This window comes from Mus musculus, chromosome X, assembly GCF_000001635.26.
Source record: "Mus musculus strain C57BL/6J chromosome X, GRCm38.p6 C57BL/6J".
NCBI lineage: Eukaryota > Metazoa > Chordata > Mammalia > Rodentia > Muridae > Mus > Mus musculus.
In genome coordinates, this window is record NC_000086.7 from 89394242 (window position 1) to 89466330 (window position 72089).

Genomic DNA, 72089 nt, shown 5'->3' on the forward strand with positions numbered 1-72089 from the left:
GTAATCTTGCTTATCTAGTGAATCAGCCAAAATTCCTCTTTCCTTGAGAAACAAACACTTGTAAAGTAGTGTTGTAACATTATCAGTTTCACTTCTGTAAACATGCTTGCTATAGAGCTCTTATTTGTGATTCCCCAGTTATGTAGGCTAAAATTCTAACTCACAAATAACAGAATAGGTTAAATGAATGAATGAATGAATGAATAAATAAATACATAAATAAATATATAAATAAATAAGCAAGCAAACTCAACATCACATAAATGTATTTATACATAGATTGGGATAGAGCTTTTCATTTCACATATTAATTTGAAAATGAATTACTAACAGAAACAAAATACATTTCTCCACACAGTTCCTTGAGAAAGAAAATGCCATGATTTGGCATTCACTGTTGCAAAACCTTAAAATTTAATTGGAAAAGATAAAAAAGTTCACTCTGAATTTACCTAAAGTTGGTCGTTATACTGACTTCCTGTTATACCAAGTAATACAGTTTAAGCAAAATACAAGACACACTACAATGTCCCATGTATATGGAGTTCAAGTAAAAGCAAAATTAATCTAGTTATCCTAGAAGTTAAAAAGTAATCATTCCCCCCCCCCCCAATAATAGGGGTTAGGATGAGTTAAAAGGCATATGAGGAAATTTTTTGTGGAATAACACCATTTCTGAATTCTCATTTTTAGGCTTAAATATAAGTTTCAAATATCTATACAGTTTTAATTGTTAAAATTTAATATATGCAAGGTGAACCTCATAACATTCTTTAATTTGGACTTTTAAGGATGATGCTATTCGATTTCACTTTCTTCCTGGAAACATATTTGTGTGCACTTATTTGAGGGCACTATTTTGGTAAGTTTCAGTGTTTGGGTTTTTGTGCATGAGGTCCTATCGTCTATAGATCAAATGTAGGCATAGATCCTCTTACAATAGAATAGGGGGTGCAGATTAAGCTAGACCCGGTGGCAAGGAATCTTCCTTTCACTTCCTCCCAAGCACTAAGATTAGATAAACTTGTCACAGCATCCAGTTTTTATGTGGATTCTAGTGTCAATTTATGTTTCCACACTTTCAATGTAAAGACTTTACCAACGGATCTATCTCCTTTGCCCAGGCTAGGCTCATATTACTCAAACATTATGGTAAATTGCAAGAATTAAGATTGATACAAGCTAAATATTTTCTTTTGAAAACTTTGAAAATTAATGGCATTTATTATTTGAAAATAATTTCATTTTTTAAGATATAATTTTGTGAGTCTGAGTGTTTTGCCAGCCTGTAAGCCTGTGCAACACATGTATGTAGTACACTCAGAGGCCAGAAGTGGATTTCAGATTTCCTGGTGTCTGGAGTTATGGGTGGTTGTAAGCTATCATGTTGATACTGGGAATCCCGGTTCACTGAAGAGAATCCAATGCTCTTAAATGATGATACACTGCCCCAGCCCATTTAAATAGAATTTTAGAATTAAAGGTTAATTTACTGTTAAATTCTATTTGAGCCCTATCTTAGTTAAATACTTTTGAAGAGACTATTTAAATTCTTAGAACTTGTGTTTTCTTTCTATTTAAACAAGTTTCCTGTGAAGAAAAAGTGAGAAATTATGTTTGTTTTTATATATAGGGCAGTAGATTTCTGCAGATGAACATTCATAGAATAGTACTAGAGATAAACAAAGTGGTGAGAACCAAAAGGAATAATTTATAATGCAATGTAAAACCACAATTCAAATTTTATTTTGAATCAAACAGTATGTCATAGCTCTTCTAAACCATCTTCCAGTGAAAATCTCCAAGGAACCTTTAATTCTCCCTAAAACATATTTAGAATAGTATCTTGGTGGCTGGAGTGGTAAGTCAGCAGGTAAAAGGACTGGCTGCTCTTCCAGAGGACCTGAGTTTGATTCCCAGCACCAGCATAGCGGTTAATAACCATCTGGAACTCCAGTCCCAGGGTACCAGTGTAATTCATATCCTCTTCTGGAATCTGTGGTTATCAAGTACATACAGAGTGCACACATATACGTGCATGCAAAACACTCATCCACATACAATAAGAATAAAATAAATATTAATAAAATAGTATTATGGATGCTTGCCACTGAACCTAACAATTTGTGTTCAATGCCTGTGAACAGTATGGTAGAAAATGAGAACTGACTTCTACAAGCGATCACCTGAGTTCTCACTGTGGTTCCACTCTGATTTTGTTCCCATTCACTCCCCTCTTGCAATTCCCTTCAGCCTGCACTTACCCTGTACCAAGCAGGTTACCAAACAAAAACAAACACATATAAATGTCAGTTAAAAAAAAAAAGACTCAGATGCCAACACTGCACAGTAGCTCCCATGCAGCATGGCCTCTCACTGAACTCAAACAGAAAGGAGGAAGGAACATCAATATGAACTAACCAGTACCATCAGATTCCTTGGAACTATACCACCAATCAATGAAAACACATGGTGGAACTTGTGGCTCTAGCAATATTTGTAGCAGAGAACGGCCTAGTCGGTCATCAATGGGAGAAGAGGCCCTTGGTCCTGTGAAGGTTCTAAGCCCCAGTATAGGGGAATGCCAGGACCAGGAATGGGAGTGGGTGGGTTGGGGAGCAGGGAGAGGTGGGAGAGGATAGGGGATTTTTCAGATGGGAAACTAGGAAAGGGGATAACACTTGAAATGTAAATAAAGAAAATATGCAATAAAAATCAATAGAAAGAAAGAAAGAAAGAAAGAAAGAAAGAAAGAAAGGAAGGAAGGAAGGAAGGAAGGAAGGAAGGAAGGAAGGAAGGAAGGAAGGAAAGAAGGAAGAAAGGAGGTAACCCAGACTGCCTACAAATTCACCCATGGTAAAGCACTTAGAAAACAACTGGTTACAAAAACCTCTCTTGCAAGAGGGTCCCTTGTACTGGAAGGATGAAGAAACCTCATCCTTATAGGCCTGATACTAGGGCACTCCTTGAAATATAGGCACTTTAAGAAATTTGCTAAACTAATTTGCAAGGTTCCCTTCCAGCATCTGGTGACAGAAATTGTTCAGAATTTAAGACAGATCTGTGCTTCCAGGGTGCAGTTATTGGTGTTTTGCAGGAGGCAAGTGATGCCTATCTGATTGGTCTTTTTTTTTTTTTTTAAGATACCAACCTGTGTAATATCTATGGCAAACGTCTAACAATCATGTCAAAATACACATGGATAGCATGCCATACATGCAGAGAACATGCTTTAAGAACTTGGGATCCATCTCATGGGAAGGCACCAAAGCCAGACACTATTACTGATGCTGTGATGTGATTGCAGATGGAAGCTTAAGTATATAGCTGTCCCATGAGAGGCCCTACCAGCATCTGGCTGAGACAGAAGCAGATACTTATATGCAAACATTGAACTGAAGATTGGGATTCCTATGGTTGAATTAGGGGAATGATTGATGAAGCTGAAGGGAATAGCGGCCCCCCAGGAAGAAGAGCAGCCTCAATTTACCCAGACATAAAGGAGCTCTAAGAGACTGAGCCACCAACCAGGAGTATACACGGGCTAATCCTTGGCTCCTAGAATAAATACAGAAGAGCTTTGCCTGGTCACATCTTGTTGGAAGAAAATGTGCTTTATCTTTGAGAAACTTGAGGCCCCAGGGAAGGGGGAAACCTGCTTGCAGGGAGAGGAAAGGGAGAGGAGGAATGGGATAAGGAATTATGGGGAAAACAGAGAGGGGGAACAATGACAGGTATGTAAATAAATAAATAATAAAAAATGGAAAATGAGTGTAAAATAAAATGGTGTATTCAAATATGTAAAATAAATAAAAATACAGGAACCATTTAAAAATATATTTACTATGAGGGGAGACATTTAATTTTCAAAATGTGTTTTCCCTCTTTTTCCTGTTATCAATAGTTCAGAATGCTAAATATATTCCCATACGGTCAAGAGATACTTAAATATATGATTGAGAATTGAAAAATAGAGGATAAAAATCAAGTACTGATAATATTTCCAGTTTCATTTGTGTGTGATTTTTTTAATATAAATACAAGATGTAGAGAGGTAATGGAAACAAAGTGTTTCATTGAAAACATTTCAATAATTAAACCTTATAACTACTATGAATAAATTTTTTGAAATTTTCTGATTAATGCATTTTTATTGTACTGTAGACTCCATACATCCATTATACATCTAACTGAGTTGTCCTACAGGAAAGTGCATGTTTTTATTGTCGTCTGTGTTCAAGGCTATTCCTGCAAGTTTACTGTTAAGATACACTAATATATATATATGAATAATATTCTGGTCTTCTTGTGAACTTGCCCTGTCCATCTTTAAGTTTTCATGATTCAGAAAACATATATTCATATTTACTGAATGTTCTATCAATATATAAAAAATGAGTCTGAATTTACTCTCATTCACTTTTTTTTTATTACGTATTTTCCTCAATTACATTTCCAATGCTATCCCAAAAGTCCCCCACACCACCCCCACTCCCCTACCCACCCATTCCCATTTTTTGGCCCTGATGTTCCCCTGTACTGGGGCATATAAAGTTTGCCTGTCCAATGGCCTCTCTTTCCAGTGACGGCCGACTAGGCCATCTTTTGATACATATGCAGCTATAGTCAAGAGCTCCAGGGTACTGGTTAGTTCATAATGTTGCACTACAGGGTTGCAGATCTCTTTAGCTCCTTGGATACTTTCTCCAGGGATCCATCCCATATTAGTCTCATTCACTTTTGAAACAAATTTAGATAATTTAGGATAGTTGATGTGCAAGGAAGTTAACGCAGGACTATGATTTCTCTATATTATCCTTTTGGCTCATAGTATGGTAGAATAAACAATGTTGTCAATTTGGACTAGCAAAACTCTGGAAACATTGACCTGCTCATTGAAAATATTCTTCATTATATTTTTTTCAATCTCTAGTCTTTTCCACACCTGTTCTTTTCAGGAAATGCTGTCTAAAGATGTATTTTTTAAAAATGTACAGTTTGATATATCAAAAGATGGCCTAGTCGGCCATCACTGGAAAGAGAGGCCCATTGGACTTGCAAACTTTATATGCCCCAGTACAGGGGAACGCCAGGGCCAAAAAGGGGGAGTGGGTGGACAGGGGAGTGGGGTTGGGTGGGTATGGGGGACTTTTGGTATAGCATTGGAAATGTAAATGAGCTAAATACCTAATAAAAATGGAAAAAAAATGTACAGTTTGGCATTTGTTACAACTTTACGCAACTAAATTCTGTAAGTAATTAGGAGACTACTGCATGAAGGTCATGGGAATCTCTAAAGAAGTCTCCTTTAGATATTTCAAATTGGAATTAAAATAATGTTCCGAAAAATTATAGCAAGAATTTGATTTGATCATTAAATTGAAGTCATTTTCCCCACTGTCTCACAAGACACAACTTTAGTCTCTATGTCTTTGCTGTACACTAACAAGACCAATGTATGCAAAAATAAAACCCGTGAATGATTTCTAACTACTATACTACCTTTATAATTTATTAAATAATCTATTATCTTGTCATATGTATGCATGCATGCACATGTCAGGGAACACCAGGTGTCTTCCTCTACTGCTCTCCACTATATTTTCTTGATAGCAGTTCTCTCACTGAAACTGAAGCTTACTGCAGCTACCTAATAGGCTCCAAGGTCTCTGCCTCCCAAGGCTGTGTCCACCTCCTAATCATGTGGTTGCAGTCATGTGTACCCTTACCCAGCTCGGTGCTGCAGATATGAATTCCAGTTATACTCCTTGCAAATCCAAGAGCTCTTACCAACTGAGCCCTCTCCATCACCCCATTTTTCTCTATATAATACCTTTGTACTTTTGTTCTGTTTTGAAACAGGGTCCTGCAATATACCCAGCCATCCCATGATCTCAGTATGTAGTCCATACAAGAGAGCCCTCGACTGAGGAGTGAAATAACAGGCTTTTGCTTATATTTTTTCTCAGTTTAACTATTACTTTTCCTTCTATAGATGAGAAATATTTCAGTAGATAATACACATTATATCTGTCTGATATATATATAATTTGGGGGTATTAGTTGGTGATAAGGGAAGAAATTTAAATATATATACAGTTATTCCTTTATCACCAACTAATACCCCAAAATGGTAAATATTGCAAATCCCACCAACTTAGAAATTCATCTTACTTGCTTGTAGGTCAGGGAAGGGTACACAGCTCAAGTTCTATCATAATAACAGGAACATTTGTGGGTGAGATATGTTTAACAAAGTATTTAAAATAATATTTAAACATTACTTGGCTGTATGAATTAAATGTTTTAATTAATTAATTAATTAATTTTATAAGAATTGTTTTACCAGTGTGTATGTATATGATGCTTGTGTACATGTGTCTGGTGCCCACAGAGGCTAGAATAAAGCATCAGATTCCCTGGAACTAGAATTTTGGGTAGGTGTGAACTACCATGTGGGTAGTCGAATTGAACTCAGGTACTCTGTAAGGGCAAGGGCTCTTAAGCTCCAAGCAATCCCTCCAAGCCCTAGCTAAAATGTCCTAATACATTTGTCTCCTTCTTTGCTTGCTCCAGATATTAGAAAATGAAGTAAAAACAATTATGTAAAAGCAATGGGTATGAAAATTTGAGAGCAAATGTAGGTGGGATATCTCTGAACACTAGGGAAGGACTGGAACAGGTGCTGATTTCTCATCTCCTCCACAACCCAGATCCATATGGTATGGTCTGAGTGTCCTACAGAAGAAGGCACATCTTTTCACAAAGCTAAAGAATATAAGAGAAAATATGCAGAAGATCTGAAATATTTGTGGACTGAGATAATACCCAACTCAAACAAGGGTAAGCCCACATATAAACAACAGTGTGCATGAACATATTTACCCTGGCATATCTACCCTTACTTCCCCCTAAAAAACAATGTAATCTACTACTTTATCTTTCAAATCTTTTTGCTAAATACCTATCATGACAAAATAATCTGAGATCAATTCAGGAAACCCTGAAAGATTTTAGGTTAACTGACTTAATACAGTAAAATATTTATATGGAGGGTCAAATTAGTCAGTTTTTTATTGTTTTGGCAGTCACTAGAAATCACCAATATTGTGTTAATATTGCTAGCATACATATTACCCATTTTTAAAGGATGCTACAAACTCAGGATCTTAGTTAAAAACTCTCTTCTCTTTATGTCCTCTCATTTTTACATATAAATTGTACATGGCATAAATACATTTGCAGGCTTTTGTATGTGAAGAACCAGAGTTTGTATCAGGCAACTTCAATAGCTCTCTACTTTCTATGCAGACACAGGGTCTCTTGCTGAACCCAGGAATCAGTGTTTGCACTAGTTTGGCTAGCTAGCTTGCTCCAGAGATTTTGTACCATTTCTCTTCTCAGGATTACACAGGCAACCTGTCAAACCCACCCATCTTTTATATAGGTTCTAGGTATGTGAACTCCAGTACTTTTGCTTGCATAGCCAGTCCTTTACCCACTGAGCCACTTCCTGAGACTCTAAGCCTTATTTTAAACCACAGTGCAGACTTAAGTTCGAACTTACTGGTTTCTGCAAGCAAGTTTCTTTCAGATCCCTGCTGACCCTTTCTTAAAAACCAGCACGCAGGGGCGTCTTCAGGCTTTGAGGTTCCCAGGTTTTTATCCCTAACTCGGAATCTCAGTGAACAGTGAGAAAGATCATTCCCACTCCAAAGTCTATCTTATTATGAAAATGTCTCTACATGTTTCCATGGGAGGAAACATTATACCAATTTCAGGAAGAATTCTTGAAGGACAGCCACTGTTGGGATGTTCAATTACATCTTCATTTGAACAATAATCTGGAAAGAAGGCTATGTTATAATTCATGGAAGTTTAGGGGAAGCTGATTTTTTTTATTTCCTTACCATAAGCAAATATATATCAAATAGAATTTTGTCACTCACTACCCAAAATTTACATTAAGTAAGACAAAACATAAAGCAACTTAAACTCTTCTAAACTATATTATAGTTTTAAACACTGTTTAGATTGCAAAAATCATTTTTAATTCTTTTAAAATTATTATATTTTGCCTACAGATGTGTCTGTGCACTAAGTGCATGCCTAATATTCTTGGAGGCCAGAAGAGAGTTTTGGATGGACATGGAGTTACAGCCAATTGTAAACTGCCATGTTCATGGTGGGACTGAACCTGTGTTCTTTGCAAGAGCCACCCAGCTCATATCTGAAGAACCACTAACTCATATCTCCAGCCATCAAAAGCATTTTGGTAATAGATTCATATCAAATGGTTTTATAAAAATATGAACCATCTGTTATTGTAGTTGTTATCATTTCAACATAAAGAAATTATTCAAATTTAGTGAGAAACTCATAGAAAACCCTTAACCAAGTAAGATTTTTTGAAAGGTAAAAAATGGTATTTCTGAACCATGACATTTCAAAAAAATTGCATTGACAAGCTAAACAACAAAGTGATTGAATCTAATTTCTTTCTAGCTTTAATGTGCTTAAATAATTCCATATTATTAATGTAGATTTAGAAAATGTGAATAAACAAAAGGAATTATAATATTCCTTATCTGATGAGGAACAAAACTAGTTTATCCTTTTGTCTTTTTCTGTGACAAAAAGCCAAAAAAGAAAGTGTGTGGTATGTGTGTGTACGGAACCATGAAAAGTAGCATGGCCTCTGGTTGAGCTAAGGCTAAAAGCCCCAGAAACCCTGAAGGGAGGATAGTTGCTTTTCCTATTCCCAGGTATCAGGCCCCTGTCATTAGCGACAGTCCTACTCTCCATAGATTTGTTTCCTCAGTCACATAAGGGTAACATGCCAAGCCCCTCCACATGTAGAGGACATGACCTATAGTCACATAGGCTCAATACAGATCTCCATTTTAATGAGCCCTCCTCTTAAAGGCCTGGAAGACTTGGCCAATAAGCTTTCCTTCCCAGATATTCCTCCCTGGAAAAGGTATTTAATCTCACACCCAACTTGAGAATTGGAGTATGGTTTTACACACTCCCTTTCTGCCATTACAGTAAATGCCTTAAAACCATGGACTACCTCTTTTCAACTGGATCCGCCATGGGGAGCCAAGGAGAAGGCCTTCACCTAGAGAGCCACTTTCTAATCTCCCATAGAAGGCCTCTCTGAGCTCCCAGCCACAACCACTACCAAGATCAAGCCTGCTGCTATCAATCCCTGAACTAGCCAGAGCTCCCCCCCCCCCCACACACACACACCTCAACCCTGGGCCAGATCCAACCCACCAGCCCAGATTCCATTCTTAGCTCTTCTGAGACGTCCAGAGGTACCTGAGTGTCCAAAAGCCTGGGAACCCCATGATCCTGGCCTCTTCACAGGCCTAGGTTTCAGAAACCAGCTCCAAATGCTCTGTACCTTAGACTGCTTTCCCACCCCTGTAGGGGTGTTCTGGGCTTCACTATGGCCCAAAACCTGCCCAGTGACAGTGTGGGGTAAGCACAGTCAACTTCCTGTGTCCTGCCACCCCATGTGGCTGAGCCCTGTGGTGGAATAGATGCAGAACCCATAATCACATGTGTATAGCCAAGGGTCCACATTAAAAGAAAACACCATTGTTTGTTTTATTTTATTTTACTTTACTTTAGAACATAAACATTTCTTAAAAAATTTTAACAACCTTAATATTCAGAATCAAGTTATTGAATTTTTTTTAATCCAACAATTTTTGAAGAACAGAAATAAGATCTTATACTATTATTTTTTTTCACCAAATTCAGGCAATTCTATAGGCTATCTCTAAGAACACAAAGTAAGCCTATTATAGTTCTATAATCATGTAGTATACAAGGTAACAAGATATAACAAAAGCAAGTAATACAACAGGTAGGAGAGAAAAGATGGAGAGGAAATAGAAATACTTTAATTACAAATCACTACAAAAAGAAGGGGGAAAATCCTACTACTCAATCTGATTTTTAAAGTACTATGAAGTGGAATTCAGCTTCAGGTGGTATCTCAGGACATCTTTTAAGCAGTCTGGCACTATGATTCTTGGTTTGTTTCCTCAGAGCTGCTGGAAGAGTCACTGAAATCTCCACCTCCAGCATTAATTCTAATACCTCTCCAACTGCGTCCATAATTTGACTGTGTCACATGACTCATGAGGAAACAAAGCATGCTGTTGTTAAACAGGGAAGTGTGGCGCAAGGTAAAATTATCTCGTTTCAGCTTATTAATTTTAATCACATTCTTTAAGCCGGCAAGCTTCTTGGAAGGTTCAGCTATGGGTGACCAGATTTTGACTTCATGGTCTAGCCCACTGGATGCCAACACAGGTAGGTAAGGATGTGAATCAATACAGTTTATTGTTCCTCCTTCATCTGCCTCTAAGAACTGAACGATCTGGCAGGATGATTTTTCCCAGATGAAGATATGCCCACAATCGCTACCACTCATCACGAATTCACTTCTTGGGCCATAGAAATATACACCTTTCACTGTAGAATTATTTCTGTGTCCTTTATATCTCTTAGCATATTGAGCTCCATCACTATCAGAAGAGTTGAAGATATAAATATCTTCATCATTGTAGCTAGCCAGGATCTCTGTGCCATCATAGCTGTACATCAGAGATGTGATGTGTGCTGGGTAATCAGAGCTAAGAAGGTGATGAGGGCAGAATTTTTTGAGAACTCCATTGTTGACATTCTCATCAATTTTCCTTTGGTCATAAATCCTCATAAACTGATCTTGCCCACCTACAGCAAACTGGTAGACATTGGCAGGATTCACAAAGACTGTATACAGTCCCACTTTCTTATCACCATCTTTGATTACAAGCAACTTTGAAGCTGGGTGGGCTTGTCTGAGGTCAATATTGAAGACAACTGCATCTTCACCTGAAGTTAAGAACCTAAAGGGGGAATCTGGTTCCAAACCCAGTCTATGAGATGCTCCCCCATGCTTCACCAAACGCTTAGTCATGTGGGTGCCTGCCACAGCAGATAGCTGTGCAACTCGTACCTGCCCATCACGGCCACACATAGCCAAGATGGCATCATTACAGTTGGGAAGGAATTTAGCCTGCAAGATATTATTTTTGTGGCCACTGTCAAAGTTCAGTACTGATCGTTTTTTAAGCCAGTCCCATACAATCACTTTTAGATCATCACTGCCACTAGCCAGCAGGGTGCCATGTTGGTTAAAATGAACAGTGTTGACACATCCAGAATGGCCTTCAAAAACATGCTCTAGTGAGAAACGCTGCACAAATAATCTTGCACCACAGGCTTCATACACAAAGCGACCACTTGAACCCAGCTGCCTATCACGAAGAGCACTAAGGACATTCCATCGAGGTCTTGGGAGAGGAGATGTCTCTAAAGCTATCCATTCATCTATCAAGCTATCATCTTCAATGTCATATTGCTCACTGCTGTCCTCACTGGTCTCTTCATGCATCTCAGAGCTCTCTTCCTGATCATCTACATCCTCACCTTCCTCCAACTCATGGTGCTGAATCAGTCTGCGCACTGCTGTTGCTTCCACAACCTCACCTCCCTCCAATCCATAATGGCGGGAAAGACCTTGTCCTCCCTGTGCTCCTATAACCTCTCTAGCCTCCAATTCATAACGTTGGAAAAAACCTTGCACTTCCTCAGCTTCCACAACTTCTCCTGCCTCCAACTCATAGTAGGGAAACATGCTTTGTACTACCTGTGCTTCTACAACCTCACCTTCTTCCAACTCATAACGGTGGAACAGGTTTTGAACATTCTGTGCTTCCACAACTTCTCCAGCCTCCAGCTCATATGGATAGAACAGGCTTCCCCCTCCCTGCCCTTCCACAACCTCACCAGCCTCCAACTCGTATGGATGAAAACGCCTTCCCAGACTCTGCTCTTCCACAACCTCACGCTTCTCTACATTTTGAGGGATATATGAGTTTTCCAAACAGCTGATAAAATTGTCAGAGTCCTCCAAGCTGGGAAGATTGGAATCGCCATCTTTGTCATCTTCATCATCTTCTTCGTCGTCATCGTCACCCTCATAACCCTGGTAACTATCAACAGAATTTACATCAGTACTTTGAGGGCTTAAAACACTGCTGTCTTCAGTGCCAGTAACATCACTGCTTGGTGTCAGACTCACTTCTGGATCCATAGTTTTAATGTCAGAAATTGTCTTTGTGTCCACCAGGGCACCAGAAGTCTCACCCAAGCAGCTGAGTATGCTTATATTCTCAGGGGTCTCTGCAGCATTTGTGTAGCTCTCATGAGATGACATTTTGAAGGAACTTGCTCTAGTGGATATGAACTGTGGAAATCACTAACCACTCTGACTTAAAGCCAGCAGGTTCACCAAACTAGCAGACAACAGATTGAAGAAGTGAGAGTCCAGGAGCTACAAACACTCTGCATAGTTGTCCCACTTAAAAATGAGAGACCTGTAAATAGGAGACCATTAAATACAAAAGTAAAATGGCTGAAATAAAACAGCATTCTGATGTGATGAGGTTCAGAAAACCTCTTACCTTACCTCTCCAGGTAACCTTGGGTAACTTATTGTTTGTTTTTGTTTCTCTTTTTCTTCTCTTCTAGATGGCTGACTGGAGAATCACAAGGCAAGGGGCAGCAATCACTCTGCACAGTCGTCACATGCAAAATGAAAGACCTATAAAACGAGAGACCATTAAATACAAAAGCAAAATGATATCCCTGAAACCGTGTGCTGGGGTGACAAACATAACACTGTTTCTCACCTCTCCAGGTAATTTACGGCAATGTACTGCCTTTATGTTTGGCTTTTTATGTTCTTTTCCTTTCTCCTTTTCTTGATCTCCTCTCTTCTAAAAGACACACATGAAGAAGCAATAGGCAAGGAGCAGCAAGCACTCCACACGGCTGTCACATGCAAAATGACCAAAAAAAAACCCAAAAACCAACAAAACAAAAGAACAACAACAAAAAAAAAACAGGAACCATTAAATACAATGGCAAAATGGTGGCCTTGAAACTGTGTGCTGGTGTGACACACATAACACTACCCGTTTCTCACCTCTCTGGGTAACTTACAGCAATGTACTGCCTTTATGTTTTGCTTTTTATTTTCTTTTCCTTTCTCTTCTTTTCTCAATCTCGTCTCTTCTAGAAGATACAGGAGAAGAACCACGCGGCAAGGGGCAGCAAGCACTTGGCACGGCCGTCACAGGAAAAATGAGAGACCTGAAAAGGGGAGACCATTAAATACAAAAGCAAAATGGTATCCCTGAAACTGCGTGCTGGTGTGACACACATAACACTAGCCATTTCTCACCTCTCGGGTAACTTACGGCAATGTACTGCCTTTATGTTTGGCTTTTTATGTTCTTTTCCTTTCTCTTCTTTTCTCGATCTCCTCTCTTCTAGAAGACACACGTGAAGAAGCAATAGGCAAGGGGCAGCAAGCACTCTACACAGTTATCACAGGCAAAATGACCAAAAAAAAAAACCAAAACCAAAACCAAAAAACCAAAACCAAAACAACAACAACAACAAAAAACAACAAAACAAAACAACAACAAAACAGGAAACCGTTAAAAACAATGGCAAAATGGTGGCCTTGAAACTGTGTGCTGGTGTGACACACATAACACTAGATGTTTCTCACCTCTCTGGGTAACTTACAGCAATGTGCTGCCTTTATGTTTTGCTTTTTATCTTCTTTTCTTTTTCGTCTTTTTCAATCTCGTCTCTTCTAGAAGACACAGGAGAAGAACCACGTGGCAAGGGGCAGCAAGCACTTGGCACGTCCGTCACAGGAAAAATGAGAAACCTGTAAAATGGGAGACCTTTAAATACGAAAGCAAAATGATATCCCTGAAACTCTGTGCTGGGGCAACAAACATAACACTAGCTGTTTCTCACCTCTTCAGGTAACTTACGGCAATGTACTGCCTTTATGTTTTGCTTTTTATGTTCTTTTCCTTTCTCTTCTTTTCTCAATCTCGTCCTTTCTATAAGACACACATGAAGAAGCACGAGGCAAGGGGCAGCAAGAACTCGGCATGGCCATCACATGAAAAACAACCAAAAGAACACCAAAAAACCAACAACAAAACAAAACAAAACAACAACAACAACAGCAACAGCAACAACAAAACAGGATACCATTAAATAAAAAGGCAAAATTGTGGCCCTGAAACTGTGTGCTGGTGTGACACACATAACACTAGCCATTTCTCACCTCTCGGGTAACTTACAGCAATGTACTGCCTTTATGTTTTGCTTTTTATGTTCTTTTCCTTTCTCTTCTTTTCTCGATCTCCTCTCTTCTAGAAGACACACGTGAAGAAGCAATAGGCAAGGGGCAGCAAGCACTCCACACAGTTATCACAGGCAAAACGACCAAAAAAAAAAAAAAAAGCAAAAAAACCCAAAAAACAACAAAACAAAACAACAACAACAAAAAAAAAAACAGGAACCATTAAATACAATGGCAAAATGGTGGCCTTGAAACTGTGTGCTGGTGTGACACACATAACACTACCCGTTTCTCACCTCTCTGGGTAACTTACAGCAATGTGCTGCCTTTATGTTTTGCTTTTTATTTTATTTTCCTTTCTCTTCTTTTCTCAATCTCGTCTCTTCTAGAAGACACAGGAGAAGAACCACGCGGCAAGGGGCAGCAAGCACTTGGCACGGCCGTCACAGGAAAAATGAGAGACCTGTAAAAGGGGAGACCATTAAATACAAAAGCAAAATGGTATCCCTGAAACTGCGTGCTGGTGTGACAAACATAACACTAGCCGTTTCTCACCTCTCCGGATAACTTACGGCAATGTACTGCCTTTATGTTTGGCTTTTTATGTTCTTTTCCTTTCTCTTCTTTTCTCGATCTCCTCTCTTCTAGAAGACACACGTGAAGAAGCAATAGGCAAGGGGCAGCAAGCACTCCGCACGGCTATCACAGGAAAAATGTGAGACCTGTAAAACGGGAGACCGTTAAATATGAAAGCAAAATGGCGGGCCGGAAACAGCACACTGACATAAATGTACATCACGGTAGCTGATGAGGTTCAGAAAGCTTCCTTTCTCACCTCTCTGGGTAACTTAGCATAACTTACAGTTTTTGTTTCTCTTTTTCTCCTCTTCTAGATGGCTGACTGGAGAAGCACAAGGCAAGGGGCAGCAAGCACTCCACAACTCCACAAGGTCGTCACAGGAAAAATGAGAGCCCTGTAAAACGGGGAGACCGTTAAATACGAAAGCAAAATGGCGGACCAGAAACTGCGTGCTGGGGCAACACACATAACACTAGCCGTTTCTCACCTCTCCGGGTAATTGACAGCAACGTACTGCCTTTATGTTTTGCTGTTTCTTTTCTTTTCTTTTCTTTTCTTTTCTCGATCTCGTCTCTTCTAGAAGACACACGTGAAGAAGCACGCAGCAAGGGGCAGCAAGCACTCGGCACAGCTGTCACAGGAAAAATGAGAGACCTGTAAAATGGGAGACCCTTAAATACGAAAGCAAAATGGTAGACCGGAAACAGCACACTGACGTAATGTACATCACAGTAGCCGATGAGGTTCAGAAAGCTTCCTTTCTCACATCTCAGGGTAACTTAGTGTGACTTACTGTTTTTGTTTCTCTTTTTCTTTTCTTTCTTTTCTTTTCTTTTCTTTTCTTTTCTCTTCTCTTCTCTTCTCTTCTCTTCTCTTCTCTTCTTCTCCTTTCTCTTCTCTTCTCCTCTCTTCATTTATTCTTTTTTATTCTCTCTCCTTCTCCTTTCTTTAATTACTTTAATTTGTTTCTCTTCCCTTCCCTTCCCCAACCCCCTCTCTCAGCACTTTAAGAATTCTGCTTCAACAGAGATAAGGTTGCTATATATAGTACTTATTCTCATTTTCTTACATTCTTCTCCTGTTTTTTGTAAACAAAATATTTGTGGGGTGTATGAAGGAATCCAGTTCTTATGTGAGTTTTGGGGATTGGTCTGGTGTTGTCAGGATTGAATACAAGCACTTTTACAAGCTGTACTATCTATTCAACCACACAAAGTTTTTGGAATATTGTTAACTTGGTACACTTTTGGAAATAGACTTAGTAGAGACCTATTAGGAAATAAGTGGTCTCTATTTAAAATTATTTCATAACCCTCTTAGTGCTTTGTCTGAAGTAAATGGTTAATGAAGATAAAAGCAGGTACCATTGGAGGTCAATTAAGAACTCTGTATCTAGCGATTTTGTAACATATAATAAATTAAAACAATTCAAATATATTCATAAGGCTTTGAAAATGAAAACATTTATCTAGCAAAAAATATATACAGGTAAGCCACAAATGACAGTATAACTAATTAATTTTCTAACAAACAATTTTTTGTATGAACAGATGTCAGATTCTATATTAAACTCACTTTTCCACAGAAATATTCAGTTATCTAAAATTTGAGATTAAATTTTAAATTTTAAGTCTCCTGTACTTCCTACAGGATCCTGTACTGAGCAGAATTTAGTCCCCTCCATATAATCAAGGTTAATATCAACTCATGAATTCAAAAAGTACATGGACATGAATAACTGATCTACCAATTTAAGACAGAAGTATGTTCGCTGTCTCTTTCCATATACATGTTTTTAGAGTCCATTCAATTTAAGGTGCTTGTGGAGCACCAACCTAATTTTATGAATAAATAAATGATATTATAGAACTACAAAAATATTTTCTATAGCCTTCAGAGTGTAAAGCAGTCTTTGGTGGAGTATTTTAGCAAATTAGAAGAGCTGCACAAAGAATGATCATTGATGTCACTATGTTAGTTACCTCCAGATTTGAATAATTTATATTAGGATGATAAGACTATATTTTCTTTTGTGTGTGAAGGAGTGATTGATGTATATGCATGTGAATGTGTCTGGACATGCACACAAGCTTGCATGCATGTGCATAATGGTGTGCTTACATGTGAGTGCATGCTTTTGGAACTAGAGAGTGATATTAGGTATCTTACACTATTTTCTTGTTACCTTTATTTCAAGAAGGGAACTGTCAGTGAACCTGAACCTCGCCTTTATGACTAAATTGGATGTCCAGTGAGCCCCTGGATTCAACCTGGCTTTGCTCTTCAGCAGTGGGCTTACAAGTGCCACTACCATTTCCAACTTTTTATCAGTGTTCTAGAGATCTACACTTAGGTCTTCATGCTTCAAAGCAAACACTTTCCCCCATCAACCATCTCTCCAGGTGCTATTTCTAAGTATTATAGTAGCTGCTGGCAGAAATAATGCCATAATAAGAAAAATAAGGATCTCTGAAAGTAATTCTAACAATGAAATTTGATACAAGCTGCAATATAAAGTCTTCAAAGTAGAAAAGTTCTAAGGTTAATGATAGTGGAAGAAATACATAAAAGAATACTTATCGCAACTTTTTAATAATAGTACAGTTACCTGAACACCAACAGAAGTACTTCATGATTAATGTGATGAATAGATTAGCATATATTCTTACAATGTATAGTATATAAAAATGAGAACAAATGAACTAAAATTGACAGCATCAAGTTTAAATGGTGGCTCATATCTGTTATCTTTGCACTTAGGAATTAGAGGCAGGAATATCAGTATTCCAAGGGCAGTGTTGAATACATAGAAAATGCAAGGCCAGCCTGAAATACTTGAGAGATTTTCTCAATTTTTTTTTCAAAGGTATAAACATGGATGAAACTTAAATCACAGTATTGAGTGAAAATAACAGTGGGAGAATGGTAGCTAATAACTTGACTTTTATGCATGTCTATGTAGTTTTTATCCCTAATATAACTGATTTGAAAGACAAGGAAACAGGTATCTCACAAGTCAGAACAAAAATTATTTTATAGATTTTTGGAAGTTGGATGTCTTAGTCACTGTTCTATTGCTGTGAAATGACACCATGACCAAGGCAATTCTTAACAAAAAAGCATTTAATTAGGAGCTTGCTCACAGAAACAGAAGTTTAGTACATTATCATCATGGTAGAAAGCATGGTGGCATGCAGAGTAGTGCTGGAGCACTAGATATGAGCTACTTATTTATGTTTTCGTCTAAGCTGAATGAATCTGAGCTTGGCATGGACTTTTGAGACATCAAAGCTTACTTTCAGAGACACACTTCCTCCAACAATGCCACATCTCCTGAAATACTTTTAATGTTTTCAAATAATGCCACTCTCTCATAACAAAACATTCAGATATATGAACAAATGGAGGCATATTGGAGATGTCAGTACCATAGGATCATCACCAAGAGAAGCAGCAGCAGTGGAGTGAATCATCCTGAGCTTCAAGTGCTATAGAGGGTAGAGCTAGAGAAGTAACGCCAGCCCTTTGGAGGAGCCCAGACGATCATGTGTGAATTCCAGTCATTGAAACAAGAAGCTATAACACTGAAGTTGCCTTGGAGATCCCAAGATGTTCAAGATGCCAGAGCCATGAGATATCTGCTAAGGAATGCTTCTAACAGGGAGTTGAATCAGCCCAGGAAAAGATGTTTGTTGCAATCAACATGGATGGAAAATTAGTTGGAGATCTGAAGACCACTTGGATATCAGTTATGGAGAGGCAGAGTTTGGAGTTTGTCCAGCTGATTTCCTGTCTTGCTTTGGGGATTATAGTTAAGTGATTGGATGGCTGTCAGAAGAAACCTTGAACTTTAGACTTTTATCATTGTTGAGACTGCTATAGACTATGGGAACTTTGGAAGTTGAACTAAATGTACATTTTTTATTATGCTATGGCCATATTTGACCCTGATAGACTCAAGTTTTTGAACAGGCCTATGGGGTCCAGGGAGTGGAACGTGATGGTTTAAATGTGCTTGGCCCAGGGAGAGGCACTTTTTGGAGGTGTGTCCTTGTTGGAGTAGGTGTGCCTTTGTGGCCATGGGTTTAAGGCCCTCACCCTAGCTGCCTGGAATTTAGTCTTCCTCTAGCAACCTTCAGATGAAGATTTAAAACTCTCAGCTCTTCCTGCATCATGCCTGCTTGGATTCTGCCATATTCTGGCTTTGATCATACTAGACTGAACCTCTGAACCTGTAAGCCAGCCTCAATTAAATGTTGTCCTTTATAAGACTTGCCTTGGTCATGGTTTCTGTTCACAGCAGTAAATCCCTAACTAAGACAAGGACCAAGGCCAATCTTAACAAAGAAAGCATTTTACTGGGAACTGCTCACTGTTTCAGAGGTCTAGTCTATTATCATCACTTCAGGGAGCATGGCAACATGCAGCCAGGTCCTGGAGTAGTACCTGAGAGCTATATACTGATTCATAGACTAAGAATGATACTCTGAGTTTGGCATGGGCAATTGAAACCTCAAAGCCCACCGCTAGTGACACACTTCCTCTAACAAGGACCTACTTCCTAATCCTTTTAATCTCTTACAATAGCACCACTCCTAGGTGACTAGTCATTCAAATATATAGTTTATACATTTTCACAAAGAAAAATGAAGAATGTGTAACAGTGCAGTGGAAAGCTACCTAATCTGGATTTTCTTTTGGGCCGTTTTGTATAGTCCTATACTCCTGGGTCATCTTCATTTTGTTTCACTTCCTTTTCTGGATAAGATCCAAAAGGTGGAAAATAGTTAAAGATGAACAGGAGAGCATCAGACAGATTATAGAAAAAAGTGTTTTGGATTGAGTGGAGCAAACAGTAAGTAGACACAGCATAGGACAAATCAAATCCATAACTGAATATAATTTATGTTACAAGTTCTCAAACTTTTATACCTCAAGACTTGTATTCAATATAAGGTTTATCTGTTGACATTTGACATATTGGAAATAAAATCTAAACAGTGATTAGCTATATATTACTGTATTTACAGAAATGGTTAAACCACTGCATATTACCATAAGCTATATATTTTTTGAATGATGGTTAATGTTTCTTAAACAAAATACATTTAATGAGATTGGCATTATTTTTTAACATTTTGTGTATTATTATCTAGTTTATTAGAAAACATCTGGATTCTCATAACCACTTCTGCATGCAATCTGTTTCTATATAATAAGTTAAGTATTAGCTAGAAAATTTGACTAATATTGTTAGAGGGTAGAAATTTAAAATAAAATAATATTTTAGGATTATAAGAAAAATAATTTTGGCCCTGAGATCTACAAAACAGGTTTTACAGACTTCTGCCACAGTGTTCTCAAGCATAATTTAACAATTAAAATAAATATAGAAGCAGTGGATGATGCATAAATAATTCAGGTAAGGAATTAACTGGTCACATTTGTATTTGTATTGTGCTCCTGAGGTAGGAAATAAGTTGAAAAAAAGTCAAGGATAAATATATGGAAACTAGTTAAATATGAACAAGTTATTTTGTGGGAAGACTGCCATACAGATTCATTTACAATCCTGGTGAGGGTTTTTGTTGTTGTTTGTTTATTTGTGGTATGTGTGCATGTACATGTATATGTGTGTGTGTGTGTGTGTGTGTGTGTGTGTGTGTGTGTGTGCGTGTGTGTGTGTGTGTGTGTGTATGTGTGTGTGTATGTGTGTGTGTGTATGTGTGTGTGTATGTGTGTGTGTGTGTATGTGTGTGTGTGTGTCTTTCTACCTCCATTCAAAAGTAAGTTTTTTTAAAGCAAGTACTAATGGGGTTTTTCAACGTAGGACTTGAACTCAGGGCCTTATTTTTGTTATGCAAGTATGCTATCATTGGGCTAATATACGTATTTGAGTATCAATTTTAAATGTGTGAGTTTGTGGTTTTCTGTTATATGTTTGTGGTATATATGCCTATAGATGTGTAGGCATGCTCATATGCACACCAAGATTAGAAGAGTACTTACAGTGTCCTTATCAGCCTCTCCCTTACCTGGAGCATGGATGGGGACCAGTAAGCTTCTCCTGTCTCTGCCTTCTACTACCCAGGTTTCAAGGCAGATGTATATGTATCTTTTACATAGGTACTGGGGTCCAAATTCAGGTCAAAATGCTTTCTCAACAGGAACTCTTACACCCTAAGATATTTCCCTAGTCCTCTCAGGGATCCACGTGATTCATTTCCTTTAACTATAGCTTTTGGCACCAAGTAAAGATTTTTATTAAAAATGAAAGAAAGAAACAGATAAATACCTATTAGTGTGGTGCATATAAATGATGTATTTGAGGCAGTGAAAACAGAGAATTAAATAAAAATTGTATTCTTGAAATATTTTGGATGAACTGAAAGTAGCATTATCTGCATATTAGAAAAGGATCTTTGAGGAAAGGGGGGACAATGCCCTGTTTATTATATATCTGCAGTGTGTGATCTCAATTCATGGAAAGGAAAAAGTATGAAAATTGAAGGAGAAGTTTTCTGTGTTCATTTAGATTATGATGAATTTCTGTTTTTTTTTTTTGTGGAAATTGAAATTTCCTTGACACTTTGGGCTTTAAAGTTATTAAAACTGTCTTATCTAATTAAGCCAAGATCACACTATACTCTAATATTTGTTTTCAATGTTTAATATTTTAGTGTTTGTTTTTAGTACTTTTGATGTCTTGGTGTTTATTTTTAATGTCTTAGTGTTTTAAATATTTAATAAGAATTCTTAGATGGTTCCTGGCCTATATTTCTGGTTCTATTAGTAAGTGCAGCTTTACCCCAACCAATTGGGATTAATTTGGCTGCAGCTTGGTGGATGATATTTTGTATTCACATTCACTTTAATATACTCATAGATTCCACCCAAAACATAGAAACTGCATTACCTTTAAAGTTGTGTGAAGGAATCTTTTGATCTAATTATTCATATGCACACATAATAGAAAATATAGAGGGTGGGAGACAGAGTACTGTGAAGCATTGTCTTCTGTTACTTTTGCACTCAAAAATTCATAGAAAATGTGGTTACCTTAATAAGACCTGCATACATTCAAGCCAGCTGGAATTTCAGCAAAGATGGTATATGTTCTCATGACCCTTCCACATTATAAGAATCTATTAGCATCTGATAGTTGCTGAGGGAAAGAGAATCATTCTTTATTGAGAATATGCTCACCTATAAGATTTCCATGCTCTAGTTAGTTCCCCCTCACAATGCATATGTAGAAAACACTGACTAGATTTGCCAGATTATTTAAAAGAAAAAGACACGAGTTTTGAGTTATAGAATGTCCTAACACCATCCTCTGACAAGCTGTTGTTATAGTTAATGAATATCAGCAAACAGGGATCTTAATAATTTACAATTCATTACATAGATATCATGTGACTAGAAATGAGGAACCATTATGTGGACTATGTTGTGAACATCTTTAAATGAGTTCAAAAGGTAACAAAACAATCTGCCTTCCTGTTTTCAAGAGAGTTCTCCCAACAGACAGGAAAGAATACTTTAAGCACTAAATATAAATCAGTTTTTATGTCCTTTATTGCTGTAGATTTTTCCATCTGGTTAGAGTTGTTATTTTATCAAGTACCTGTCTATTTAGCATAATGCCTTTATGTTTTGTTTTCACTGTACTCAACAGGCTTAATTACTGTCCCCTCCCAAAGGAATGGGAATCATTTTAAAGTTAAAAAGAGAACCATCTGCATAGATAGAAAATAGCAGTCATTTCATTAGATTTACTCTATTTGTTTTGGTTTTAATTATGCCAAATATATCAATATATACAAAAAAAAAAGATTACCACCTGACATAAAGGATAAAGAGAACCCCTTGATTCAATTTTTTTTACTTTAAATTAAAAAGAAAGTTTTCTTAAGTTTCAGCTTTTGATGCATACTGCATATTTTTCTTTGCTGCACAATTTCTTGAGTTACAGATTGTGACACTAATAAAAAGAAAAACTTTTGAAAACTATATTTTTAATATAGATTATTAATTATTCATTCAATTAATCTTTCAATGAACAGAGGTTTTGCATTTTCATGCATTCACTAGAATTTTTATAAATTAAATGAACAATGATATTACTTCTCAGGGTGTATATAATAATAGGCAAAATATTGCTTGCTGGACATCTATCCTAGTCTAGTCAATGAATTCCAAGAAATTGAGAAAAGCTGCCTTAAAAATTAGATGGACAGCACCAGAAAAACTGAGTGTGACCTCTGTGCGTGCATGCACACACACACACACACACACACACACACACACACACACACACATATTAAATCAAAAGAGGTTTAGGGAAAAATGGGATCTTAAATTATGGAAAATTGAGGAAACTATTGAGAAATCCTAAAAGAGATTAAGTAGCTAGTAAACTGAAGAGAAAACATTTACCTGGAAACATCTGAAAATCCAGATAATTTTGTAAGTGCAAATTAGATTCTTTTGGAATAGTCAGAGACATTTTGATTAGACTGTTCATTCAAGTGAAAGAACATATTTAGAAATCATCTGAAACTGAAAATACCTGTTAATCACACTTAAAACTTCCATGCACTACTATCCAACATAGAAGTTGAAATGTATAACAATAAAGCTCATTTTCACACAGACCTGAAATATTATAAACTAAAGAAGCAACACCTCAAACCCTAACATGTCGCTGTTCTAATCTCTGGAAATTAAGAATAGAGAGCTTAATAGAAGAATGGATGTTATAAATGTCATTAAAGTTCTTGACAGAAGAATATCCATAGTTTATTAACATAGGCCTGGATTTGATCATTACAAGCCAGCAGCAAAGAAAGTAGGAAAGGCAGAGTCAGAAATGTTACCATAGAAGGAATAAAAGAATGATGAAATCTAGGAAAGAAAGGTTGTTTCTTTTTTATTTTTCTTTCTTTTCACTGAAAATGAAAGAAATTTTTGTTTGTTTGTTTGTTTGTTTGTTTCTAAGGCATGCACTTAAACTGGTTTTAAGACAGAGTGTGCAGGCAAGCCCTTACCATCTCAATACCTCAGCCCACTCACAAAAAGTCCAAAGCCTTCTTACATCAAATTGATAGGGTACGCATACAATCCTGCAAGCATTATAAAACAGGCAAGGCTTATAGCAGCTTAGCACCTTCCACACTTTCCATTGTGCTAGAGAAATTGGAAGGTCCAAGGTAAAGATTCCTTGCTTTATATTCGAGTTGGATTCTTGGTGGTCCCTGGTGGTCTGTGGGGACCTTGAGATCTGGGCATAACATGCATCATTTACAAAAAAGCAATCTTCTCCAAGCATGGACTTAGGTTCTGAGAGTGTGGACTACATATCTGGATTCTGGGGAGCTTTGGAGAAGGGTGAGGACTTCCTGCAGCCAAGTATCTCATGGACACTTGGAATGGCTATTTTAAAAAATTACAATCAAACTCCCCAACCACATTGTCAGACTTTGGAGGATGTTTGCTCCAAGCAACTACAGTCACCTTAATCTTTCCAGTTTTTAGATCCTAAGTCAGAAGCAACAAAACAAAACGAAAAGCAAAACAAACAAACAAACAAAAACACATAAAGCCATGTCGAGGTTGTCTTACTTTTTGTTTTCTTTATTTTTGATTTTCTTCACAAGTTAGACTTTGTCAATAAAAATGTGTAAAAATATAGTTCAATAACTGTCTGTCTAGAAGCATTTGCAGTGCACAATGGAGGGGCTAGACTCCTGATCCATATCTTCTAGAAGGTAGACAGTGACACCAAAATGGAGTTACCAGTCCACACAGAGTACTTGCAGTCAGGAAGAGTGATCTCTGTGGTGCTGGGAGCCAGAGGAGTGATGTCCTTCTGCATCCAGTCAGCAATGCCTGGGTAAATTATGGTGCCAAGAACAGCACTGTGTTTCCATAGTCTTTACAAATGTCACTGTTCCATTTAGTGATGGTATTCAAAGTAACTTCATGGATGCACAGGATTCTATACATAGGACATAGGGCTGGAAAAGAGTCTTGGGGACAGTGAAACTGCTAATTGCCAGTAGGGATGACCTGACCATCAAGCAGCCAATAGCTTTTCTCCAGGGAGGAAGAGAAAGCAGCGATAGTCATCTCTTTCTCAAAGTCCAGTGTAATATAGCACAGATTCTCTTTGACGTCACACATGATTTTCTTTTCTGTTGTGATGGTAAAGCTGAAGCCATTTTAATTGTATGCAAGTATTAAGGGTTAGCAATACAATGAAGAACAAACAAGGCAACAAGCAAAGTCCTGTGATTACTCCCTTGAAAGTTGTTTCCAAGGGCTTATCAGAATGACCAAAATATCTGAGTCCACTTCCTTGTCCAAGCCCAAAATCCAATTCTTGCCGGAAGCCTACTTCTCTTGTTCTGCCCTAAGATTAACATTTCCCCTGAATTTACTTCCATATTCTAGCATAAAATTAGATTCCTGCCTGAGATTACATCCTTGTCATGCCCTAATGTCAGATTCCTGCCTGGAGCCCATTCCCTTGTCCTTGTCCAACGTCAGATTTCAGCCAAGCAACACCCGCCAGCCTTTTCTCTGTTTCATAAGAAAACAACAACAACAAAAATATCTAAAAGAACAAAAATAAACAAATACAAATAAAAACACAACTAAATAGGACAAAACAAATAAATGAACATAAAGGAGAAAGAGAAAGGACATGAAACATATAAATGCAGAAACATACATATATGAACATACAGAAATCCCATAAAGAAATAAAATTAGAAACCATAATATATAAGCAAAAACCTGTAGCAGGGAAAAGAAAGGAAGGAGGGGAGGCAGGAAGGAAGGAAAGAAAGGAGGAATGAAGAAAAGAAAGAAGGAAGGCAGGTCAAGAAAAAGCATTAGGAGACAATAATTAATAATAATAACAAGGAAGGAGGAGGAAGAGGAGGAGGAGAAGGAGAAGGAGAAGGAGGAGGAAGAAATGTTGTATTTATCTTATGTTGGCCATTTCCTGCTGGACATGCCCTTAAGTATGGTTTGCATATCCTTTGGGAAAAAATGATCCTTTCTCAGAAACAGGTTGGAGATAGCTTCTTAAATAGCCATGAAGGCTTGTGTCCACTTCCTTTCTCAGTGCTGGCACACTGCCTGTCTTATACCTGTTTAGACAGGATGCCTGTTACTATAGCCTCTGTGAGGTCATTTATGTGTCATCCTTGTTGTGTCAAGAAAACATTTTACTTAGGTGTCTTTCATTGCCACCAGCTCTTATACTCTTTTTGCTTCCTCTTTGACAGAGCTCTCTGAGCCCTACAGGGAGGGATTTGATGAAGACATTTCATTTAGTTCTGAGTGTTCCAAGGACTCTCAAGCTCCTCACTTTGTCCATTTGTTCCTCTGAACAAGAGCAAAAATGACATTAACAGCTATTTTATTGCTATGTTCCTTTAGTGCAGTTGTCCTTAACTTCCCTAATCCTTTAATACTGTTGATGCTTATGTTGTGGTGACAACCCCCTCCCCAACCATAAAATTATTTTGTAATTACTTCATACTTCAATTTTGCTGCTATTGTGAATTGTAATGTAAACCTTATATGCAAATCTTGGCCGACAGATTGAAAACCACTTCCCTTCCTGAACTAAAGTTTAAAAGAACAATAGTATTTGGTTTCCCCTCGGGCTACGGCCTATCTAGGCTTAGGTTTTGTAGAACCAGGTAGTGTTAGGCATGAGTTACATCTCAGAGAGTAGACATTAAATCCAATCAGATAGTGGTAGGTTACTTCTACTTTTGTTTCTCTATTGTACCTGCATATCTTGAAGTCAGGTCACCATTGAAGATCAAAACATTTGTAGCTGGGTTGATGTTTAGCCTTCTTTTCTTGTATCCTTCAGAATAAATTCCACTACTGTGAATATTAGACAGTAGGAGTAAAGGCTCCAGGTAGGTACTAGCTGAATGGGAGTGATGCCAGTGCTCTTTCAGCAACAGGGTCTTACAATCAGTTTGTGAAGAATAACCTATCACAGCTACAATAGATTGGGTTGTTTGGGAGTTTCCACCTGGCCACTTCAGACAAAAACTATGAAATGTATGTAACCTATTCCTGACACAGGAGATTTCATTTCAGAGAGAGAGAGAGAGAGAGAGAGAGAGAGAGAGAGAGAGAGAGAGAGAGAGATCTTGTTGTCGCTTTATCTCCACAATTATTAGCTGATTCCATTCAAGTTTTTTTCATATATGTTTATGTTTTAAAATGTACCTACCGTACTAGATTTCCATATGGTCCCTCAAATAGCCCTTAGTTTTAGTTATTTCTCCTCATATTTCTTCTTTCATCCCCTTCTTCCTTCCTCTTTTATACTTAATCCTCCCATTCTAGTTTCTGCCCTCTCATCCCTCCATAATTATCTATATAACTTTACATTTCCCCTTCCTAGAGGGATCCTTCAGTCTGTTACTCTATAGCTAACCTCTGTGGTTGTATGGATTGTAGCTTGCTTATTAAAGAAATAACAGCTAACATTGAAATACAACCAGATGCATACCATATTTGGGGTCTGGGTTACTGTAGCTCAAATTAGTTAGATTGTAAGTTTTCCATTTTTTCACTATCACCCTAGTTTCACTCCTATAATTAGATATGAGAGAAAGGATATAATGGAGAGAAACAGATAGAGATCCTTGAATCTAATTTCTTTCTTCTTGTTTATTGTTTGAGCATGACTACTAACAAACTTCAACCCCAACACATGAACGACCAACTACCACCAAATCCTTATTGGTTCCCAGAATTCTAAATGCCATACAATTGCAGAAAATATGTGCAGCTGGCAAACCACACCTCAGCTAGAGCACAAGGCAAACCATAGCTGCCCCATATCCCCATACCTGAAATTAAAATGAAAACATATTCTTATATTTCTCTCTTTTTAAAAGAAACCAAAATTCAAGAATTATCACTATAGATTATCTCATTCACATTAAATCTTGCTAGATAGCTCCATATTTTAGCTGTGAATGTCATGATGTCTTTTTTTTTCCAGCTAAGTAATCATCCATAGTATAAATGTGCATTTTCTTTATCATTTAGTCTGTGGATGGGTATTTTGGATGCTTCCAATTTATGGCTAATATGGATAGAATGTCTATAAATATGGGCTAACATGTGTCTATGTCCCAGTAAGTAAGGTCCCCTGGATATATGCTCAAGAATAATGCGGATCCCTTCCGCTCGACTCGAGACTCGAGCCCCGGGCTACCTTGCCAGCAGAGTCTTGCCCAACACCCGCAAGGGTCCACACGGGACTCCCCACGGGACCCTAAGACCTTTGGTGAGTGGATCACAGTGCCTGCCCCAATCCAATCGCGCGGAACTTGAGACTGCGGTACATAGGGAAGCAGGCTACCCGGGCCTGATCTGGGGCACAAGTCCCTTCCGCTCGACTCGAGACTCGAGCCCCGGGCTACCTTGACAGCAGAGTCTTGCCCAATACCCGCAAGGGCCCACACGGGACTCCCCACGGGACCCTAAGACCTCTGGTGAGTGGAACACAGCGCCTACCCCAATCCAACCGCGTGGAACTTGAGACTGCGGTACATAGGGAAGCAGGCTACCCGGGCTTGATCTGGGGCACAAACCCCTTCCACTCCATTCGAGCCCCGGCCACCTTGCCAGCTGAGTCGCCTGACACCCGCAAGGGCCCACACAGGATTCCACACGTGATCCTAAGACCTCTAGTGAGTGGAACACAACTTCTGCCAGGAGTCTGGTTCGAACACCAGATATCTGGGTACCTGCCTTGCAAGAAGAGAGCTTGCCTGCAGAGAATACTCTGCCCACTGAAACTAAGGAGAGTGCTACCCTCCAGGCCTGCTCATAGAGGCTAACAGAGTCACCTGAAGAACAAGCTCTTAACAGTGACAACTAAAACAGCTAGCTTCAGAGATTACCAGATGGCGAAAGGCAAACGTAAGAATCCTACTAACAGAAATCAAGACCACTCACCATCATCAGAATGCAGCACTCCCACCCCACCTAGTCCTGGGCACCCCAACACAACCGAAAATCTAGACCCAGATTTAAAAACATTTCTCATGATGATGATAGAGGACATCAAGAAGGACTTTCATAAGTCACTTAAAGATTTACAGGAGAGCACTGCTAAAGAGTTACAGGCTCTTAAAGAAAAGCAGGAAAACACAGCCAAACAGGTGATGGAAATGAACAAAACCATACTAGAACTAAAAGGGGAAGTAGACACAATAAAGAAAACCCAAAGCGAGGCAACGCTGGAGATAGAAACCCTAGGAAAGAGATCTGGAACCATAGATGCGAGCATCAGCAACAGAATACAAGAAATGGAAGAGAGAATCTCAGGTGCAGAAGATTCCATAGAGAACATCGACACAACAGTCAAAGAAAATACAAAATGCAAAAGGATCCTAACTCAAAACATCCAGGTAATCCAGGACACAATGAGAAGACCAAACCTACGGATAATAGGAATTGATGAGAATGAAGATTTTCAACTTAAAGGGCCAGCTAATATCTTCAACAAAATAATAGAAGAAAACTTCCCAAACATAAAAAAAGAGATGCCCATGATCATACAAGAAGCATACAGAACTCCAAATAGACTGGACCAGAAAAGAAATTCCTCCCGACACATAATAATCAGAACAACAAATGCACTAAATAAAGATAGAATATTAAAAGCAGTAAGGGAGAAAGGTCAAGTAACATATAAAGGAAGGCCTATCAGAATTACACCAGACTTTTCACCAGAGACTATGAAAGCCAGAAGAGCCTGGACAGATGTTATACAGACACTAAGAGAACACAAATGCCAGCCCAGGCTACTATACCCGGCCAAACTCTCAATTACCATAGATGGAGAAACCAAAGTATTCCACGACAAAACCAAGTTCACACAATATCTTTCCACGAATCCAGCCCTTCAAAGGATAATAACAGAAAAGAAGCAATACAAGGACGGAAATCACACCCTAGAACAAGCAAGAAAGTAATCCCTCAACAAACCAAAAAGAAGACAGCCACAAGAACAGAATGCCAACTCTAACAACAAAAATAAAAGGGAGCAACAATTACTTTTCCTTAATATCTCTTAATATCAATGGACTCAATTCCCCAATAAAAAGACATAGACTAACAGACTGGCTACACAAACAGTACCCAACATTCTGCTGCTTACAGGAAACCCATCTCAGGGAAAAAGACAGACACTACCTCAGAGTGAAAGGCTGGAAAACAATTTTCCAAGAAAATGGACTGAAGAAACAAGCTGGAGTAGCCATTTTAATATCGGATAAAATCGACTTCCAACCCAAAGTTATCAAAAAAGACAAGGAGGGACACTTCATACTCATCAAAGGTAAAATCCTCCAAGAGGAACTCTCAATTCTGAATATCTACGCACCAAATGCAAGGGCAGCCACATTCATTAGAGACACTTTAGTAAAGCTCAAAGCATACATTGCACCTCACACAATAATAGTGGGAGACTTCAACACACCACTTTCTTCAAAGGACAGATCGTGGAAACAGAAACTAAACAGGGACACAGTGAAACTAACAGAAGTTATGAAACAAATGGACCTGACAGATATCTACAGAACATTTTATCCTAAAACAAAAGGATATACCTTCTTCTCAGCACCTCACGGGACCTTCTCCAAAATTGACCATATAATTGGTCACAAAACAGGCCTCAATAGATACAAAAATATTGAAATTGTCCCATGTATCCTATCAGACCACCATGGCCTAAGACTGATCTTCAATAACAACATAAATAATGGAAAGCCAACATTCACGTGGAAACTGAATAACACTCTTCTCAATGATACCTTGGTCAAGGAAGGAATAAAGAAAGAAATTAAAGACTTTTTAGAGTTTAATGAAAATGAAGCCACAACGTACCCAAACCTATGGGACACAATGAAAGCATTTCTAAGAGGGAAACTCATAGCGCTGAGTGCCTCCAAGAAGAAACGGGAGACAGCACATACTAGAGGCTTGACAACACATCTAAAAGCCCTAGAAAAAAAGGAAGCAAATTCACCCAAGAGGAGTAGACGGCAGGAAATAATCAAACTCAGGGGTGAAATCAACCAAGTGGAAACAAGAAGAACTATTCAAAGAATTAACCAAACGAGGAGTTGGTTCTTTGAGAAAATCAACAAGATAGATAAACCCTTAGCTAGACTCACTAAAGGGCACAGGGACAAAATCCTAATTAACAAAATCAGAAATGAAAAGGGAGACATAACAACAGATCCTGAAGAAATTCAAAACACCATCAGATCCTTCTACAAAAGGCTATACTCAACAAAACTGGAAAACCTGGACGAAATGGACAAATTTCTGGACAGATACCAGGTACCAAAGTTGAATCAGGATCAAGTTGACCATCTAAACAGTCCCATATCACCTAAAGAAATAGAAGCAGTTATTAATAGTCTCCCAACCAAAAAAAGCCCAGGACCAGATGGGTTTAGTGCAGAGTTCTATCAGACCTTCAAAGAAGATCTAATTCCAATTCTGCACAAACTATTTCACAAAATAGAAGTAGAAGGTACTCTACCCAACTCATTTTATGAAGCCACTATTACTCTGATACCTAAACCACAGAAAGATCCAACAAAGATAGAGAACTTCAGACCAATTTCTCTTATGAATATCGATGCAAAAATCCTCAATAAAATTCTCGCTAACCGAATCCAAGAACACATTAAAGCAATCATCCATCCTGACCAAGTAGGTTTTATTCCAGGGATGCAGGGATGGTTTAATATACGAAAATCCATCAATGTAATCCATTATATAAACAAACTCAAAGACAAAAACCACATGATCATCTCGTTAGATGCAGAAAAAGCATTTGACAAGATCCAACACCCATTCATGATAAAAGTTTTGGAAAGATCAGGAATTCAAGGCCCATACGTAAACATGATAAAAGCAATCTACAGCAAACCAGTAGCCAACATCAAAGTAAATGGAGAGAAGCTGGAAGCAATCCCACTAAAATCAGGGACTAGACAAGGCTGCCCACTTTCTCCCTACCTTTTCAACATAGTACTTGAAGTATTAGCCAGAGCAATTCGACAACAAAAGGAGATCAAGGGGATACAAATTGGAAAAGAGGAAGTCAAAATATCACTTTTTGCAGATGATATGATAGTATATATAAGTGACCCTAAAAATTCTACCAGAGAACTCCTAAACCTGATAAACAGCTTCGGTGAAGTAGCTGGATATAAAATAAACTCAAACAAGTCAATGGCCTTTCTCTATACAAAGAATAAACAGGCTGAGAAAGAAATTAGGGAAACAACACCCTTCTCAATAGTCACAAATAATATAAAATATCTTGGCGTGACTCTAACTAAGGAGGTGAAAGATCTGTATGATAAAAACTTCAAATCTCTGAAGAAAGAAATTAAAGAAGATCTCAGAAGATGGAAAGATCTCCCATGCTCATGGATTGGCAGGATCAACATTGTAAAAATGGCTATCTTGCCAAAAGCAATCTACAGATTCAATGCAATCCCCATCAAAATTCCAACTCAATTCTTCAACGAATTAGAAGGAGCAATTTGCAAATTTGTCTGGAATAACAAAAAACCTAGGATAGCAAAAAGTCTTCTCAAGGATAAAAGAACTTCTGGCGGAATCACCATGCCAGACCTAAAGCTTTACTACAGAGCAATTGTGATAAAAACTGCATGGTACTGGTATAGAGACAGACAAGTAGACCAATGGAATAGAATTGAAGATCCAGAAATGAACCCACACACCTATGGTCACTTGATCTTCGACAAGGGAGCTAAAACCATCCAGTGGAAGAAAGACAGCATTTTCAACAATTGGTGCTGGCACAACTGGTTGTTATCGTGTAGAAGAATGCGAATCGATCCATACTTATCTCCTTGTACTAAGGTCAAATCTAAGTGGATCAAGGAACTTCACATAAAACCAGAGACACTGAAACTTATAGAGGAGAAAGTGGGGAAAAGACTTGAAGATATGGGCACAGGGGAAAAATTCCTGAACAGAACAGCAATGGCTTGTGCTGTAAGATCGAGAATCGACAAATGGGACCTAATGAAACTCCAAAGTTTCTGCAAGGCAAAAGACACCGTCAATAAGACAAAAAGACCACCAACAGATTGGGAAAGGATCTTTACCTATCCTAAATCAGATAGGGGACTAATATCCAACATATATAAAGAACTCAAGAAGGTGGACTTCAGAAAATCAAATAACCCCATTAAAAAATGGGGCTCAGAACTGAACAAAGAATTCTCACCTGAGGAATACCGAATGGCAGAGAAGCACTTGAAAAAATGTTCAACATCCTTAATCATCAGGGAAATGCAAATCAAAACAACCCTGAGATTCCACCTCACACCAGTCAGAATGGCTAAGATCAAAAATTCAGGTGACAGCAGATGCTGGCGAGGATGTGGAGAAAGAGGAACACTCCTCCATTGTTGGTGGGAGTGCAGGCTTGTACAACCACTCTGGAAATCAGTCTGGCGGTTCCTCAGAAAACTGGACATAGTACTACCGGAGGATCCAGCAATACCTCTCCTGGGCATATATCCAGAAGATGCCCCAACTGGTAAGAAGGACACATGCTCCACTATGTTCATAGCAGCCTTATTTATAATAGCCAGAAGCTGGAAAGAACCTAGATGCCCCTCAACAGAGGAATGGATACAGAAAATGTGGTACATCTACACAATGGAGTACTACTCAGCTATTAAAAAGAATGAATTTATGAAATTCCTAGCCAAATGGATGGACCTGGAGGGCATCATCCTGAGTGAGGTAACACATTCACAAAGAAACTCACACAATATGTATTCACTGATAAGTGGATATTAGCCCCAAACCTAGGATACCCAAGATATAAGATATAATTTGCTAAATACATGAAACTCAAGGAGAATGAAGACTGAAGTGTGGACAGTATGCCCCTCCTTAGATTTGGGAACAAAACACCCATGGAAGGAGTTACAGAGACGGAGTTTGGAGCTGAGATGAAAGGATGGACCATGTAGAGACTGCCATAGCCAGGGATCCACCCCATAATCAGCATCCAAACGCTGACACCATTGCATACACTAGCAAGATTTTATTGAAAGGACGCAGATGTAGCTGTCTCTTGTGAGACTATGCCGGGGCCCAGCAAACACAGAAGTGGATGCTCACAGTCAGCTAATGGATGGATCATAGGGCTCCCAATGGAGGAGCTAGAGAAAGTAGCCAAGGAGCTAAAGGGATCTGCAACCCTATAGGTGGAACAACATTATGAGCTAACCAGTACCCCGGAGCTCTTGACTCTAGCTGCATATATATCAAAAGATGGCCTAGTCGGCCATCACTGGAAAGAGAGGCCCATTGGACTTGCAAACTTTATATGCCCCAGTACAGGGGAATACCAGGGCCAAAAAGGGGGAGTGGGTGGGCAGGGGAGTGGGGGTGGGTGGATATGGGGGACTTTTGGTATAGCATTGGAAATGTAAATGAGTTAAATACCTAATAAAAAATGGAAAAAAAAAAAAAAAAAGAATAATGCGGATTAATCTTCAGGTAGATTTATTCCCAGCTTCCAAATTCTTACCACATTGATTTCTATAGTGGTTGTATAAGTTACCAGTTCCCTCATCAATGGACAAATGTTCCCTATTCCACATCCTCCCCAGTATGAGCTGTTATTTGCTTTATTTATCTTAGGTCTTCTGACTAGTGTACGATGATATATCAAAGTAATATTGGATTGCATTTCTTTAATGACTAAGGATATTAAACATTTATTTAAGTTCCTATCAGTCATTTGTTTTTAGCCCTGTAAGTTTAATTGTGAAATGTACTTTTTGTTCAAAGTCACTAAATATGTAATCATTTAATAGAACACAAATAAGCAAAAAATAGGGCTCTTCCTGTATATTAATCTCAGGCATACACTTCATAGCATTTTTAAAATCTTATGTTAACTCAAGATACTGATCAAAACTTTGTACCACAAGTACAATAATATTTGATATTGCCATAGTACAGTACATAGACCAAATACTAAGCACCTTACTCTTTGGGCTTTGCAATAAAACTTGAACTCAACCTTATTCAACTTTTGGTTTGGTTTAGTGTTAAAATTCTTTGGCTATTTGCGTGTCTGTGCTTTCATACATATTTAGGAACAACATTTTTTCCTTTTTATTAGATAATTTCTTCATTTACATTTCAAATGCTATCCGAAAAGTCCCCTATACCCTCCCTCTGCCCTGCTCCCCTACCCACTCATTCCTACATCTTGGCCCTGGCATTCCCCTGTACTGAAGCATATAAAGTTTGCTAGACCAAGGTGCCTCTCTTCCCAATGATGGCTGACTAGGCCACCTTCTGCTACATATGCAGCTAGAGACACGAGCTCTAGGGGTACTGATTACTTCATATTGTTGTTCCACCTATAGGGTTGCAGACCCTTCAGCTCTTGGATACTTTTTCTAGCTCCTATATTGGATGCCTTGTGTTCCATCCTATAGATGACTGTGAGCATCCACTTCTGTATTTGTCAGGCACTGGCAAAGCCTCACAGGAGACAGCTATATCAGGGACCCTTCAGCAAAATCTTGCTGGCCTATGCAATAGTGTCTGTGTTTGGTGACTGATTATGGGTTAGACCCCCACGTGGGGCAGTCTCTGGATGTCCATCCTTTTGTCTCAGCTCCAAACTTTGTCTCTGCAACTCCTTCCATGGATATATTATTTCGTATTCTAGAAAGGAATAAAGTATCCACGTGTTGGTCTGCCTTCTTGATTTTCTTGTGTTTTGGAAGTTGTATCTTGGGTATTCTAGGTTTCTGGGCTAATAGCCACTTGTCAGTGAATGCATATCAAGTGACTTCTTTTGAGAGTGGGTTACCTCACTCAGGATTATATCCTCCAGATACATCCATTTGCCCAAGAATTTCATATATTCATTGTTTCCAATAGCTGAGTAGTACTCCATTGTGTAAATGTACCACAATTCTGTGTCCATAAACACTGTTTTCTTATAGTCACGTGCTACATTTTACATTCTTTCTCTTTACTCATCTGCAATGATTCCAGAGACTTGGAAAAAGGGGTGTGTGACATAGATATCTCATTTAGGGATAAGAATTCCACAATCTCTTTTTCTATACACCTTGACCAGTTGCAGGTCTTTGTTAAATAACATATAATACAAATAGTATTTTAAATGAAGGTTGAGAAATATGTTCATCTATGGATTAATTATAAATTATTAATAGTCAGTTTAACATTATGTGCGTTTATTAGAATAATAGTAATGGGTTGTCTCCCAGAATATGTTTATAATATTATTTATATTTTGTTATTAACCAACATATAATTATAATACAGGAGAGTTATAGGAAATTTTCTTTGAAAAATCAGTCATTAGTTGTCCTAGTTGTAGAATCACTGAAGAGGATTAAATATAAATGTATTTAAGGGAAGTCTTCTGGGGATTATAAAACTATTCCCTTTCATGATTCGACATAGTTAAATGGCTTAATATGCTTGTTAATAGTAATCAAACTCTGTATGTGTTTGAATTGCTTTGAATATAAATTATAACCTATAAAGATATATCATCCATGTCTCTAGTACAAAGTCTTAAAAAATCTGTACATTCTTCATTTTCATCTTGCTAAAACTGAAGTATATTATAGTTCTCTATCATCACAGAGCTTTACATTGTACCTATTTTCTTCTGCCACAGAGTTATGAGAGCTGAGGGATTTTGTGGAGACATCTCATTTAGGACTGAGATATGTTCCAAGGTCTCTCACTCTTTGCACATTGCCCAGTTGTGAAACTCTGTATTTGTTGCCATCTACTGCATGTAGAAAGTTTCTCTGGTGATGGCTGAGCAGAACACTGATTTGTGAATATAGCAGAATGGCATTTGGAATATTTAACTAAAATGTGTGTGTGTGTGTGTGTGTGTGTGTGTATATATATATATATATATATATATATATATATATATATATATGTATGTATGTATATATTTGTATGTATGCTTGTTGTATGTATGCTTGTATATATACATATATATATATATATATATATATATATGTATATATGTGTGTATATACACACACAAACACACATGTATACATTGAATACATACATACAAATGAGAGTAGGTCAGAAAGGAGCATTAGATTCCTTGGAATTTGTACATGTGTGTTTGTGTGTGATGTTTGAGGACATAGAAAATAAGAAGAATTTAAAATCCAGCTAATTTTTTAATTGTTCAGCATGAGGTATTGATACCTGTTGTCTAAAGGAAAAAATTCTAAGTATGCAATATGAATACATGAACTTAATTGTAAGCCACAGAATGAAAATGTTTTAACTCTTAAGTGTAGAAATAAATGAAAATCTAAGCATTTGCTATATACACATAAATATAACCAGCATACTTTTTAAGTATAATAATTCAAATAAAACTGAAACCTAATTTATTCACAGAAGCACACACACGCACACACACATACACGCAAACATACACTCACACACACACAAAGTATAAACCTGTGTTTAAGACAAGGAATTTACAGACAAAATGAATTCAACAAAATGAAATCAACTAGGCACTTAAGGTCCTGGAGTAGATAGCCAAAACAATGAATACAAATTTATTTTGGGTGATTTATTGTCAGCTTTGTTTGGGCATTTTTAACCTTGCTGATATCGTGCTTGATGTTTTCTGGATTTATGTTTCTATAGTGTGTGTGTGTGTCTGTGTGTGTGTGTGTCTGTGAGTTTTCTGGGGTATGTATTTCTGATCCTTTTGATCATCATTTTTTTTATTTTTAATTATTTTCTGGTTTGTTTGTGAGGTTGCTTATTTTCTATGGAAAGACAGAGAGAAAACATGGAGTTGATTGAGTTAGGAGGTAGAAATGATCCTGGAGAAGATGTAGGAGAACAAAATATATTATATTTAAAAATAATCATTTTCAATTGGAAATTCAATGAGAATAATTAGATTCTATTGGAGAGGAAAAAAGAACTGGACACAAAATAATGATCAATCCATGAAATAATTTGAAAAATATGAAAGACTTATTTTATGCAGATCTACAAAAATGAAAATAAATTGATAATTTTCATGAAAAATAAAATATATGGAAATAATTTCAAGAAGGGATATTTGACATAGCTCTTTTTTTCTCAATAATTGGAAGGATTTGCAGATAAATAGTATCTTTCCCCTTGTTAATAACACAATTTTCTTTGTTTGGCTTTTTTTTTTCTTTTATTGGGATTTCCTATGTTGTTTATACTTAAATACAGTACCAATTAGGCACTCAGAATTTCTACTCTTAACTATCTACCTAAATGGTTTTTAAGTCCATTGACTTTGCATTAATGAGATTTCTCCACATAGACAAAAGCAATGCATGCACGTATTATGCATGTGAATTGTGTTTGTATTTATATGCACATATAAACTGAAAATTAGCTCATGAGATTACTGAGAACAAAAAGTATCAAGATCTGTAAATGGTAAACTGGAGGTATAGAGGAACCATAGTAGTTTCAAATTGAATTTAATGTCTTGAAAACTATGAAATCTAATAGTGTAATACTTTTCCTTAGAAAGCCAGAAGTTTGAAAGACTAGCAGATAATTCAGTCCTAGAGTGAATTCCAGAGAAGGCCTGTTTCAAATAGTAAGACAACAGAGTATGCGCTCATTCTCAGGAGGCTTTTTATTCTATGTGGGCCTTTAAATAATTGAATGATAACTACCTACATTATTCAGAGCAGTATCTCTATTTACCATACTTGTTCAGTTGATAATGTGAACATCGTCAGCCATACTGAAGGTAAAGTGGTTGTCCATTATATGGGTACATAATCCATTATTGGAACTTTTTAAAAGTGGCATTATTTATTTTTATAATAGAAGAAAATATCCAGCATGTGGTGAGTACAGGAAGAGATTGCCTGACCATATAATTGACCAGTGCTCAGTAGTAATTAAAAAGGAATGAACCATTAATAACATACAATAGCATCTGTGAATCTGAAAAAAAAATGAAGCTAAATTTAGAGTTGAAGCATAAAATACTATGATTTCATTCACATAATATTCTGGAGATTATTAATACCTCATGACAGAAAATGGTTTCCTGTCGTGAAAAATAAGACAACAATACCTAGGGAACATTGGGGATTTATTTAAGAGACTTATGCTGGTGTGGATGTATACAAATACACATAATTGTCCAAACATACTGCACCATATACTTAATGTTTTTAGAATACGTTAGTATTTCTCAGAAGGTGGCAAACACGATGGTACCACATTAGTTATGATAGTAAATAGATGTTTTCTATCATAGAAGAGAGATAAAATGTGACATTTCAATTGAAAGTGTTTGAATTGAAAATGTGCTATACACTTGAAAAAAATGTTCCACATCCTTAGTCATCAGAGAAATGCAAATCAAAACAACCCTGAGATTCCACCTCACACTAGTCAGAATGGCTAAGATCAAAAATTCAGATAACAGCAGATACTGGTGAGGATGTGGTGAGATTGCAAGCTTGCTCAACTACTCTGGAAGTCAGTCTAGCAGTTCCTCAAAAAATTGGACATAGTAATACCACTAGGTCCAGCAATACCTCTCCTGGGCATATACCCAGAAAATGTTCCAATTTGTAATAAGGACACAAGCTCTACTATGTTCATAGCAGCCATATTTATAATAGCCAGAAGCTGGAAGGAACCCAGATGTCCCTCAACAGAGGAATGGATACAGAATTGTGGAACATTTACACAATGGAGTACTACTCAGCTATTAAAAACAATGAATATATGAAATTCTTGGGCAAATGGATGTATCTAGAGGATATAATCCTGAGTGAGGTAACCCAGTCTCAAAAGAAGTCACTTGATATTCATTCACTGATAAGTGTATATTGGCCCAGAAATTTAGAATACCCAAGATACAATTTGCAAAACACAAGAAAATCAAGAAGGAATACCAAAGTGTGGATACTTCATTCCTCCTTAGAATAGGGAACAAAATACCCATGGAAGAGTTACAGAGACAAAGTTTTAGAGCTAAGACAAAAGGATGAACCATCCAGAGACTACTCCACCTGTGGATCTATCCCATACTTAGCTACCAAACGCAGACACTATTGCACATGCCAGCAAGATTTTGTTGAAAGGACCCTGGTATAGCTGTCTCGTGTGAGGCTAAGCCAGTGCCTGGCAAATACAGAAGTGGATGCTCACAGTCATCTATTGGATGGAACACAGGGCCCCCAATGAAGGAGCTAGAGAAAGTACCCAAGGAACTGAAGGGATCTACAACCCTATAGGAGGATCAACAATTTGAACTAACCAGTGCTCCCAAAAGCTCGAGTCTCTACCTGCATATGTAGCAGAGCATGGCCTAGTCGGCTATCAGTGGGAGGAGAGGCCCTTGGTCTTGTTAAGATCACATTTCCTAGTACATGGGAATGCCAGGGCAAGGAGGCAGGAGTCAGTGGGTTGGGGATCAGGGCAGGGGGAGGGTATGGGGTGGGGTGTTTGAGGATAGCATTTGAAATGTAAATGAAGAAAAATATCTAATAAAAAAATTGAAGACCGGCGTGGTGGCGCACGCCTTTAATCCCAGCACTTGGGAGGCAGAGGCAGGCAGATTTCTGAGTTCAAGGCCAGTCAGGTCTACAAAGTGACTGCCCAGACAGCCAGGGCTACACAGAGAAACCCTGTCTTGAAAAACCAAAAAAAAAAAAAAAAAAAAAAAAAAAAAAAAAAAAAAAAAAAAATTGAAAGAATTAAAAAAGAAAATTTGCTTATAAATCAAATGTGGTCATTAAATTATACTTAAAATTATTTATTAATATATCCATTTATTTTATTTTGTATAAGCATGTGTGTGTCAGTGTGTGTGTATGTGAGTGTTTGTATCTGTGCATTTATACACCTATATACCAACGCAGTGATGGAGAGGTCAATGGACAACTTCTACCAAGTCTGTTCCTGTCTTTGTTATGTTTTGTGACAGGGTATTTCCTGTTATTTCTGTGATGCAGGTTACTTCAGGCTAAGTATTCCCGAAGCTTTGGGGTGGTTCTTCTGTTTCCAAACTTCCATCTCATAGCAAGAGTGATAAATCTGCAAATATATGCCATCATAACAGCTTTTTACATGGATTCCAGGGATGAAACTCAGGCTGGCAGCACTGAGTGGCGGACACTTCCCTGCTAAACCCCTAAATCAATGAAGAAAATAAATATTTTTTAAAAGTTGCTTTAAAACAGTGAACTACTTTTTAAATTTCATTTAAATTGTTTGATTAATAAATACATTCTTAATCAGAGTAGAATAGTTCACTGTCATCACTTCCATAGCCTGTTAAACTACCTCTGGTCTTGTTCTATTTTGAAAACTGAATGACACTGACAAAAGATTATGATAAGACTTCAAAAATAAATAGTATAGCATCTAGGTATGCTACATTCTTTAAACTGTGAACATTTAATTAAATATGAGGACGATGGAAATATAAGGAAACCTTTGGTTGGCTTTTTTCTTTTTCAAGTCGTTGCTGTTTCTTTTTCCATCAAGACTTTTTTTTTATGTGTTTAAAAACAAATATCAAGAACCTTTACTAGCTACATTATTATTTCATAGTTAACTATTTTGTTAGATTATCCCTATGTCTATATCATTCTCTGTTAATGACTTAGTCACTCAAGTCATGTTAAAGCTTTTACCCACTAAGAAATCACATTTCTTTTAGGAAATTGCTGGTGCCATGCATAATTTGGCACTAATGGCACTCACCTGTGCCAATAGAAATTAGAGATTTCCCCACCAATTTCTACAGTAACATTATAGACTAAGTGGACCTCTCCAATAGTGTACCTACCATTATTTTAGAGCAAGTTTAATCGTAATTTCTTTCAAATTTCTTATTCAATTAATATTGGAACTATAGAAATTTATGGAGTACATCATGAAAATTCTTTTTTTTTAATTCGGTATTTTCTTCATTTACATTTCAAATGCTATCTCAAAAGTCCCCCATACCATCTCCCTGCCGCACTCCCCTACCCACCCACTCCCACTTCTTGGCCCTGGTGTTCCCCTGTACTGGGGCATATAAAGTTTGCAAGACCAAGGGGCCTCTCTTCCCAATGATGGCTGACTAGGTCATCTTCTGCTACATATGCAGCTAGAAACACGAACTCTGGGGGTACTGGTTAGTTCATATTTTTGTTCCTCCGATAGGGTTGCAGACCCCTTTAGCTCCTTGGGTACTTTCTCTAACTCCTCCATTGGGGGCCCTGTGTTCCATCCAATAGCTGACTGTGAGCATCCACTTCGGTGTTTGCCAGGCACTGGCGTCGCCTCACAAGAGACAGCTATATTAGGGTCCTTTCAAAAAAATCTTGCTGTCGTATGCGATGGTGACTGCTTATGGAGGCTGATTATGGGATGGATCCCCTGGTGCAGCAGTCTCTAGATGGTCCATCCTTTTGTCTCATCTCCAAACTTTGTCTCTGTAACTCCTTCCATGGCTGTTTTGATAATGTAGCTTAGTCACTGGCCTTTTAATGTATTGCTCAAAGGTGTTCAATAATTTGCTATAATCTCTGAGATAGAAAAATAAAGCTATTTTTATTAATTGCATAGAATTACAGGTCAGTAATTAGCATTAGACAGAATAAACTATTTTATTTTGTCAGTTCATTCTTTATTAATAAGTTTTTCTTATATTTTTGTTTGTTTTTTGTTTTGTTTGTTTTTGTTTTTATTTTTGTTTTTTTTCTGAGACAGGGTTTTTCTGTGTAGCCTTGGCTGTCCTGGAACTCACTTTGTAGACCAGGCTGGCCTAGAACTCAGAAATCTGCCTGCCTCTGCCTCCTGAGTGCTGGGATTAAAGGCATGCCCCACCACACCCGGCTCTTAAATGTTATTTTTATGTAATTGACAGAAATATCACTCTGCCAATTACATACTACACGAAAACTCTAAGCTTTCTACAAATAAAGACACACAACTCTTGTCAACTTTTGAAGTAATATTTTTATTTTATGAATAAATAAATAACCAAAATCTTAGATACTGCATGCCTAAATTTGTTGGTCTGGATTGTGAAACTGTGTTTTGCCTGTAACTTAAAATGCCCTGATGTTTTAGTATAGCCCAAATTATGTCCCCTTTATCAAGAATAAATCTAACATCAGTCAAGGTTTACTCTCATTTCTCCTCAAATGTGGTATTTATTTCTTACCAAGAATTATGGAGCATCATGCTATGTAGAGAAAAAAATTAATGCTATCATAAATGCACTTTAAGTTCTCAGCATGAATGTAAGATACTATTTTCAGAATATTCTCTCTGAACTCTGATACACTTGCTTTTAAAATTTTAAAAATCCATCTATGCTGTTTCTTCTTTAAACTCATTTTATAATGTGGCTTCAGGCTTCTTATTCACAAGACAGAAATAATATGGTCTCAAACCCAGTAGAGCCTAGTACTCTGACATTTGCAATTACTTCAAAATTCAAAAAAGTAGAGAAGATGGGCAGGCTGGAAAGCACTTGTCAATATATTCAATTGCTCAGAAAACAGGAGTTTCTCAAATATCTGTATCCTCCCTGCTATTACTTTTGCAATCTCTGTAGTTTGCAGCACTTTCTGTTAATGTGATGTTGGCTGCCAGAAAAGTACACCTTCACAAAATAAAATGCTTTCTAAATTGCACTGATGTCAAAATTTAGTTGTTTTATACAATGGGAACAAACATCTCTCTACTAAGCTAAGTATATTTAGAAAAACCTTCTTTGAAGTTGAAAACAAATGGCTTGGAAAGAAATTATCATGGTGATTTATTTGCTTTCTTACTATGACTCAAAGGAAAATAAAGGAATGAATTGGCATATAGTTAGAACCCAGTTTGATATGATAAAAGAGTTAAAGAATTCTGGCCATTTGACTTCTTATCCCAATCCAGTTATTATTTTTTAGCACATTTAAAGAATAGAAAGTAGAGTTAGAATTATGCAAGAACCCATTAGAAGACACCTGTATTTTCATGATTTTCCTTTACAATAAAATGATATATTAGTGCTAACAGGACAATGGACAGGCAGAAGATGTTTTCAAGAACTGAGCTAGGTAACTTATGACAAGAATATGATTTAATATTTCCTATTTTGGAAAAAAAGATGGAATAAAATATTTTATAATCTTGGCATACTTGTAATAGGCCCATATTTTTTCTTTAACGTTTTATTAAAGTGAATGAAACTGTTTTAGCTTACAGCAAGTTATGATCTATATCTATACATATTAGATCTGACAAAGGCTTCCCTATTCAAAACTTTGATTTCTTGTTTTATTCTCTTTCTCTCTTTTTATGTAAGAGGGTTTTGTTTTGTTTTGTTTTGTTTTGTTTTTACTTAAAAGATCATTCACAAAATACCATAGCCATAGTATCACTTTTGGTCATAGAACTGAATGTATTAAGTGTTTGGAATTCCATTCTTACAGAGTCAGCTGTGAGTCCAGCAGCGTGGATGGACGTGCCTGTTCTGTCTTTTCTGCGTTGGAAATGGATTAGATCATCTGAAAGTATCAGACTTGATTACCACCACGGAATGCATATCTGTCTTGTTAGATATTGGTGTTAGCAAATGGTTCTTATGCCAGAAGCAGAGAAGATGGCAGACAAGGGAAGAAGTGAAAGTTCTGTAAATTGCCTTTGTGACAAAGACAATCATTAGCCAAGGGGTAGGCTGGCAGCAAACTGCTAGCTAATAAGGAAGCTGTGCACTACTCAGCCCTCTTTAAGGCTCTAGTGGCTGTCAGATCGCTCCCTGATACAACTGGTACAGATGGAGACTTGGTGGTGCCAAATCATTTTCCATTTGTTGACACATAGATGTTCAAGCTAAAAGCAAAGCCTGATACCCTTGCTCTTAAGTGAGTGCTCAACACTGTCTGGGGGGAGCAGGGGTCTGGCCCACAAAGGAAGCAGCAAACATAGTGGTTTCTAGACATCCAAGTACTAAGTGTTTCAACAGCTGTGCAACTGATCAGAGAAAGTGCCAGGTCTAGGCCTTGAGCTACAGTCAGGGAGCAGCCTCTTGGGAAAAGCACCCTGGAACAGACAGATGCAAAGGAAAGAGCACAGACTCAGTGTAAGCACAGCTGCCTGGTACAGCTCCAGCACCACCCTTGCTTTCTATAGTCCTCAGCTGCAGGAAGCAATTAGTTTCAGGGGTTGTGCCCCCAAGGGGCCTCCATGGCCAAAGAAATTCAGGGAAATTCCAAGCTTCTACTTGGTCTTAGAGTGAGCAAGAGTAAAGACATGTGGCCATTGGCACACCAGTGCAGAATGTCCAGACTCCCCTATACCCTTCTGGTCTTGCTGTTTGACAGGAGCCTGCTATGCCTGAACAGGATGCTTTGGTACGTGATAGGCCCCCAAACACAGCAACCTGTCAGAACCAGCAAGAATGTTTCTGTCTTTTAAAGCAAGATGTCTCCAATTCTTCATGCTCATCCCAGCTGGATACCAACAAGTTGCCAGCAGTCACCTAGCTAGTAGCTCCAGCTCTTTCCCAGAAGCCACAGCAACACAGAACTCGACATGCAGGTTGGAGAGATGCTCTGAGAAAAAGCAAAGAACAGCACACCTGGAGCATAGCCAGGGAACATAAAGGAAAGAAAGAAAGCAAAGAAGGATGAAGCACCTCAGCCCACCTTCCACACAAGATCCAAATCCACAGCTTGTGAGAAGGAGCAGGAAGAGGCCAGGAGTGAGAAGGGAGAGAAAGAAAGCACAAAACAGGCACTAGATAGGTATAGCAAAGTCAAGAATTTCCTAGAAACCATTTGTTAATTGCTGACCAGAACTCACAAGCTCTGTGTTTCCTCCTTAAGTTGGACAGTGCCAGGCTGGAATGGGGCCTTCAGACCCACAGGCTGTGGTCTTGCTGTAGTCTTGCTCCAGCTCCTCATGCCCCATTTCTACCCAACCTAAGCTCATTTTTGCTCCTCTCTGGACCTGTATCCCCCAAAGTGGCTAAGTTGGGACTGGCTACTTGTTTGAGGGGTGTTGCCACTGTCTGAGGTTTAAGCTGCAGCTGTGCTCTCTTGTGCTATTCTGTGAGTTCTATGAAGTCCATGTTGGAACCGAGCAGAGGAGGACCATCTTGAAAGTGACTCTCCATTGGAGAGTCTGCTCGCCGATCCCCAGGGTGACTGCACTGCCCACCACCCCCTAAAAAGTCATCCATCAATGGAGTCAGATTTGAAGTCATCCCGGGAATCCGGTCCACCGCTAGATTCTTGAGAGCCACCCATTCCTCTGTTATCCCTTCTGCTCCTGAATCCGAAGCTAACTTTATCTTGTTTTCTGCCTTTTGCCAAACAAAGTGACCTGTCACAAAATTGCTCCATCATAAGTCATAGATTCCTTTAGGGAATCCACCTCATCAAATTTTATATAGCAGAATCCTTTAAATTTGCCTGTCTTTGTCTCTAACTAGCCGGACACACTATATACTGAGATCCTTAAAGATAGCATCTATGTCACCTGGAACTAGTTTTAAAAGGAGATTTCCTATGTAAGCTGTGTATGGGGGTTCTGTGGATAGTTCCTTTAGGCTTCCGGACCCATAGCCACCAGCACTGCCATGGGACACTTCTACAGCCACTCAAGCTGCTGTAGGACTGGTCATCCTATGTACCAAGATCCGCAATTTGCCATCTCTACTTCTTGAAGAACCCTCGTGTTATTCTCTTTTACCCTGTATTACAGATCAGAAAACATGATGCATAAACTAAATCCTTCCATTTGATAGAAAACAAGCTTTTACAGGTCACAACCATAATAATGCATCACAGAGAATCTAAACTATTTATTATCTGGACCTGTACAGAAAAAGGTTGAAGGCTTATGCTGTGCACTGTCAGTTTTCCCACTGAGATTATTCCTGTAGACAAGTATTACATTATTTCTCATGTCATAATACCTTATTTGATTCACATTGATTCATTCAATTATTCTTTTTATTAATTTTTATTAGACATTTTCTTCATTTACATTTCAAATGTTATCCCAAAAGTTCCCTATACCCTCCCCCCACCCTGCTACACAACCCACCAACTCCTGCTTCCTGGCCCTGGCATTCCCCTGTATTGGGGCATATGATCTTCCCAAGACCAAGGGCCTCTCCCATTGATGGCCGACTAGGCCATCCTCTGCTACATATGCAACTAGAGACACAGTTCTCTGTGGTACTGGTTAGTTCATATTGTTTTTCCACCTATAGGATTACAGACCACTTCAGCTCCTTGGGTACTTTCTCTAGCTCCTTCTTTAGGGGCCCTGTGTTCCATCCAATAGATGACTGTGAGCATCCACTTCTGTATTTACCAGGCACTGGCATAGCCTCACAAGAGATAGCTATATCAGGGTCCTGTCAGCAAAATCTTGTTGGTATATGCAATAGAGTCTGGGTGTGGTGATTGTATATGGGATAGATCCAACAGTGAATTTATGAAATTATCTGGCAAATGGATGGATCTGGAGAACATCATCCTGAGTGAGGTAACCCAATCATAAAAGAACACACATGATATGTACTCACTGATAAGTGGATATTAACCCAGAGACTTAGACTACACAAGATAAAATTTGCAAAACACATGAAACTCAAGAAGAAGGAAGATCAAAATGTGGATACTTTGTTCCTTCTTAGAATGGGTTACAAAATAAACATGGTAGGAGTTACAGAGACAAAGTTTGGAGCTGGGATGGAAGAAAGGATCATTCAATTACTTTTATATCTGATTCTCCCAACTATTTTATATAAACTGTTCTGTTATGGTCATTTATAATTTACCAGTTTCCTATTTAACTGGTCAATTCTTCAATGCTTATGCTTTTTTCATTCATTACTAACACTTCAAATTATTCAAATTCAATTTAAATAATATTTGATAGTACACATATCTAACAAGATAATTACTATTTTTCCTTCAGTCTTCTTTCTTGATTCATCCTTTATTTTTCTGGCTCCTGAACTCTGAAGTGTATCAAATTGCAATTGGAATCTATTTCTTCTCCATATACAATTATTTTCCTCATGATTTTATTTAAAATTGTAGATTTAGTACATGTTGTTATATATTCCATGCACCAGTAATTCTCAATTTTCTATTGACAACTCAAACGTCTTTAAATTATGGGCATTAATGTTTTGTTTATGAAAAGGCATTACATTTGTCAAAGACAAATTTCTTAAAATATTCTGATGAGTCCATATTGATAAGCCCTGTGCCTTTGTTTAACCCATAGTGAATACAGACAGTCTTTATAGAAACAAATAAAAGTATATGTAAAACCTTTTTATGATTGTGCTGTGGAGGAGTAACAGCCAAAATATAGATTTACAAATGGGAAATTTATGTGTTAGCAAATAAATCAACCAAAATATATGGGCATCTGTAGGAAGAATTTAAACCATAGAGTTATTTGTCAATGACAAGTCCCTATTTCTAGTAGCTTCATTTAAGGGTGCTCTTACTTAGAGCAGAGGGAGCACTTAAGACTAATTATAAACCAGAAAGTGTTCTTGTTAAAGAATGAGCAAAGAACATGGAAAAATGAGGTTTTTACTTATTTTTATGTATGGCATTATGATTTTATTGTAAATGTAATTGTTTTATCAATCACATGTCTTGATTGCTCCCTAAAATTTATAATATTGTATTAAAATAATAATGGTGACTATTTTTACTTCATTTCTGATTTTAGAAGTAGTAATATACATTGAATTCAATGGAAAACTTGTTCTGGAAGCACAGCTGTCTTGTTGCCTCACCCCAACTTCATACCTAATCATTGCTATCACCTCCAGAGCCACTTTCTCATGGTATGGGCTGCCCACTGTAACTGTGAATGGGAGAGTAAACACCACAATAGAGAAAACATTCTGTCTTGAGAAAAGTGAGAAAGTAAAACATTTCCTACCTCTCTTATCCCATGTTATAGTAGAGCTTACAGTCAGAAGGAGAATTTGGAAGGTAAGCTATTGAGAGAAAGCTCAACTGCTAAAGCAAGCTGACTGTCTCAACTTCCCTAATTCTTTTCTGCTGAATATTTTGAGCATTCCACTTGATGATGTCATCTCTTACCTGATGTTGTTTGTTCTTTGACATGGAATCCTCACCCACAGGTATACTTTGCTATGCCTGGGATTCTATTTTCAACTTCACAAAGTATTTAATTACAGGGCTTGTTTAGATAGGACATTCTGATAGTTACTTAAAAAATTACTCAGTTTTTGTAAATTAAATTTAAAGTTTTCAAGGATATTTGTGCTACTATGTGTTGTTTGCATTAACTCTGAAAATTCTATAGGCAATTGAATATTTAGTACTTGAATTCTCTTTACAAAATTGATGATTCACCTCTGAATTTACAAAGAAATGCCTTCTAAGGAAATAAAGCAGTTTATAGTTCTCTCATGTACCTGTATGTATCTGAGTGGCAGATTACTAGCCAGTAAGCCATACACAAGGACCCCATGAAAATGGGTAAGCTTTAGTATTCCTCTTTTCTTTGGGATTTGTTTTCTTCCCATTCCTTTATCAATAGAAGTGGCTGTTCACCTTTTGATTTTAATATAATTCACACAATACATTTGATTACAGATTTTCCTCTCATATCTTCCTCATCCATCCAACTCCACATCTTATTTTTCTCTCTTATTTGAAAACACATGCCAGGCATGGTGACACACACCTTTAATCCCAGCACTCAGGGAGGCAGAGGCAGGCAGATTTCTGAGTTTGAGCCTAGCCTGGTCTACAAAGTGAGTTCCAGGACAGTCAGAGCTATACAGAGAAACCCTGTCTCGAAAAACCAAAGGGGGAAAAAAAAGGAAAAAAAAAAAAGAAGAAAAAAAGAAAAAAAAGAAGACACACAGACAAATTAAAAAAAAAAAAAAACAACCAAACAGAAAAAAATAAACAAACAAAAACAAAAAAGCATTTAGCATACATAGACACACACACACACACACACACACACACACCACGTAAAACCAAACACTTGGAAAACAAAAGACTAATACATTTAATGTTGAGGCTTATGATTATGAGGGAGAGTATTCTATTGGGAAACAGCACAATATTAAAAGTTGTTGGAGGGCAATTTGTTTAACCTAGCCATTGCATATTTTTATCACTTCTATAAAGTTACTTCTAGGCAATCTTACTGTCAATCAGATGAGTACAAAACTGTGACCTCAGTCTATTTGCTGGAAACTTTTACCTTAGAAGAACTGCCATTCAGCTTTTACTTAAGTCTCAGGGGTTAGGTCAGGTGAGGAGATATTGTGTATATTTTTTTAAAGACAATAATTTCAAACTCTTCACAGTACATGCAGTATTGCCCTCCTCAACCTCATCTGACCTGGTAAAATGGTAATGCCAGATTTAGTTGTAGACAGCTCCTTTTGGGGATATTATTAATTCTATACTAAAAAAAGTTATTGCTTTTAAAAGACTCAATGCTTTCCAACTGACTAGAAATGTCTTCTCTGCCATTGTATTCTTTATCAAGGCTTCCCTATGGAGTCTATTTAAAGAGAGATTCAAGAGTCAAACCCACACTGATAGTTTCTTAGAAGGATTTGCTATTGCACATGACAAAGTGTGCTTTAATAATCTGGAGGCCTTTTGTTTAAAAGACTTAACATTTAAGGGGAAAAAGTAAATTAATCTTCATAACCTTTTGATCATAATTGTTTCATGCTTATATGCTTAAATTATTTTCTTCATAGAATGCACTTATGTATGTGACTTTTTATTTAAATTGTTGCAATATCTGTGTATCTGTGAATTCATTTACTTATTTAGGGGTTTTTGAGATAATAGTCTTACTCTGAAGTTTAAACTGTGCCAGAATTCACAGTGTCATCCATACCAGCCTCAATCTTAAGGCAATATCTTATCTCAGACTCAATAGTGCTAGCATTACGGGTATGACAGATGAAATTGTTGCTATTTTAAATTAACAAATACAGTGAATATATATCACAAGAAAATATGGCTTCTGGAAGTTCCTAATGCAAACTGTGATTGTGTTAGGAATACAGCCAAAGAATGGAAATTTTGCTCATGGCTCAATAGACAGGTAGATTCTGTCTTTCCTGTGGGCTATCATGGCACTTAATGCCTTACACTTTAATTTTTATATATTAGCATTAAGTGTTTGTTTTAAATTTCAAAACATTGCAAAAACTTGCAAAAATACTTATATATAGGTTAAAATGTCAATTTGGAAATGTAGTATTTGAAACCTAAATAGTAGTAGTTTACCACTTAAAGTAAGAAGAATTCTCTTTGAGTTCCTATTCACAAGAATGTGTAGTCTGTGTGAATTATCACATACATACTAGTTACTTTCTTAATTATAGACAGGACAATTCTACTATGCTATATACATATTTTATTGAGAAAAGGGTATGGGTACATATTTATTTTAGATGAGGATATTGAAGATAAAACCAGTAAGAGCTTCTGAAAAGTATCTAATTTATGAGTGTCAAAGAGAGAGAGAGCCAATTTATTGTTAAACTGCTTTATTTCAGAGCTCATAAATCATCAGTTTAAAAATGCTAGTTTTTTATACATTGAACACTGACTCTGAATTGAGAATCTCCAACCCAGGCAGCTCACAACTACCTGAAATTCCAGCTCCAGACCATCTGATGCTCTCTTTCTGTATTCCATGGAAACCTGCACTGACATATGCACATATATGCATGTACATATATACATACAACTAAAGAAAAAATATTATTTTGGAAAAGTCAAATCATTTCAGAATCTACCATTGTCAGAAAGCTCCACACAAACCATTTCACTTATCATATCTCAATGATATGTGTTCTGAGACTAAGCCATGTTCTTTTGCTTAAAATGTCTTTTCTGGACAGTATTTATGAATATCAAATTAGGATAAATACAAAAATGAGCAGTAAAAATGAAAAATGTGTATACCTTTATAAAAGCTCTTTCTCCACTCTGGTTTTATTTCACCTGTCAATCAGGACACCTCCTTCATATTTAGAGATAGGTGAATTGTGTCTTTGTGAGTCCTCTTTAGAACTTTACATATCATCTTTGATATACATGTTTAGTTAATCTTCCCATAGCAGAAATACGAATGTAACAATTATAGTAACAAACAATTTTAGAGTAAACCTTTCCATGTTCATACAAATAAAGCAAAGAGGACAGTGATGCTATTTGGAATGTATTTGAAACATAACAGTCATTTTTTAAACAATACCTGTACTCCTATTCCTGATTGAAATTCTAAATCAATACTCTTGCAATTTTCTAGCTGCTTACAAAATATTTTCAGTTAAATCAAATATATTGGCTGTGTGCTGAGTATATTAGCACATGCCTGTAATCCTACTATCTGGAAAGTAGGAATTGGAGAATCAGGAGTTCAGAATTGTCCTTAGTTAAATATTGAGTTTTAGGCCTACCTAGACTACATGGAACTCTGTCTTAAGTAAAGAAGCAAAGTAATTTTCCACAGACACACAAGATTTACATAAAGTACTTCATAACAGAATTAACATCCCCAATCTCAAACCCAAATTACCTTTATTCTGATAGCATTATTTCTGCTAATATTCTTTCTATATCTTTAATCCAAAGTTCCAAATACCAGTTTTTTTCATTAGGTACCACTTGCCCATAATTTACCAATCCATGTGAATTCAGTCTCTGCTACTTGTTGTAATATAATTTAGGGCAAATAAAATGAATAATTATTAAATTTTAAAATAAAAAATGATAGCATATACAATAATTATGAAAATACTGTTATACAAAAAAATCTTGGATATTTCTCTGGTCAGTATGTTAGTAATAATAATGGCATTCTTATTTTTTATTGTTTTCTTTTTTATTAGGTATTCATTTCATTTACATTTGCAATGCTATCCCAAAAGTCCCCTGCACCCTCCCCCACCCACTACCCGACCCACCCATTCCCACTTCTTGGCCCTGGTGTTCCCTTGTATTGAGGCATATAAAGTTTGCAAGACCAATGGGCCTCTCTTTCCACTGATGGCCTACTAGGCCATCTTCTGATACATATGCAGCTAGAGACACGAGCTCGGGGGGTACTGGTTAGTTCATATTTTTGTTCCACCTATAGGGTTGCAGATCCCCCCAGCTCCTTGGGTACTTTCTCTAACTCCTCCACAGGGGTCCCTGTGATCCATCCAATAGCTGACTGTGAGCATCCACTTACTTTTAATATAGAACAAACACAGAAAAAGATACTTCAATGAAGATTAATTTTATTACATTTTGAATGTTCCCATTATATGTAACTCAATCTTTCAATTTCAACAGTCAATTTTCAAGACTTTAGGCATACATTAAGTAATTAGGTAGAATTTAAAATTAATTTTATTCTTAAAGTTTTTTAATATATTTGTTCTGTCATCCTGATAAGAACTTAAATTTGCACAATACAGATTTAAACATTACATATACATTTCTCTTAAGACAAGTTTTTCAGAAATAAGTGAAGGAAAGATAAGGTAACAGATCTCTTTCATGTACAAATAATTTATGATAAAAATTAGATACTTTATGAAGAGCTATAACCTTGTTAGATTCGTGTAGTTAGTGAATGGATTGGTACCATTTGATCTGGATATTAAATTTGATATTTTGTTAGCTTTTTTCCTTAATATATTAAATGTCATTCTGATAAAATGATAAATGTGCACATATCTAAAGAACTTTTAGGTAAATGTGCAGAGAAATACAGAAAATTTGCTTGGCACAGGAAAATGCATTTCTGTACTTCATTTCAAAACTGCTTATTTCAGTAGTATTTGATGACACATGTGAATATTAATAGGCATGCTTTCAATTTGTCATTTCCATCTGAGTTGAGAAAAACTTCAAACTATTACTAACTCCAGGATATTAGTTAAATAGAATGGGGTTTTGTATTAATTCAAATGAGCTAGAAGTTGTTTACACCAAAGAGGATGCCTATGTGTGGAGTCAAGAGTGATAGGAACATGTCAATGGTGGAATGGAAACAATGAACAAGCAGTTAGGGAAGAAAAATTCAAATGGAATTTAAAAGCCAATGTACCTATCTGACTTTTATTATGTTAATTGCAGTAAGACCTTTTTAAAATGAGCAATGAACAATAAGTCCTTTGTGAATAGCACTACTTTACAAAGATCTGTTGGAACGTGGTAAGCATTAATGCTAAATATTATTGACAATTTGTATAATATTTATTCAATATTTTATGTCACAATTTATTTTCTCAGTATCCCTCACTGAGGCCTTAATGATCCTTTGCAAATGTTTCTCAACTATAATTAAATATGTGGTTATTTGTGTATATTGTTAAAGAAGGTAGGACCAGAGTGGCCAAACATTCTAATGATTTTGAATGAGAAATATATATTTTGAGTCTATTTTTCCTCATAATATCTGTCACTACAATGCATTATGCATCATGATATGTAAATTTGTTTTCCCATTTATTGTATGCTTCTTTCACTACATTTTAAAAGCCAGGATGTTTTCTTGCTCACAGCTGCATCACTGATGACAAGAACTTGGTGTGCATTTCAATGTTTGTTGAATGTGTGAATGATTGAGTCATTTTCACTGTTTCATGTCAGCCCATGTCCCATTGTTCCTAATGGCTGAACATGGGTTCTATTGTACAAATAACAGTGACCTATCTCTCTCTCTCTCTCTCTCTCTCTCTCTCTCTCTACTCTAAAGTTTATAATATGACAGCATGTTATTGTATACCTCTTAGTGTTCATGTTCATATTTTACTATATTTATGACATACCTATCATGAGTATGTTTATTTAATGTGTTCCTGAGGTAAAATTGCTGAATCAAAGTATGTGCAGATTTGGTATATACTTCTAAATTGTAGTCCTAAAATAGGGTTCTTATTTTTTTATATATACTTATGACTGCAGAAAACAAAAACAAAATAAATTCATGCATACCAATGGCATAATATACTTTTTTAACGCTAGACCTTTTTTTTTATCTACATATTCAGATAGTTCTTAATCTGTACACAATGAATACCCCTGAAACTTCCACCTGCCTACTCCCCTTGTCAGCATCTTCTTCCCTGAAATTCTCTCCCCCTCATCTCTACTCATTTTGTTTTGTGGTCCAATGAGATTAACTAGGAATTTCTGTGTGTCTGTTGGTTTGAAGCGATCTATTCATGTTGGATTTCATCAATAGACCCATAACTAAAGACAGTGATTCCACCCTCTCCCAGAGTCTATAAATAGCCAATAGTTTAGAAGAAGAGTAGGGACCAGAGAGCCCCTCCTATTTCCTTTACTTATTGTTGCTAGGGCTGGTCATCTCTAGCCCCAGTGCAAGTTTAAAAAAATGTGAGTTAATCACTATAATAGTTCTGGTGAAATTGAAGAATAACATTTCATAGTGTCCTACCCTACATTCTGTCATTCACAAACTTCCTGCTCCCTCTTTTCTAATATTCCCTGAGACTTAGTAGGGACTGTATAAATATCTTGTTTATGGTGGAGCCCACAACCATTATATACTGTCTTCATCTTGAGCTTTAAAAAGTTTCTCACATTCGCTACAGTATGGGAGAGTTTGCTTGGATTGGAATATACATTTTTGCCTATGGTTCTAAGCATAATACATAACATTATGTAGTTTTAGGTAAGGGAAAATATATTTAAACTATTTCCTACATCATTTATAATTCCTATGATGAAAATGATTAATATATTTTATGGTGACTGAAAAAATCTCTATTTTTGGATTTTATTCACAATCAACGTTGTTTGCAATAGCAACCAGAAATTCATTGTTCTCCTTAACAACAACTTAGAACCCAATTGATTAAGTTTATTTTTCTATTCCTAACACATTCTTTCCATAGAAACTAATAACTAACATCCTAATCATTATGAGATGAACACTTTCAGACTACACTTAAGAGGAGATCATGTAGTACATGTTTATCTGTGTCTGTGTCCTAAAGATTTCCTGTCCACTAAGATTAGAGTGAATGACAAGTTTTTATTTTATTCTTATAACTAAATTGGAGGCAAGTGTGTTTATGTACCATATTTGCATTACCCATTTTTGCAGCTGATAGACAGAATGTTTCTGTGTGTTAGGTATTTTGAGTAGTGTGTTAATGTACATGAGGATGCAAAAATATCTTTTTCATACAGATTCCATTTGAACATCCACTGAGGTTATAATTTTAAATCTCAGTAATGAATTTGGTCATGAAATTTTGATAATTATGCCAGTGCTTCTGATGCCAGTTAAGAACTGAGCCCATCAGAGAAAAATCAAAATATTTAACCATCTTAGAGAAATGTGTAATTCCACAGGTTTAACAGATGATGAAAAGTAAAGATGATAGTTAATAATTTTTTTTCTTACTGGCAGATGCTATGCACAGAAGTCAATGTCCACCACAAAATAATGGCAATTTTTTAGATATACTGCTTCATTTGGGCTTTAAATTTTTTTACTGGTCTTCTGATGTATATTATGGTTTCAGATTTTGGTGTTTTGTTTTGTTTTGTTTTTCAGTTTTTCGAGACAGGGTTTCTCTGTGTAGCCCTGACTGTCCTCTGTAGACTAGGCTGGCCTCGAACTCAGAAATCTGCCTGCCTCTGCCTCCAAAGTGCTGGGATTAAAGGCGTGCATCACCATTGTATGGCTAGATTTTGTGTTTATGGGTTTTGTTGTGTGTGTGTGTTTCTTCTGCATTTTTTGTTTATTAATCATTTATCTTAAATTCTAGTTTGTTTTATTTGTTTGTTTTCTTAAGAAAGAGAAAAAGGAGGCATGGAGTTGGGATGGTAGGGCACTAGAGAGAATCGGGGGGTTGGGGAAGGTGGAAGGTAAAACCATGAACCATGATGACAATATAGTGTGTATGAAAAAAAATATTTTCAATTAAAAATATAAAAAACTACAAATTAAAAATAAAAACATGATTTGGGGAAAATATTTTCTTGCTGCTTCTGGAAGAAGAATTTGCCTTTGGATTTCAAAATGAATATAAGAAAAAATGGCCACCATATGACTATGAATAAAACATACATAGGGTATATTTTAGTGGCAATATTTTCATTGAGAACATTTAAGAGTACATTTTCTTATGCAGGAAATATTAATCGCTTGCTATTAATACTTCAATATTTCCTGTCTTATATTTTGACATAAATGATAATACACCAAAATTATTCTAATTTTTTTTTTATTGTTTTGTGTTTTGTTTCAATACTATGAGGATCTGGCTGTCCTAGAACTCACTATGTAAACTAGGCTGGCCTCAAAATGACAGCAATCCTCCTACCATTGCTGTCCAAATGATAGGATTAAAAGAGTATACCACTATTTTGAGCTCTCTAGATTACTTTTTTTATAGTTATTAGGAAACGGTATGCTTTAGATGAAAAGTATGCAGGCAGTAATCTCAACACAATAAAAATGGCAACTGGTAGATGAGTAATTAAAACAGATGGTAGTCAGGCTTCTTACTATCTACTTGAAACTCATAGTTGTCCTTTCAGGTTATGTAAACTGATATTGCATAAATATTTAAAAAGAAATTCTAAATAAACCACTGAAGAGACTTTTGAATTAATTTATCAAAGGCATAGTTCTGACTCATAAATTAATATGAGGAAGCTTCCTTCATAGATTTGTTTCTGACTTGCAGATTTTGGCTAAACATTTCGGTTTTTTTTTAATTAGGTATTTTCTTCATTTACATTTCCAATGCTATCCCAAAAGTCCCCCATACCATACCCCCCACACTCCCCTACCCCCCCACTCCAACTTCTTCGCCCTGGCATTCCCCTGTACTGAGGCATATAAAATTTGCAGGACCAAGGGGCCTCTCTTCTCAATGATGGCCGACTAGGCCATCTTCTGATACATATGCAGCTAGAGACAAGAACTCTGGGGTACAGGTTAGTTCGTATTTTTGTTCCATCTATAGGGTTGCAGATCCCTTTAGCTCCTTGGGTAATTTCTCTAGCTCCTTCATTGGGGGCCCTGTGATCCATCCAAAAGCTGACTGTGAGCATCCACTTCTGTGTTTGCTAGGACCTGGCATAGCCTCACAAGAGACAGCTATATCAGGATCCTTTCAGCAAAATCTTGCTAGTGTATGCAATGAGGTCAGCGTTTGGAAGCTGATTATGGGATGGATTCCCGGGTATGGCAGTCTCTAGATGGTCCATCCTATCGTCTCAGCTCCAAATTTTGTCTCTGTAACTCCTATGTGTGTTTTGTTCCCAATTCTAAGAAGGGGCAAAGTCTTTGGTTTTCGTTCTTTTTGAGTTTCATGTGTTTTGCAAATTGTATCTTGTATCTTGGGTATTCTAAGTTTCTGGGCTAATATTCACTTACTAGTGAGTATCTTTGACAAGGGAGCTAAAACCATCCAGTGGAAAAAAAGACAGCATTTTCAACAAATGGTGCTGGCACAACTGGAGGTTATCATGCAGAAGAATGTGAATTGATCCATTCCTATCTCCTTGTACTAATGTCAAATCTAAGTGGATTAAGGAACTCCACATAAAACCAGAGACAGGGAAACTTATAGAGGAAAAAGTGGGGGAAAGCCTCGAAGATATGGGCACAGGGGGAAAAATTCCTCAATAGAACAGCAATGGCTTGTGCTGTAAGATCGAGAATCGATAAATGGGACCTCATAAAATTGAAAAGCTTTTGTAAGGCAAAAGACACCATCAATGAGACAAAAAAAAAGGCCATCAACAGATTGGGAAAGGATCTTTACCTAGCCTAAATCAGATAGAGGACTAATATCCAATATATACAAAGAACTCAAGAAGGTGGACTCCAGAAAATCAAATAACCCCATTAAAAAATGGGCTCAGAGCTAAACAAAGAATTCTCACCTGAGGAATACCAAAAGGCTGAGAAGCACTAGAAAAATATTCAGCATCCTTAATCATCAGCGAAATGCAAATCAAAACAACCCTGAGATTCCATCTCACACCAGTTAGAATGGCTAAGACAAAAAATTCAGGTGACAGCAGATGCTGGCGAGGATGTGGAGAAAGAGGAACACTCCTCAATTGCTGGTGGGATTGCAAGCTTGCATAACCACTCTGGAAATCAGTCTGGTGGTTCCTCAGAAAATTGGACATAGTACTACCAGAGGATCCCTCAACACCTCTCCTGAGCATATATCCAGAAGATGTTCCAACTGGTAAGATGGACACATGTTCCACTATGTTCATAGCAGCCTTATTTACAATAGCCAGAAGCTGGAAATAACCCAGATGCCCCTCAACAGAGCAATAGATACAAAAAATGTGGTACATTTACACAATGGAGTACTACTCAACATTTCAGTTTTGTTGTCAGTATTTCTTGATTGCAAGTATGAAGAAGGAAATAAGGCCACATGTTCCCGCATAGTTTTAAAAGTTTTGCAATTTGTAAATGTCAATGCCAAAAGACTATGTCATTGCCAAAATATATTGTAATATTCTAAACTTCATCTAATTATTTGGATAAACAGTTGTTCATATGTGACTAAAGGCTTTTACAATACATTTAAGAATATCTTATTTACTCCTTTGCATCATAGTTAGAAACCACAATTAACTTATGCTGTTTTTTCTATTTTTAGAATTATTAAAAACTATATTCAGATTTTAATATTAGTAGGTTTTTCCCTTCAGTAATTTTTTAAAAAATTCTTTAATATAGTCTTCAATTTCTTCATTTATTTTATTGGAATAGAGACTCAAATGAGCCTTATAAGTCTTAAAATTTTTAAATAAAGAACTAAACCTCTATAACATAAAACAAAGATGATTTCTTAATTTTTAAATATAATTATAGTTTTTCAGCAATACATAATCATTCACAATTGATTCTTATTATATTGCTATTCTGATTAAATGTTGATTTTTTTCTTATTTAAGAATAACTTTAGTTCAGTAATTATTATTTCTCATTGTCTTATTTTGGTGTTACTAATATATCTTTGTATTTTTCATCTATTTTGCTGCCTTGACCAGATTTACTCTCTAATGATTTAAGTATATTTTGCTTCAAAATAATAATAAGGTGATCAATATATAGAATAAACTATACTAAATAATGTATATTAATTTTACATACACAATAGTTACTTAATGCAGATATATGGTTATTAATAGAATAACTAAATATAATTTTCTTATGAGACAAAGTCTTTTAACCCCAAACCTATTAATTTCTTACCCTAAGTTATTACTATCATCTTTTTTTATTATTATTACTAAACTCTTGACCTACTCTTTCTGTGACAAGCCCCTAGTATTTTGCTTTCTTTAGAAAAAGATGATGCGGTGGAAATTTACCCATCTTCACTTTAGTTATTTAATTATTATCACTAAGACTTTTTTCATGTCCTTTACAGTTTTATTTGGAAAAGCCAAAAATCTTCCTCATTTACTTAAATACTTAATATTTTTACATAGTACCCTAACTTTCTCTAAAAATGCTAAAAATATAGCATCAATGAACAATGCTGATGAAATGATATTGGGTCCTGTTTTAACACTGATCAATTATAGTGATTCTAGAGAACATTGATTTTTAAAATCACATACAACTAAACCACCAACCAAAGAGTACACATGGAAGGACCCATGGCTCCAGCCGCATATGTAGCAGAGGATGGCCTTTTCAGGCATCAATGGAAAGAGGGGCCCTTGGACCTGTGAAGGCTTGATGCTCCAGTATAGGTGAATGCCAGGGTAGGGAGGTGGGAGTTGGTGGGTGGGTGGGGGAACACCCTCATAGATGCAGAGAGGGATGGTATAAGGGGTGTCAGGAGGGGTACCAGGAAAGGGGATAACATTTGAAACATAAATAAAGAAAATATCCAAAAAAGCCCATAAAACAGGACTGTTTTATGATTCTATAAAATAATAAATAGGTATTATATATATACATATAATTTACAATTCATGGAAAATATAAAAATAAACAACTCATAATTTTAAATGAGTGTGGTGAAAAACCAGTATATTACACATGAATCAGTGTTTGAAACAGATGAAAGAAGAATCCAGTTGTTACCATTCAATATTGCAAACAAGTTAATGGATGCACATTGTAATATTTGCAGTTAAATAGCAGATCTATAGGTAATCAACAATTTTTAAAAAGTTTTTATTAGATATTTTCTTTATTTACATTTCAAATATTATCCCCTTTCCTGGTCCCCCCCCCTGAAGATCCCCTATCTCCTTCCCCCTCTCACCAACCTACCCACTCCTATTTCCTGGCCCTGCAGTTCCCTACACTGGGGCATAGAGCCTTTACAGGACCAAGGGCCCTATCCTCCCATTGATGACCGACTAGGCCATCCTCTGCTACATATGCAGCTTGAGTCACGAGTCTCACCATATATACTCTTTAGTTGGTGGTTTAGTCCCTGATAGCTCTGGGGCATTGGTTAGATCATAATGTTGTTCCTTCTTTGGGGTTGCAAACCCCTTCAGCTCCTTGGGTACTTTCTCTAGCTACTTCATTGGGGACCCTATGCTCAGTTCAATGGATGTCTGTGAGCATCCACTTCTGTATTTGTCAGGCACTGGCAGAGCCCATCAGGAGACAGCTATATCAGGCTCCTGTTAGAGCACTTGTTGGCATCCACAGTAGTGTCTGGGTTTGGTGATTGTATATGGGATGCTATTTTTTTTAATGTGTTTACCTTCTTATCTGTATATATATTACTGTACCGCATACGTGTCGGTTGCCAGTAGAAGACAGAGAGGCCATGGCAGGCTCTGGAACTTAAGTTACCAGTGGCTGTGAGCCTCTGAACTGGTGCTGAGAATAGAAGCCTGGGAACAATGGAAGGGCAGTCAGTGCTTTAAATCACTGAGCCTTCTCTCCAGCCCTAATCAATAATTCCTTGCATGAGAGATCTTTACAACAAACAATGTTGCAATAAAGTTAGTAATACAAATGTCATAACTCATGTCTGTAATATGTAGTAACTATATCTGGGTGGATGCATAGCTTGAATTGGATATCATATATAGGTATCTAGATAAGATTTTAAATTTTCTATTTTGTAAAATACTTCATTATGTGAAACCATACGAAATGTAGTTTTTGGTCTCCTTAGCACATACAAATGATATATAATTTTATCTAACACAGACTTGTTTATTATGTTAAGTCTACTAAATATAGTATATTTCTGGCTCTGAACTCCATTAGGGACTTTTTTTCCCCATCACACTGTCTCTGGGCCAATCTTAATCTGTCTTGTTATGGTCCACCTGCATATTCCACCTCTTTTTCTCATTCTGCATATTGTTTTTACTGAGAATAAATAATACAAGACTGTAACCATGTATTAAGTATATTTATGTAGTGTTATGAGATACTGAGGTAAGTAAGATCTGACTTGTATCAGAAAATATGAGCCTATGGCTTTGATGCTAAAATTTTGAACCATTGCTGTCTTCCCCATGCTGCTTTCATTTTGTTTTCCAATGGCCCAGATATGCTGATCTTTCTTATCTTCATACTTGTTGTCACTTGCTTCGATCAAGACAACATTTGCTCTTTTCAGGCAGATATACTGTATTTTTTCATTGTGTGTATGTCTCTCAGTACCTATTACAAAGCACATAGTGAATAAAAGGCCACTTAATAAATGCAAAAAATTATATTCTTAGTGTTGTCTTAAGGGAGCAATATTCCACACAATAGTGACTTCTCTACTATAGATATTTCTTAAGGTAGACATAAAGTGTGAGATAAGAATATGTGTTGAAATAATTTTGGGAAAAGCTCCTGGGAGAATTCTGAAGGAAAAAAATTAAACATAGGAATCCATAGAAGAAATAAATCTCAGGTGAAAATCCCTCGGTGGATTGCTTCAACTTGACCCCCTGGGAATTCACGAGAAATCATTTTTTCTAGTTATCTCTTCAGCATACAAAACAACTGGCTTTCCATATTCCTTCTCTCTTTACACATTGATTCATAGCCTCCCTGGATAGAACCACATTATTTACCAGATGGTGCATAATCTTTTCCATTTGTGGACAAATCTGCTTCAGTAGCTTGAGGATGAATGATCTTTTCACTAGTACTGGTATTTAGAAGGTAAAGGGATATGGACCTTGAATTGTGGTGAAAACAGTTTGAATGGATTTAATAATACCTATATGTCAAGATCACAGGGTACCTGTGGGAGTTGCTTAATTGTTTACTGTGGATGATGATAAAAGTACAAAATAATAGAGTTTAAGAATTGTACAGATACAAATTGTATCTTATATCTTGGGTATCCTAGGTTTTGGGCTAATATTCACTTATCAGTGAGTACATATTGTGTGAGTTCCTTTGTGAACGTGTTACCTCACTCAGGATGATGCCCTCCAGGTCCATCCATTTGCCTAGGAATTTCATAAATTCATTCTGAAGTGTGGACACTATGCCCCTTCTTAGAAGTGGGAACAAAACACCCAGGGAAGGAGTTACAGAGACAAAGTTTGGAGCTGAGACGAAAGGATGGACCATGCAGAGACTGCCATATCCAGGGATCCACCCCATAATCAGCATCCAAACGCTGACACCATTGCATACATTAGCAAGATTTTATCGAAAGGACTCAGATGTAGCTGTCTCTTGTGAGACTATGCCGGGGCCTAGCAAACACAGAAGTGGATGCTCACAGTCAGCTAATGGATGGATCACAGGGCTCCCAATGGAGGAGCTAGAGAAAGTAGCCAAGGAGCTAAAGGGATCTGCAACCCTATAGGTGGAACAACATTATGAACTAACCAGTACCCCGGAGCTCTTGACTCTAGTTGCATATGTATCAAAAGATGGCCTAGTCGGCCATCACTGGAAAGAGAGGCCCATTGGACACGCAAACTTTATATGCCCCAGTACAGGGGAACGCCAGGGCCAAAAAGGGGGAGTGGGTGGGTAGGGGAGTGGGGGTGGGTGGGTATGGGGGACTTTTGGTATAGCATTGGAAATGTAAATGAGCTAAATACCTAATAAAAATGGGAAAAAAAAGAATTGTACAGATACAATTCTGATGGTCGAATTAAAAATACATAGGTGGACACTAATATTCTATTTCAGTAACTTGTTGAATATGGTTGAAATTTCAATTTTCATGTCATTCCTCATGTCCCTTGAATTACTACTCTGAAGTACCATGATGGAAAACAGGCTTGAAGATATTTGTAATATTTGTAATTCTCAACAACTTTCAGGGGCGAATCAGGACAGATAAAACCTATTATTTTCCATTTTGTTGCATGTAATTAAAATAATGTTTATGAGGGCAAAAATTTAAATTGAATTAGGAGTAAGACATTTTATATATGATTTTGTGCTTAGTCATTAGTTCTTTTTGAAGACGTTAATTTCAACATCTCATATGTGTTTTTAATGATCTTTATGCCAACTCTTACATATCACAAGGAAATTATGGCTGTATTTCATTGTAATAGCTGCTAGATTCTGTAAATTCTTAAACACTAAATTTGTAAAGATTTATTCAAATAGAGTAACTATCTAACTGCACCTCCAATTCAATATCTCATGGCTCTAAAAATTCTAATGGTTCTAACAGGTGCTATTAAATATGTCAAAAAGACAAAGAATAGATATAAAGTCCATAAAACTGTACAGGATTTTTATCTAGAGAAGTATAATATTTTCTCTTTAAATAAAAGATTATGGAAAGGTATTTGAACTAACATTGACTTGAATCACAGTGATCAGTTATCTTTTGTGATATGGAAATGTATCCTCAATATCTGTAACTACAATCAAACTTTAGGCATTTGATGCTGAAGAGTCTCCAATAAAATTCATTCTGGGAATTTCAGATAAAAATGTGTGTAGTATTTGAGTATATTGTATAGAAAACTACAGTCCAGAATGTTTCAGAGAATAGATTAAAGTGTATATTAATTTGCAAAAGCCACTTCTATAACAAATAGTTCGTGGCATTGCTATATTGTTTCAGATATGACCATGTAATATTTTGTATTTTTAATTTATATTTTAATGCATATAGAGTGAATATTGTATTTTTATTGAGTATATTACATCCCCATTCCTCTCTACCTTCCCTTTCCTTCCCTCTCATTTACACTTTGTTCCCTATACAGTTCTACTTCCATTTCATTTATGTATACATGATTTAATATAGTTACATTAAATATAGAAAGTGAAAAATGATAAACTTTTTTTGACATTTGGTTGGTTTTAGACTTCAGTTAATTTGAATGTTGTTGCAATTAATATTGATGTGCAATTATTTTTGTGATGTGTTGACTTGGAAGTAAATACTCACATGTGGTATGGTTATGTCTTATCATAGATCTATTAGCAATTTCTTTAAATTGATGAGAAAAGCCCCTGCCTTCTTTTCAGTATTATCTATTGTTTTCAGCAAATCACAGCTATAATGATCTCATATCCCCAGGTCATGTTTTTAAGTGAAATGAGAATGAAGATTTAACCTCCTGGTTTCACCTATTTAGCTAATTAAAAGAGACTAAATCAAGGTTTTGTTTTGTTTAATATTTTAGCGTTACAAAATACACTTTCACTTCTTTGGCAATGTCTGACATTCCTCTGTTACATTATTCAAGTTTGTACTTAAACTAAAAGCACGTAAACAGCCAGGTCTTAGCTAACATAATGTTAATATCTTAGAGTTTCTATTGCTTCAATGAAACACCATGACCAAAAATAAAGTTGGGGAGAAAAGGATTTATTTAGCTTACTCTTCTACATTGCTGTTTATCACTAAAGGAAGTGAACTGAAAAGGGGCAGTAGGATGGATGTAGGACCTGATACAGTAGCCATGAAGGGTACTGCTTTCTGGATTGTTCCCCATGGCTTTCTCAGTCTGCTTTCTTCTAGAACCCAGGACCATCAGCCCAAGAATAGCACTACTCACCGTATACTAGCTAGGACCTCCTCCATTGATCCTTAACTGAGAAAATGCCTTATTAGCTGGATCCCATGGAGGTATTGCCTCAACTGAGACTACATCCTCTCTGATGACTATAGCTTGTGTCAAGTTGACCCACAAAATCAACCAGTGAAGTGGGAAAGACCACTAGCCTGTTGTTCCACTATTATATATATTTGAATTTTAATTTATTTCCATTTCAGAAAGGAACTGGACACTGTGCATTTGATTTGATGGGTTGAAAAAAATGTAGTACATGATACATTGTGTAAATATAGAGAAAGCTTGGAAAGTGAATAACAAACCTGGTGAGTGGGGTGACCACCATGTAAGGATATTTCTCATATTGATTACTACAATGTTGAAAAAAGGATACAATTCTTTTTAGATAGAGTTCTATTGATATTAGTCATACACATTCATGCTCATGCTAATTCTAATACTATAATTATATCATTTAGGACTCTAACCCTAGCTCACAGGTTTTAAGTATATTTTTATTGACAACTCAGTTTCTCACTTTAAATATCATTACTTTATAATTTTCCTCAGAAATATTTCTGAACTCTATTAATTTATTTTTAAATCTTCATTACTCCTATTTTTCTGATCATTATACCTCCTAATTGTTTTGTAATCTGTTTGTACTTGCCCAAAAGATCCCACTTTATGGATTGTTTGGAAAGTTCAGCTACACTTTGTCAACTATCTTCTGAAAATTATTTAAGCTTAACAGTGTTAGGATAAAAGTAACAATCCTCAATGTGGTTTTGTAAGGGTCTGTATCATCTAGCATCCACTCTTTAATCCCCATTCCACACAGTATCATACTCAATATCTATTACTCAGCATATTTAGCTCTTTTGATTCCATACCTAATGATCTCTACTTTGAAATAGGACTGTGGTGAATGACATTCATTCCCACAGAGGCCTCTTCATGTCTGAGATTAGGCCTTTTCCCACCTCAACTTTACCTCTTTACTTCTTTCCAATGTTATAATAAACATTAGAGGTTTTTCATTTGTTTTTGTTGTTGTTGTTTTACTTTTTTGATGTTTTTTGTTTTGGGTTTTTTGTTTTGTTTTTGTTTTGCTTTGTGTTTGTTTGTTTGTTTGTTTGAGACAGGGTTTCTCTGTGTAACAGCTGTCCTGTTGTGGAATTCTCTTTACAGACCATGCTGACCTTAAAATGACAGAGATCATCCTAGCTCTGCCTCTAGAGTTTTGTTGTATTTTTAAATTAAAACATTTATCCATGAACTGAAGATGTAGCTCAGTGCTGAAATACTTTCCTATCTGATACAGGGCCCCAGATTTAATCCTTAACACTACAAATAAAACAAACCTACAACAACAAAGCTCTGTCTTCCAAAATATGGTATTCACGTATTCAATGACCATGAGGTGGACTTTTTCAAACATCTATACTTTTAACAGATATCATAGTTCTTAATACTAGTCATTCATTGTTTGTAGAAAATGGCTTTTCTCTCTCTTTTATACCAGAATCAAGTTCTTTTCACAGATATGGGTAAGACATTGGTTTATTAATTTTGGCATTCTCAAAATCTAGAATAAATTGAGTATATTCATGTCTGCTGAACCGAACACTCTAATTCCACATTCAGCAATTTAGATAAAGCTAACTAGAATCATACACTTTTCTATAATCATGTTTCTGCAATCTCATTAAAAATACACTGTACACTACAGCCACTTACCTTTGTAAACTGTTGAACTAGTCATCTTTTTTCACAGAGGAATCCAACAATAGTTAGTTTAGGTAGGATTGCAAGAAAAGCAGAAATCTGTTATAGGATCTGGCAAAAGACAAACTAAGCAATCTTACCTAAGGTCACTATAAGCTACTTCTGTTTGGTTGACTCAATGTATTGAAATAGAGAAAAATGTGTTCACAAAATGAAAAAAAAAAAAGAATACTGAATGAAATGTGCTAATAGTCTCTGCTGAAGTAAAGACATCTATATTGGCAGCAACAGTGGGAGTCATTGCTTCATTGATGATAGGGCAGTCTACTCTTCATCTGTAAGCCTCATAAACTTTTCCTGTTAATAAAATTGAAAAATCAATTAGTGATGTGATGCAATTTCAAGTCCTGCTTACTTTGATTTATTCATAGTGCCTTAAGTCTCTCTTGTCCCTATAGGGATCTTTGATTCACTATTTTACCCCATTTCTCTTCTCCCTCTTGCTCCAGCCTGTTTGTTCTTGTCCCCTCTTACTCTGACCCCAGCTTGCTCAGGGCCCACTCACTCTGGCTCATAGGTTTTTGTTGTTTTGTTTTGTTTTGTTTTGTTTTGTTTTGTTTTGTTTTGTTTGTCATTACAGATGGTTGTGAGCCACCATGTGGTTGCTGGGATTTGAACTCATGACCTCCAGAAGAGCCGTCAGTGTTCTTAACTGCTGAGCCATCTCACCAGCTCTGATTCATTATTTTGGCAGGAAAACTTCTACTTTGAATTTTGGGACCTAACACAATACCAGTGTTGATGTCCTCTTATTGTATGGATGTGTATTTATTTCTTGACACATAGACATAAGTATAAACACTTCTCTATATTTTCAGGCTTGCTCATACAGAATTTCATGGAAACTTCTTTAGGCATTTCAATACAGTATATTCCTATTCCAGAATTGTAGTGATTTCTGTGTCTTCAAAAATTAATTTTAATCAGCACCTTTTATGGTTGCATGTGAAATATTTGGGTTCCATGTCTCATTATCCAGTGACTCAGGTTAATCGTTAGACATCATTCTGATATGTCTACAAAGATGAAAGAGTACTCATTTGCAGTGTTACAAGAAAGATATCACTGGCACTGAGGACTGATTACACTGAGCCCAGCAACTGACTTGGGATTGAATACGAGTGATAAACTTTGACTATCTTGTGATGTGGCTTAAGACAGGTCTTATATTTTGTATTGTTTTATTCTTCAGTTGATTATGCAAAAACATGGCTTAATATATTCTGATTAATTAAAGATAGCCAGAGATCTTCTTAAGTCTAGGTACTTTTTGACAGCTGATTAACATGCATTCTCTTCTACCTATTATGATAAATGTGTACTTTCTAGTGTGCTTTCTGTTTCTGATGGTTAGCTTTGTCGTGAAGCTCAAAAAAGACAATTAAATATTATCTGGTAGTACCAGTTTTACTGACTTACATCCATTAAAGTAGTCTTCAGGTCCTAGTGTCCTTTTCATTCCCTCTATCTTCCTCAAGGAACTGTTAAAGACTTGGACTTTGATAGTGAATCCATGGATTGTGGGACATTTGTGGTTTCTCTCTCTCTTTCTCTTTCTTTTTTAACTGATCATCCCATTCATTTACATCTCAAATAATATCCCACTTACAGGTAACCCCTCCACAAATACCCCATTCCATATCCACCCTCTCCCCCTCCACTTTGCCTCCATGAGGATGTTCCCCCAACTATCCTCCCTTTCCCGTCCCACTGCTCCAGAATCCTCCTATGCTGGGGCATCACACCTCCAAAGGACCCAGGGCCTCCCCTTCCATTGATGTCAGGCAAGGCCTTCCTCTGCTACATGTGTATCTGGAGCCATGGATTCCTCCCCTTACATTCCTTGGTTAGTGGTTTAGTTTCTGGGAGCACTTGGTGGCCCTACTCATTGACATTGTCCTTACTATGGGGTTGCAATGCTCCTCTGTTCCTCCAGTTCTTCCACCAGCTCCCCCACCAGGGTCACCACGCTCAGTCTGCTGGATGGCTCCAAGCATCTACATTTGCATTGGTCAGTTGCTGGCAGAACCTTCCAAGGAACAGCCCCAACAGGTAGGTTCCTGTCATCGAGTGCCTCTTGAAAACAACAACAGTGTTGGGGTTCGGTGTCAGTAGACAGGATGGATCACCATGTGGTCTGGACGTTAGATGGCCCTTCTTTCAGTCTCGGCTCCATTTTTGGTCCCTGTCTTCCTTTTAGATAGGAACACTTCTGGGTTAACACTTTGAGATGGGTGGATGGCCACATCCCTCGACTGGGGGCTGTGCCTATCTACTGGAGGTGGTCGCTACAGGTTCTATTTCACCTTCATTGCACATTTTGGATAAAGTCGTTCCTATTGGAACCTGGAAACCTCTTGCTTCCAAGGCATCTGTGACTCTCCAGTGGATATTCCCAGCTCCTCAGCCTTCACTGCTACATATTTTGATGTGATTTCCTGAACCTCTGTACCTCTCTCCAGTACCCTGCAGTACCTGATACTGCCCCTCCTTATTTCCCTCCTCTCTCATTTCCAGGTACCTCTACCTTCACCTCCCTCAATCATCCTGTCCTCCCTTCAACGGAGGACAGAAGCATCTACTCCCTGGTTGTATTTCTTCCTTGTATAAAGCTCAAGTACAAGTGGACCAAGGATATCCTCATAAAACCAGATACACTGAATCTAATAGAAGAGAAAGTGGGGAAGATCCTTAAACACATGGGCACAGGAGAAATTTTCCTGAAATGATTACCAATGGCTTATGCTTGAAGATCAATAATCAACAAAATGGACCTCATAAAATTGAAAAGATTCTGTAAGGCAAAGGGCACTGTCAATAGGACAAAACCCACAGATTGAGAAAGATCTTTATCAATCACATATCTGATAGAGGGATAGTATCCAAAATATACAAAGAAAACAAAAGTTAGACTCCAGAGACCAAATAACCCTATTTAAAAATGGGGTACAAAGCTAAACAGTGATTTCTCAACTGAGGAGTCTTGAATGGCCATGAAGACCCTAAAGAACTATTCAACATCCTTAGTCATCAGGGTAATGCAAATCAAAAGATCCTGAGATTCACCACACACCAATCAGAATGGCTAAGATCAAAAATTCAGGTGACATCAGATGCTGGAGAGGATGTGGAGAAAGACCAACACTCCTCCATTGTTGGTGGGATTGCAAGCTGGTACAACCACTCTGGAAACCAATCTGGAGGTTTCTGATCAAATTGGAAATAGTTCTATCTGAAAATCCAGCTATACACAAAATATGCTCACTATTGGGCATACACCCAAAAGATGCCCCAACATATAACAAGGACACACACTCTACTATGTTTATAGTAGCATTAATTATAATAGCCAGAAGCTGGAAAGAACCCAGATATCCCTCAACAGAGGAATGGATACAGAAAATGTGGTACATTTACACAATGGAGTACTATTCAGCTACTAAAACAATGACTTAATCAAATTCACAGGCAAATGGATGGAAAGAAAATATCATCCTGAGTGAGGCATACCAAACACAAAAGAACACACATGGTGTATACTCACTGATAAGTAGATATTAGCCCAAAATCTCCCAATGCCCATGATTCAACCCACAGAGCATAGGATATTCATTTTGTGTAACTTTTTGAGAATACAAATGTATTTTTGTGCATGTGGCTGGCAGCTGGTGTTTTACAGTACAATATGGCACTTTGCATATTGCATTTATGTAGGTCTCTTTTTGAACCTGGAGATTGCTGGTTAGCTATCCTGGATGGCCAATAAGCCATGATGATTCTCCATCTGTTTCTCAGTGCTGTGATTTTAGGTGCTTGCCAACATACCCAATTGTTTTTCATCGATTCTGGGGATCTAAACTCTATTCTTCAAGTACTTTACCCACTGATTCATCTCCCAAGTCCTACATAGAGGGCATTCTTATTCCTCCAAACACTTGTCTACTATTTTTGCTAAGTTTATATTGTTTATAGTGTTTCACATAATCACATGCCAGTTTTCATTGGTCAACTAGAAAACAATGCTTCAGCCACTATCCTATGGATCTCAACCTAATTATTGCAAGTAAAATTATCAGTCTTATACACAAATATATGAAGTTTTCATCCTGAAATTTTAAGATTTTTGTTTCTAGTTTTAAAACTGTTTTATTCACCTGAGGAATACCAAATGGCTGAGAAACACCTGAAAAAAATGTTCAGCATCGTTAATCATCAGGGAAATGCAAATCAAAACAACCCTGAGATTCCATCTCACACCAGTCAAAATGGCTAAGATAAAAAATTCAGGTGACAGCACATGCTGGTGAGGATG

At 37.0% G+C, this 72089-nt stretch overlaps 1 protein-coding gene and 2 pseudogenes across 2 annotated transcripts; all 3 read right to left on the bottom strand.

The window, feature by feature from the left end:
• Nucleotides 1-9606: 9606 nt before the first annotated feature.
• On the bottom strand, nucleotides 9607-15448 carry Dcaf8l (DDB1 and CUL4 associated factor 8 like). Of its 2 annotated transcripts, NM_008821.2 has the most exons (12): nucleotides 15304-15448; nucleotides 15099-15210; nucleotides 14809-14958; nucleotides 14533-14699; nucleotides 14235-14306; nucleotides 13900-13988; nucleotides 13660-13807; nucleotides 13310-13397; nucleotides 13069-13218; nucleotides 12756-12842; nucleotides 12528-12667; nucleotides 9607-12440 (listed from the first exon to the last, which is right to left on the bottom strand). In NM_008821.2, exon 12 carries the CDS (start codon nucleotides 12278-12280, stop codon nucleotides 10037-10039), a length of 2244 nt encoding a protein of 747 aa, NP_032847.2. In that variant the 5' UTR covers nucleotides 12281-12440; nucleotides 12528-12667; nucleotides 12756-12842; nucleotides 13069-13218; nucleotides 13310-13397; nucleotides 13660-13807; nucleotides 13900-13988; nucleotides 14235-14306; nucleotides 14533-14699; nucleotides 14809-14958; nucleotides 15099-15210; nucleotides 15304-15448; the 3' UTR covers nucleotides 9607-10036. The 2 variants fall into 2 exon arrangements, with proteins under 2 accessions (NP_032847.2, XP_017173915.1); XM_017318426.2 differs by lacking the exons at nucleotides 12756-12842; nucleotides 13069-13218; nucleotides 13310-13397; ... (5 more) ...; nucleotides 15099-15210; nucleotides 15304-15448 and having other exon boundaries at nucleotides 9774-12440; nucleotides 12533-12627.
• On the bottom strand, nucleotides 24520-25037 carry Gm14804 (predicted gene 14804; annotated as a pseudogene).
• Nucleotides 45744-46680, bottom strand: Gm6973 (predicted gene 6973; annotated as a pseudogene).

Coding starts and splice junctions, on each gene's coding strand:
- Dcaf8l (NM_008821.2), bottom strand. CDS start 12,280: ATGTCATCTCATGAGAGCTACACAAATGCTGCAGAGACCCCTGAGAAT.